This window comes from Ruditapes philippinarum, unplaced genomic scaffold (genome assembly GCF_026571515.1).
Source record: "Ruditapes philippinarum isolate M1 unplaced genomic scaffold, ASM2657151v2 ctg5380_1_1_1_1, whole genome shotgun sequence".
Classification (NCBI taxonomy): domain Eukaryota; kingdom Metazoa; phylum Mollusca; class Bivalvia; order Venerida; family Veneridae; genus Ruditapes; species Ruditapes philippinarum.
This window is the reverse complement of record NW_026852001.1, coordinates 270,746-342,834: the sequence shown is the minus strand read 5'-3', so window position 1 is coordinate 342,834 and position 72,089 is coordinate 270,746. Positions and strand designations below refer to the sequence as shown.

General features: G+C 32.8%; 3 protein-coding genes across 4 annotated transcripts in view; 1 reads left to right on the top strand and 2 right to left on the bottom strand.

Moving 5' to 3' along the window:
* The window catches only part of LOC132746077 (protein inturned-like), a 41,511-nt gene extending 34,616 nt beyond the window's left edge, over positions 1-6,895 (top strand). For both annotated transcript variants that reach the window (XM_060735159.1, XM_060735150.1), the window contains exons 15-18: positions 493-590; positions 1,003-1,186; positions 2,008-2,147; positions 2,763-6,895. In XM_060735159.1, the coding sequence (XP_060591142.1) occupies positions 493-590; positions 1,003-1,186; positions 2,008-2,147; positions 2,763-2,877 (537 nt within the window). In that variant the 3' untranslated portion in view covers positions 2,878-6,895. The remainder of the gene's footprint in view (positions 1-492; positions 591-1,002; positions 1,187-2,007; positions 2,148-2,762) is intronic.
* Positions 6,740-12,816, bottom strand: LOC132746095 (deoxycytidylate deaminase-like). Its single transcript, XM_060735169.1, has 5 exons — positions 12,683-12,816; positions 12,121-12,229; positions 11,441-11,576; positions 9,915-10,128; positions 6,740-8,759 (listed from the first exon to the last, which is right to left on the bottom strand). Exons 1-5 carry the CDS (start codon positions 12,736-12,738, stop codon positions 8,621-8,623), a joined length of 654 nt encoding a protein of 217 aa, XP_060591152.1. The 5' UTR covers positions 12,739-12,816; the 3' UTR covers positions 6,740-8,620.
* A 20,886-nt stretch (positions 12,817-33,702) lies between these two features.
* LOC132746069 (protocadherin-11 X-linked-like) lies at positions 33,703-53,769 on the bottom strand. Its single transcript, XM_060735141.1, is given in 5 exon segments — positions 33,703-34,196; positions 35,150-35,840; positions 36,153-36,300; positions 49,511-50,252; positions 50,255-53,769. Coding segments are annotated over 4 exon segments (3,189 nt in total). The 5' UTR covers positions 52,207-53,769; the 3' UTR covers positions 33,703-34,196; positions 35,150-35,493.
* Between the last annotated feature and the right edge of the window lie 18,320 nt (positions 53,770-72,089).

Genomic DNA, 72,089 nt, shown 5'->3' with positions numbered 1-72,089 from the left:
TTGTCTTATGGACACATTTCTAATGAAAAGAATTATTGGCCTTGGAGTCAATAGATGGGAATCTTGGGAGATCACAATGCATTTGTTTGTACTTTGTGTTTGCCTAAAAACAGATTGTACCTTGGCTGTAACTTCTTCACTCTGTAAGAACAGAACACTTGACAAAAACCTTATTTTGGTGCTTGAAGAACAATTTATTTTGACAATGACGAAAAAAAAAATTTTTTAAACTTCACCTATGTCTCTAGGGTAATAAGAGTAGGTTACTTTACTTACCAAGAACCACAACGCTAGTTTGGATTTACACTGAATTATTCCCCTTTATAAAGGTAGAAAATATCTGTATGATTTGTTATAATTAAGAAATGAAAAAAGTCAAATTTGTTGAACTTTATTGACAGTTCATGATTATTTTTTTATTAATTCATAAACAAATTTTATTTTGAGAAAATGTTGTCTATAAATGACAGTGTTTGTACATATGTATTTCAGTTCTCTAAGAAAGGACGCCTGTTTCCAGAAACAGCAGATTTGTTACACAATATAAGTGAGTCAAAGGAAGACATCGGGCCACTTAACTCCAATAGAAAGTAAGACTTTAGTGAGCTTGTTTAAAATAAAAAAAACATAAATTATGTCATTGTCTTGTTTGCTAATGATGTGGATTATTAGATATATGGATTATAGAAATGAAGATATCAATAAAACATAGTGGCGGCGTGGTGGAGTGGTTAACTTGCTGGACCTGTGGGTTCAAACCCCATCTGGGACAAGCCGATGTTTCTGTGAGAAAGAATCTTTACACTCATTGCTTAGTACTGGTTGGTTCCAGGGATGGATTCGAGAGTGTTTCAATAAGCTTATAGCTTCTAACACAATGGAACTAAAATAAATTAGTATAAACTTAAACGTATTACAATGTCATTTTATATGATTTAAACTTTTTGTTCATTATTTTGTATCTACAAGCGCTTGAACATGTCAATGTTGTAACTATTACAGGTTGACAGCAGGCATAGACAACTGCTTGTTCCATTTCCAGTATTACGACAACCTAGAGGGCGTGTTTATATCCTCCGAGGCAGATGTGGGCGGAGTCAGTCAATTAAACAACGAAATATACAAGTGCTTCCAGACTGCTTGCCAGAAAATTAAACAAATGTTTGATAGTGCTAGAAGAACAAAGGTATGAATATGTTATATTTACAATTTGGTACCCCAGATATTGTCATGACAGTATTGGTGGCAACATTGTTAAAGCAGCATGTCTCCAAATTTATGCTTAATTTCATGAATTTTTTTAAAATATATTAAAAAGTAAGATATTGCAAAGTAATCAAAGAAAGTACTTTTCACACTGCAAACGGCATTTAGAATATAAGAAATTAACCAAAACTATGTCATAATATGCAAAAGCAGTCATTACTGTGTAAGTCTGCTGTGGAAATATGGTGATAAATTCTACTAAAGTCATTAATCGCCTATAACATGTCAATTATTTTTTCCATTGTGAATATTTGTACATTTCTTAAACTCGTAGAGCATTTTTCTCAAGATTTATTTTCTTGAAATAGTTTGGCTCATCAGGAGGCATGCAGCTTTAAAAATTTAAATTTCATACCAATTTATGTTTTGATTTTTACTGTCTCCCTCAGCTTTGAGTCTATCAGTTTAAAAATGTTTGATGTAGACTCATTTTAAAACTTGTTCTAGAAATGTTAAAAGCTGTACACCAGCATGCTTTAAAAAGCAATATTTGCTTATTTTACTCAAGACTACATGTACATGTGAATTTTTTGTCTCAGGTGCTTGTGACTGACATTATGCACAAAAGCGGCACTTTGAGTTCTTCCTCCATTGGTAAAACTGGAAAGTTACTACATGACATTTACAGTTTAATAACTGCTCTTGTAACATCCTATACATGTATATATTTCTTTCATTGTATAAAATATGTTTTATTTTCTATATTTCAATATATAAAATATGTTGTATTCTTTTATCTAGGAACAAAGTAAGGATAGAAAACAGCATGTATGTGGTTTGAATGACGATTTGGTCACAGCGAGGGAGGAAGGTGTCATGTTTACATGTACACTACCTAACAACGATAAGAAATCTCATCCACTATGTTACTGGGTTGTTGGGTAAGAAATACTCCCATTATTTAAATGTATACCATAAACTTGTTTCTGTCCGTCATAGGATAGGTCAATTACTTGTTTGACAGCAAAGGTTTCCTTGAACGAATCCATTATTCGTTGCCCCTTGTGGCTGAGGGGTTGCCTTTAATGGTTTAGGCATAAGAATTGCAGCCCCAATATGCCGGAGTGATCGTATGAGGCAACTGAATGGGTTAGAATTACTGGAGTCTATGCATCTGTTAGCTCCAGCATATTAGGTGGTTTTCACCCCTGGTGTTGCTTTGAAGTTTGTAACACCCAAGGTTAGCCCAAATCATCTTTCTTGTTTCGGTGCCATATGACCTATATTGTGTTTGTGGCCCGTAAAACCAAATTTATTCTTTAAATAATTATTTTTCTATCAATATATATATTATTTGTTAAAACATTATAATTCAGAATGATCATTTTTCTGCAAATTTGAAAATTGTACTCCATTCATTTATGTTTTCCATGTTAAAAATTAGTTTTCATTTTGTTGGTTAATGCCGTCATTCAAATTGTTTTTGTATTGTTTGTTATTTTCAAACATTTAAATGTAGCTTTTACTTTTAGCATTCATTATGTTTGTTATTTCAGACGCTGTTTGTCACGGTCATTAAGAAGAGAAGTTTATGTTTGTTTCCACGATTCAACTCCACAAACTGTGATCGAACTAGCATTTAAAATAGCACTTGGTTACCTCCCTTTATAAACACAAAAATAGCCATAAGTTACCTCCCTTGGTAAGCCAACAAAATGATGTCAAAGATAGAAAACTGCATCAGTCAAGGAAGAACATCTGTGCCAATATAGTGAATTTGTTTTTAAAGATGAATAAAATGATGTATTATAAACTTTTGCGGGTGACCTAAATTTTCTTCCATTCTACAAGCATAATAGAAATTATGTTATTTATTACATATTAGCTGTTAAAAAAAAATCAATGAATCCTAAAATATTTTTGTTAACCTTCCGAATATTAATAGAGATTATAACTAGTCTATGCCACTAGTTAACTATCAAGTTTTCACACTCAACTGTGTTCGTGCTGAATTACCTTAAACTACTATTGGACTGTCCGAAATTCAAGGCAGGGCAAGTCTATTTTAAAAATATAGAGGTGTATGGGTTGATTTGCTTAAGCTATATTTTCAATAATATCAACTTAAATTTAGAAGTAAAATTTGCAATAGATGTTATCCAGAACTTGGTAAATGTTGGTTTTTCCAATCTTGTCGGGGTATAACAGACTTTTACCACTTTGGCTTCATAGTACACTACAGTTCATAATAATGTAATCAATGTGTTGCACTTGTTATTTAATTATTTGCCAAGTTTTTAACGGTGAAAATTATGTATCCTGGATTAGGTGGGAAAAGTCACATTACCGAGTTCCAGAGTCTCTCTATTTAACAATTTTCAAAATGTTATTTTTGTAAATCAAAATATTCAGTTACCATTTTAAACTGGATTATAGTAGTTAAAAGTAATGTGTATTTATTATAGTAGTTGAAAGTAATGTGCAGTTAGTAATTGCAACACTTTATATTTTTTATTAATAGAAGTATCAATGGTCAGCATTTTTGTTAAGAGAGTTGAATGATTTTGAATTTTAAATTAAGACGGACACTATTGGTAAATATAGAATGGTCATTGATTGACATAACCTACCTCAGGCATTTGTAGCATTAGTGTTCATTCTATGCATCATTACATCCTATTAAATCATCTATTAGTCTTTAGTAAGTAATTTACGCCTTTATTTAATGAGGCTTACACATTCAGTTTTCGATCTTCCATGTGGGCCTCAGCTGATGGTCACAATATAACAGTAAACAGTTAACATATATACACAACTGTCTACTTTAAAACGAGTAGATAAATATTTAAAAATTGTGTTTTGAACGAATTTGCCTTTAAATAAGTAAAAGCTAATGTTTGAAAGATTTTGCCTCACCATCAAGTGAAATTGAAATTATGGTGAAAAGAATGTTTTTGAGAACCTATTTTGCGAATTTGTCTTTTAAGTTGAAAACAAAATGTGATAAATAGAACAATTTTTGTGTTTGGATCATTTGTGTTTGGGTCATTTGTTTTTTAAATAATTTACACTGTGAAGAGGCCAGTTAGTTTTGTAAATCTTATTCCAGTTATTAAATGAACATTTACAAGTAACTATGCAATAGACACATCATCTTTTTTTCTGTATATATTAATTATACCCCCGCACAACAAAGTTGTAAGGGGGGTATACTGGAATCAGCTTGTCCGTCCGTCCGGCTGTCCGGCCGTCCGTCGGTTTTTTCTTGTCCGCCCAATAACTTAAGATTCCTTTGACCCTTAGTCTTCATATTTAGCATGGAGGTTAGTCATGATTAGTAGATGACCCCTATTGATTTTGAGGTCACCAGGTCAAAGGTCAAGGTCACAGGGGCCTTGACTTCAAAAAGCTTGTCCGCCCAATAACTTAAGATTCCTTTGACCCACAGTCTTCATATTTGGCATAGAGGTTAGTCATGATTAGTAGATGACCCCTATTGATTTTGAGGTCACCAGGTCAAAGGTCAAGGTCACAGGGGCCTTGACTTGAAAAAACTTGTCCGCCCAATAACTTAAGATTCCTTTGACCCACAGTCTTCATATTTGGAATGGAGGTTAGTCATGATAAGTAGATGACCCCTATTGATTTTGAGGTCACCAGGTCAAAGGTCAAGGTCACAGGGACTTTGACTTCAAAAAAGTTTGTCTGCCCAATTACTTTAGATTCCTATGACCCACAGTCTTCATATTTGGCATGGATGTTGATCATGACTATAAGGTGACCCCTATTGATTTTGAGGTCACTGGGTCAAAGGTCAAGGTCACAGGGAGCTTGACAAAAAAAAGCTTTTCTTCTCAATTGCTAAAGTAAATGTCCTGTCCGCAATGTATTGATTTTGACATTTTCACATTTGAAGCATGTAGAATACAATGCACTGGCTTAGTAACCTCAGATTTGGCAGGGAGATTGTGTTTGAGCTCTAAATGGCCACTGTTGATTCTGACAAAGTGGTATGCGGGGGTATTCACGCCATCATAGTGGCAGTTCTAGTTAATGCTATGCAAATTAAACAGGGTATATTTTATAACTTTACATTCTGGTATTCAAGAACTATTTTTTTCTTTACTTTCTTTTCTCTAGATGTTTTTCATTCATTTAGAAATACTTTACTACATAGACTCATTTTCATTGTGTGTAGTATAAGTCTTGTAATATTATACAAAAACTTCAGTTTATATTTTCATTTTACTGTACTACATTATCCAATTAATTATCTGATTATTTTCACCTTACAATCCCAAAGTATTCTAATCTGTCAATACTGAATAGGGGATGTCCCTCCGTCCATATGTTCTTTAGCGAACAACTCGAAACTTGGCAATGGCTTCTTTATTTCAAGTTTGTGCCTTTATACTTACTCACAACATACATGTTCCTCTTGATGAGTTTTATTTAGACATATTGAAATATGACCTTGACCCATATAAATGTCCTTGACCTTAAAGGTCAAATTTTCGACCTAGAAAGCTTACTGATTACAAACACATCCTGTTGCTAAGCAAATTTTGTGGCATTTTTTTCCCACATAATTTAACAGAGTTAAAGCCCTTGTGTATAATGTAAACTTGTGCATAATATGTCTGTACTATCATTCTCTATTAACTTTTACATCAAGTTTGCTAATTTAAAAGGATGAAATTGTAGCTTTCTGTTTTACAGAAATTTTATATGAACTTTTTAAAATCACTACATTATGCAGCACTTGCCAAAATGATTAATTGGACATAATATCATGTTTCATTTTAACAAAATAATAATGACATATAAAATATTTTTGATTTCATGTATGCCTCTTTTATATATTAATTTTGGTTGTGAAATAGTCAATATGATTGCATTTTATTTGCAGTCTAGTAGATGATTCATATTTGACATTTAATGTTGATAGCTGTAGTTGGGAAGAAGTTTCATTTAAAATAAAATTTTAGGAAGTTCACAAGCTCTGTTTGTGGAAATAATTGTTGACAATACTGGATATTGAACATGTTTTGTTACAATGTTTTAAATAATAAAATTCTTACGTTATTAGAAGGGTCATTAGATGGTGAAATGCACTTACTTTGGCAATTAAATATTTTAGCTTTTTTTTTAAAAAAAAAACTGAGAAAAAAAAAATGTTGATTTAATTAAATTCAAGAAGCATTGTTCCATTATTATAATAATTAACAAAGTCTTCACTTTTATTAAACAGGAATTGCAATGTAAATTTTTTCTGTAACTTTTTGGAACTGGTTCGGTATGCACTCAAATGGCACTCACAGATTCACTTTTTCTCATTCAGACTCTGTCAGTGTTTTCATAACTGATAAAATATGGACAAATATTTATAATTTCTTAAATGACATGCATTTTTTTTAAATTTTATGTTCATATGTAAAACATTTGAATCACTACAATTGAACACAGTTACATGTATTTAATTTGGAGAGGAAAATATGCACTCTTAATTTGAAAGCAATTGAACACAAAGCAATAAAAGTAAATTTATATATTCATAAATAATTATTTTATATGTACACTTGAAGTATAAAGCAATATTTGTGCATTTATTTTGAGATTAACATAATAAATTATCGTTGTTGTTATTGTTATCATTCAAAAGGAAAAAATAAAAACTTATCCAATGTTATTTACGAGTTTTATTGTTAATGTACGCCAAAAAACCCCATAATTTTTGTAGTTTTGGACTGATTTCACGTCACTTTGACACTTTAACAGTTATGTCGTCAATTATACTAGCCATGGGAACCCAATTAGAACCTCTGATCTCTGTATGCAAAGTTGACAAGTGCCTATCAAGAAAGAATGCAAAGTCTTTGCCAGTTTTAACTAAAGCAATGAGGGCAATGTGGTTCAGAGTCAGCAAACTTTACCACTACTGAGGCCTCCGAAACAGTTCTGGAGGGCCTCAGTAGTGGTTAGGTTTACGGACTCTGAATTTAAACAATATTATTGATTTAAATAGGGCCATATGGATATTATGCAAAAACTAGTTCACTTGTACATATAATTACAATGGATATTATTGATGACTATGTATCCACATATTTAATGCAAAAAATGAAATCACCGCCATTTTAAATGGGCTTGGGGCTGTTTTCTAACTTAACTAAGATGTTGTCTTTTTTTATGATGTTCACTAAAAATTCAAAGACACTACTGCAGGCAGAAGAGCTATAGTCAGTATATTACCTTTAAGAGTACACAGAATTATATCTTAAATGGACTTTTCCATTTTTCATTCTGGACAAAATCATTTCTTATTTGTAGAGATGAATTCTAAATAAGTACTAACTGAGAAGCGACCAGTGCAAATCAGAGGACATAGATCTACCAGCTGATCTTGATCTGCACTGAAATCATGGGTACAATCAGTTGCTTCCAGCAGGCTTAACAATAACATACATATTTATATATAATGCACCAAGTGACGTCAAGACATTCATAAGCTTGATAAAGTATTACTACAGAAAGACCAACTTAAGTACATGTGTAAGTTTATTTTCCTTAATTTACGAATAAAAGTTCAGTATTGCACAGATGTAAGAGTTGCTACCCATTATGCAGGTGATTTGTGCAGAGTTGCTACCCTTTGCAGTTGTGACCACAAAACCAAAAGTAACATACATTCATCCCTATGTAAACTATTTATAGTTAATGATATAGATACATGGATGGGCCTATTAAATCAAAAATCCCAAGGCAGTCAAGACAATGCACTCGAAAATCAAATTTTAACAGGAGTAGTATGTTATCCAAGGTCAATAATCAATATTTTAACTTGATAATAATAAATATTAATATTATACTTTGTAATTTTAATATAAATCAAGGCCACTTTAAACTGAGTATGGAATGTTGCAAGGAAAAAAAATTAATTTATATAATTTAACTTAACTTTGCAATGTCAAATGCCCGTAAGTGTAAAAAGAAACACATAGCTGTATCAGCTTTGAGATCACACTTATCAAAGGACAGCTATAATTTAACATCAGAAGATATTTACAAATTTTAGCACCAAAAAATTAAAGCTGGACAACTCCAGGTCAATGCTGATTTTTATGAAAAGTGATCAAAATAGCACTTGTAAGTTTTTGTTACAAATTAAGCCATTGAGGCTACAATAAGGCACTTGCCGTCATAATCAAACTATAGTAACAAACTCACCCTTACTCATGTCTTTACCCTAGTTACATTTATTTTAACACTTCAAATAATATTTTTATGTCTGTTTTTTTTTTTTAAATCTTACAGTACAGAATAATCTCTATATGGCTTAGTAATGAAGTTTATAAAGTTAACTACTTAACAAAATTTGAAAAATATTTCTTGCATATTCTAACATTATATCAGATCAGCTAGTAGAGTCTGGCACAGAGTTCTCAGACTTCGGGCTGAGACTAAGCGAGTCCATGTCTGCGATCACGCCATTTGACATCTCGTCTATGGTTGTAAAATCTATCACTATCTGTTTCTGCGCTGGTCGATATTGCCTGAAGAAAGGAGAAAAATTGTATGATTGTTTTGTTTTTGTTTGGTTTAATGGTGCACCAACATGGTTTAGGGCATATGGCGCTGAAACAGGAAAGATGATTTTGGCTAACCTCAGGTGTTACAAACTAAAAGCAACACCAGGGGTCAAAACAACCTCACCTGCTTGAGCTAACAAATGCAAAGACTCCAGTTATTCAAATCCATTTGGTCGCCTCTAAGGATCATGAAGGGTTAAACAGTGGCATTTTTCTCTTAAATCAATTCTAGACTTTTCCCTTTAAAAGGGAGAGAAAACATTGTTTGGGACAATATTTCTTTGTTCGTCCGAGTTTTTACCCTTTGGTCTTAAAACGCAAAAGTATCGAATAAACCAGCCAATGGTAGAGACTGATTTGATTTGCTTTGTTTTATGTTAAAAGGTCATTGTAAAGGTCATAATCATTCACCTTAGTGCAACGACTGGTTAACTCTTATCAACTTATATAAGGAATTAACCTGATACTGCACTATGGTGAAATTCTAGTAATTTTTAAGCTTTACCTGTATAGGTAGACCTTAGATGCCGAGGCAAAACCTGGCACATGACCACAGAGCTTTGGTAAGCTAGCTTGATAGTACTCAGAAAATGCTGTGCGAACTAGTCTAACACAATACCCACCATACCTTTGTCAGTACTGATCATAGTATATAAGAAATAATTGACTGTACAAGTACATTTTTATCAAATTTAACTGTATAAAGAATACTTTTATTAAACATTCTAACACCACATACTTCCCTATTGAACATATAAGGACTTAGGTGTGTAAACATGTAATAAAATCAAAGTTGTTAATCTATTTCTAGACATGTGACGTAACTATTAAGACTATGACGCGCTGAAAATAAGTACTGAAACAAATCAGAAAAAATTTAGCATGATATTCTCTATGGTAGCATTTATTTGTTGTCGTGTTAGAATCAAAATAATATATCCCAAACAGTGATTTTATCACTTTATAGTTTTTTGATATAATTCCTCCCATACAAACTCCAAACAAGTGTTATTTAGGGAAAAAATCACTCTTGGAGATTTATCATTTCTTAATTCTTAAAAAAAACTGCACACAATGAAATTAACAGAGAAGAAAACATTTGATACATTATTTCTTTACCTGTATTTTACACCTGCCATATCGAACATTCTCTTTGATGCTCGAAACTCCGGTCTTTCATGATATTTGTCCGAGTAATAGATCACTTCCTTGATGCCCGACTGTATCACAACCTTTGCGCACTCATTACATGGGAACAATGCTACATATATAGAACAGTTCTTCACATCGGCAGAGTTCTTATTGAGAACAGCATTCAGTTCTGCATGACAAACTGAAATCATAAAATGCTTAACATATTAAATCTTAATAGATTATCAAGACTAGAATAATTGAGATAGTAAAAATATCTGGCAGTGATTTTTCTTACTTACTTGGGAAGAGGCCTGAGCCTCTTGATTTTGGGAAAAAATAACACTAAAATTGCTGATTTGGGAAGTAAAAAAGCTGGTTTTAGTTCAGATATTTGGGAAAACTGCATGATTTTAAAGAAAATTTCAATTGGGAAGAGGCCTTTTTTCGGAGTCTGTTATATAAGTAGGATAATCACTGTCTGGGGGAAAAAAAGTGATTCCCCAAGCAAAACTGCATGAAAATTGCACTTGGTTTGATTGAGTCTGTACATGAGGGATAATAAAAAAGTGCAACATACCTCATGCCCAATAGCATAATAATTATGATAGTGTAATAATCCAATTTCAATATCTTTTTTGTGAATGGCTTAAGTAACACCATCACTTTTAAAGGTCACATGGCAGCTTTCCGAAGAACCTTACGTGCCATTTCTGGTACCAGGTACCCAAATAGATCCACTGATAATCTTTAAGCTACCTAGACAGCTTCCTCACATGAAAGAAAACAAAGTCCCTGACAGGATTTGAACCATTAGCAACGAGAGGCAAGATAAACAGAAAATTAGTCATTATGCTTGTTTCAATCTCAACAATAATCAAGTTGGAATAAATTTTGTTCTGGCTGACAGTATTTTCCATTTATATAAAAACAAAGAACATAAAATGTGTACATGTAGCATTTTATTCCATGACACAGCCCTTTTATTAGCCTGTTCAAGATTTTAATTTAACTTAAATTGCATGTAACAATTCAGATTTCTACACATGAAGTCTGTATTTAAATAAATTTTCCTTCCATTAAAAGTGACCATAATAGTTGAAGGGATTGTTTTGCAGTGTCAAATATTTGAAAGCTATCTTTTTCAATCAAACATCAGATATAAAGTTGTACACAAAACTATTAACTAAATTTTTTCAATTGGTGGCTTCATAATTGTTCAATCTCTTGAAATCACAGGTACTTGAAACAAATTATTTTAAATGGTCTATATAGAACATTAAAAATAATTTAAGTACCTGCGCTTGAAATATATCGTACTTATTCAACTCAACTTTGACAGCGAAAAAAATAAACATTTTAGTCAAACATTGTTACTAGTCATACTCACAATATAAAGTTAAGGAAAGGCCATTTGTTGCCAACATATAGTCAGCTATTGTTGTTTTTTGTTTTTTTAAATTTCAAAACAGCCTTCAAATGTTTTGCAGCTGATTTACAAATGCAGTAGTTACCATAGAGTTGTTTAGTTTCCAGTATATTGTCTGCCTCACGTCCCCACGGCATGTTGTCATCGGAACACTTGTTCGGCATACCGTTGTACCCTATACCCACAATCTTTTTCTCTTCATTCACAATACAGGCACCAACCTAGATTAAATAAAAACATCAATATGATAGAACTAAAGGATGGGGGGGGGGGGGAAATAGGTGCAGAAAGAGAAGATTTATACAACAGAATTCAAATGAAATGTTGCCAGTATCAAATCATACATTTAAACTTTCACCATCACAACTTTCATAAGCCTGCTTATCTAATTGTTTAAGTTTCTTTTCCCATATTATATTATATACTATAATACTAGCCTGAAAGGTAAATTTCAGTAAATTTATATATATAAATATTTTTTCATTTTTTTCTAAGGTCCATCTTACTAACCTGGAGGCATACCTCTTTAAGACAGTATGGTCATGTAACCAGCTCCCGTACAGGACCAGTCTCGGTTTCTTTATTGCCGTTTTCATTGAAATATTTCTGACACTTGAATTTTTTGTTGACAATATAATACAATGTGTGTCTAACCATCTGTTTGCAGCTCAATTGCTAGTTTTCCACAAAACAACATTGAATGAGTCGTAACAGGTCCTGTGACAAGACTGGACCACTGATAGTATATAAAGATTGAACTTTTACCTGTGTCCGTGGGTCCTTACTTCTCTGTGCTGACAAGAATGCTATAGCCATAAAGTAATCACTCCATTCTAAATAATCTTCTCTTTTAGTTGACAAACTTCTTCCAACACTGAAATAGAAATGTTATAATTACAAAGGTCATATGCAAATATAATTCATAGCTTTATATCTGGCTGCATGTGTGCAACAATTTTAATTTTTATAAAAACTACAGAAATCATGTCCTCCTTAAACTTCTAGTAACACAAGTCCTGTGCAATCTCTAATTAAAAATGAAGCTGTTTGTCCTGAATCAGGTTACAGGCACTTTGGAAAAGGTCCCTGGCATAAATTTGGAGAAATTATAAATAAAAATAATAAACCTCATTCTGGTGAAAATGCCATGAATCATTTGGGTAAACCAAAATATTAAACTGGCTAAAAGCTTGTTTGCATGAACAGCAGTAGTCGATGGACGAATATATTTGAGTACGAACAATTCTATATTTATCCAAATTATCGTGCCAATATTATAAAATTCGAAGCAAATTGTGGTATCATGTTAACTTAAAAATGAACTTACGCGTTCGTCCTCGGTGAAGCATTATTAGATGAGCTGTTATTAGCATTGTCAGACATGTTTTCTAACTTTTTAGAAGTTTTCTAACAACAAAAGTGCGGGCAACTGACGTCACTAAAATTTTGGTTCAAAACCACTAAATATAGTAGTACGGTGCCATTTTTTCTGTCAATAATTGAAATGAAAAAAAACAAGTCAACGAAAAGATGCTTCATGAAGATACATGTTATGAAAAGCATAAAGGATATTTCGGTGAAAATAAATCATGTTTTCACAGGAAAACTTGAATAATTCTTTGTAGTTTTTTTTCAAGTCTACTAAACTGGCTACTTTGCCAATTAGGCTTTTATAGTTCATTGTTTTTGCACGAAAATTCCGTGCTTCTATTGGTCCGAGTCCGAGACCACCTGCTTTTGCCAAGGACCATCTAATTTTACAAGCTACTGGTCCGTCAGACCACTTGAATATTTTGGGTGGACTGGTGCATTTGGGAGAATGGTGATTATGTCAAAAACATGTCATATATTTGGTGTTTAAATTCATTTGTCGTGTACATTATAATTATGGTTCATTAATCTCATTATAGTTTTAAAAAAAAGTTCTTAAGTCATCAAAATCTTTCAATTTCACTCGCTAAACTTTTGTATATGCAAGTTAAACGAGTAAAGAATTTGTGATATTAATTTAGTTAGAAAATTAATTCACTCAAATGATGCTGGTACTGCATTTTCTTCAATTATGATATTGTACGGGATATGAATAAACTTAGATTATAGATAGCTGTATAATTGCAGCAAACAAAAGGAATGGGAAAAAATATATCTAGTAACTCTTGGCTACTTATCTTTATTTAACAATAAGATATCCATTTCTTCTACAATTGAAATTACATTAAAAGGTTAAAAATACTTCATGTCAAAAATAAACATCAACCAACAAGCAACTGGGAGGTAAGTATTCTGTATAATTAAAAATATGTAAGAAAAATAAGCTCAGCTATAGGTATTAAATAAAAAATGCTGGTATTATTTTTTATCCATTGGATATTTCCTTGTTTTTGAAAGACAATAATAAGATAATTGAATAGTTTTATTATAATTGTTAATCTCCTAAAGATACTTGTTATGATTATAAGACGTATCAGCAATGAATATTTGATTAATAGTATTAAGAAAATAAGGCAGACACAAATGGTTTCACTATTCACTAACTTGAGTTGACTGTTGAGAGAGGTCATTTCAACATAAAAAAACGTAAGTAGGAGCCCAGTTATGTATCTTAAATGAGATTAAAAACAACAACAACAAAAAATAACGGTACAACAGAATACCTACTGAGTTGCTCTCCTTATTTCCTGATTGGATGAAAATATATATTTGAAAATACCTGTTTTTCTTTAGTTGTTAATAATACATCTCTGTCACAAATTTTAAGCATATTTTTCTAAATCTGCATTTTTTTGTTTAAAAAGGGTAGAATATTTAAATAAATAATAATAATAATAATATAATAATAATAATAATAATAATAATAATAATAATAATAATAATAATAATAATAATAATAATAACAACTGACCACCTGACTTCCGGAAGGACCAACTGAATTTCAAATCTAGTGGTTCGTCTTATCACCTTCCGAGGCCTGCTTGTGAAAGGCGCGGACCCATCGATGGACTTAAAAGTAGGTACATGTACATGTACCTATCCATTTGTTTCGAACCACTAAAATGAAAATGTGTTATCAATGTAGAGTAGTCCTGATCTTCTCTGACAATTAGGGATGGATATCAGAAATCCGTATTTTTTATCATTCTTTAGAAATGTCAAACATGTGTTTGAAAATACTTTAATAATGGATTAAGAGCATGTTAGATATTCAACAACTGAAAAAAAAAATGCGCAGAACATGTTGTGGCAAAATCTATAAACAAACTAGTACTTTTGACTTCCATACGAAATACTAATTCATTAAATATACCATTTGCAAACAGAGACAAATCAGAAAAAATATATGTTCATGTAAATCGCAAATGAGTATTTTTTTGCATACTGGGACTAGAAACCCAAGATGGGAAGTTTTTGAGAAATAAAAAATATAGCAATATCAAGGCATAGGGGCCTTTAAACGACAAAAATAAAAACCGCGAAAGAGAATTAATCAGTCACAAGAAGTAACTAGGCTGTTAACAGAATTACTTCCCATTGTCCGTTAGTTTCCTGCCTTTAATTAATACAGTCAATTGCTTACACTTAGCCTAGCCAGTAAAAATAAATATCAAAATTGCAATTATTGAACGAAATACATTAATATGAACTTTGTGCAACATGATAAATTAAACATTTATATGCTTGGTCGCAAGATATATTCAATCTTAATACCAAATAATCAGCGATGTTTGTTTTGTCTGCTGTTCGGAGACTGCTCGATACATAATATTATACATGCTATAATTCCAATATTACAAAATTATTACGTAATGAACATTTGGCGCTGTGGTGTCTAACATTAAAATGCTGATATTTCATTCACCACAGGCCTATGGCTTTCATCTTATCAGTTTTTTTTTCAAAGTAAGTATGCAGTGTTCTGCATGCAGAAAACAGTAATTATATTTACATTGTATATTATTTCATTAAAAAGCAATGACTTTAGAAGATGTGTATAATCAATTCCCTGTCGTTATTAGTAATTAACTAAGATCAGTAAAGATATTTTAATGGTACTATGATCGCGAATTCTGGGAAAAACTAGTGTTATTATATTTTTAATCAAGAACCACATTAAAGCATTCCGCGATGTCGTTTAGAAATAAATATCAGCACAAAGTTTATCTAAACTATCAATTACGCTACAAAAAGTGGAAAATTTATTAGATTTCCATGGTAATTAGGGACCGCTTACAACAACCAGTTTTCAGTACAAAGTGACGCCCATTCATGATGTACGGTGTTACATGAACTCCCATTTATTATTGAAGTGGGGGATATACATATCTTGATACGCAACTTAATTTGTCCGCCGACAATTAAACAACGTTTGATTAACTGCTCTATTGTACGGACCATTACCAATTTTTGAGGGACCACATTCTCTTTAAAGGTTGGGATTTAACCCTTACCACGCTTAATAACTTAAATGGAATTGTCAAGTTTTTAATTTGGACAAAACATTCTTTATTTTAGGGAAAATCTTGATATATATACTAACTGAATAGCACACGATGCAGGCAATGATCAGACGGCACGTGCGGATAGGCTGATTGTGGTCTGCACGTGTCACATGGGAAAAGTCAGTTACCGCCAGTAGGCTACGGTATAAAGTGAATTCCGACGCTGTCCATAGTGATCACAGAGCGATTTTCTAGTTTCTCTGATTTAGAAAGACCTCAGTTGTTCGTTTATGCTTAATTTAAATGCACGTGATTTCAAGCACGTGATATCAAGCACGAGCGGGCACCTCAGAGAAAACATCGAACTTCTGCACGCTAGCTGGGTAGCTTCCTCTTGCAAAAAAACCTCATGTTCCCGGGCAGGATTTAAATCCACAGCAGCAGACGAAGACCGGTTACGTCTCTTAAAGACCGAGTGAAACAAAAATGAAATATAAGAAAGAAAATGGCCGTATATCTCATTGTCTATGTAATCTCTATGATTTTCTTCCATTCACACACATTAGATAGAATCATTCTTTAGACAAAAATATGGGTTTCGTGAAAAATAACACATCATTACTATATTCGTCGAATGACAGGCATTCAATTATCCCTTATTTTTTATCATTTATACATTAAAGGGTTAACATGTGACTTAAGTACTCGAAAAAATTACATCCACTTCGTTTTGTAACATTTTTTTCATTGAAAATTGCAATACTAGGAAATCATATTAGCCGAATTCTTCGAAAACATATCAAATTGAAAATTATTGCCAAAAAGCTATATTATTATTTTGGATAAATAATATATCATAAAGGGACAGATGTCGTAAAATCTCTTTATGCCATCAATTCCGGAAACGAATGACACAATGAAACTGTCGTCTGCGGAAGGAGGTAACTACAGTGTGTGCCAGGGAGTGAAATATGCTACTCCGTCACCCACTCTGTGGATGGAAATTTGGCGAACCATATCCATAAATTATATGTCTGGGTACGTGTCAAAGTGCTGTATCAGTTTTGAAATAAAGATTTTCCATACTTCAAATTTTGTATCAAAATGGCATTAATACTTCATCACGACCTTGTGATATTATGCTTTAATAGCCATATCAACATCGGATTTAACTTCATCATTGATATTTACGTACACGAACGTGCAAATTTCGTCTGCAACCGTATTTTATAATGTATGAGTAAGTGTTTGGGTCACACTGTAAAAATTCATACAACAACTTTCCCGCTTAAACGATAGACGAAGACCAAAGGTAGGGGTCCATACTCCGGCACGGAAGCAAAACTACACTAACTAGCAATCGCAATTTTTCGACCCGTTCGCCAAGCTTTGGATGATGATTACTGAAAAAAGGTGAGACGTGCCGATTCCCTTGCTCCATTCATGTTCCAATAGCAAGATGGACTAGGTCATTTCTGAGACATCTGGAACATTTATTAAAAAGCCGGCATTTGCTTTGAAATGTGACTTGAATTTCAATTTATGATATTCAAAGATGACTTTGCTAAACGTCATTTTGAACTGACCTAAAATATTCAACACAAACATTTGGGAAACAAATGTAGTTTTAAATACCTTTGTCAGAATGCGACAATGTGACAAAGTAAAATAATAAGAGTCTTTTCAAGCATATAATGTCATTTTTTTCTTGGACTTTATCTATTTAAACGAGAGATAAGACTTGCTATAGTTTTCACCTAGAGTGTCAGCGGTCACGAAAGATTCAAATTACTCGGTGTCAAATTTTGTCACTTTTTACCCTAGATTTAATCGAACGAAATGAATACATGATAATTATGGTACATGATACATATCTTGCTGTTTAACATGTGAACAAATAATCAAACGAACCAGTGTCAGGTATTTCGGACACGACAAGAAAGTCACACATATTTTGCCATTTTATTTTTTATTAAAACTAATTTAATTTAATTCTAATACGTGTAACGTTACTTGCTCTTTAAAAGTGAAAATGATAAAGTTACTATTGTGTATCTCTATTATTAAAAGAACTCTGAAGTAAGCATTACTAATAACTAAAGTGGCATGGCCGAATGGTTAATGCGATTTGTAATCTAATGATCGCAAGACGCATGGGTTCAAACCCTTTGTCAGGGGCAAGTCGTTGTTTCCTTGAGCAAGAATATTTACCCTCATTGCTCAGTACTGGTTGGTTCCAGGAACGGATTCAAAAGTCTGTCTATAAATTTATAGCTTCCTACACAATCGCACAAAAAAACAAAAGGCAAGGGAGAAAACTCTTAAGGTATAAAAGCCAACTTCCGCGCAATATTTGGCATTAAAATTTTAAAATCTCATTCAAACTTTTATCAAATATCCCATTTTAAAAAGCGACAAAATCTAGTCACCTGACACGGCTTTTTTCCATTACAAGATACGATTACATCAGTAATGTAAAGACCAATGTATCAAAAGTGTCAACCATAGATTTTTCAACGTCTGTTTTGATGGTCAAGCGTTAGAAAATAAATCACTTTCGTTGCTTTAACAACGCTAGACGTGTGATACTATTGTGTGATGTATCAACCGGGCTGACTGATAAATCTTTGATAAGAAATCTTATAAGATTACACTTGACAAAATTCGAATTAAAGGTTTGAGCGGATAATGGTTATTTATTCGTTTATGCTTTACAAATGGTCGGCAATTAAGGTGGTCGCAGCGGAAATATGAAAAATTATCAAAAGATGAAGCTAAAGATTGGAATGTGGGAGAAATCAATGTTTTTGAATTTTGTTTTATTTAGTATCCTAGGATAACAGTGCCTCTCTTAGACAAGGATCAAAGATGAACTGTTTGCTGTTAGTTTAAAGGGAATTGGTCCAAAATGGAATGTTTGTAATACCATAAATAATCATGCTGATAGTACAACTCGTATTTAGTATCATAACAACAAACCACGAAAGAATTATATATGTATGTTGTTTGCAATTGTGAGATCCGAGCGTATATATCTAAAGGCAGCACACCACACTAAATGAAGCCGCAGCTTCGAATGGCCAGGATTTCATGGATATAGTAACTATTGTGGATTTAAATGACTGGTTGTCTTTAAAATGCATTTTCAGCATGAAATTTGTTTTTGTGACATGTAATATGATCATTGGCAAATTCGAAAACATGGTTAGAAATCACATGCTGATAATTATTGATGTCAAGGTCGCCATTGTTTGTAAACATTGCTTTTAAACAGCATGCTCGGTGAAAACAAGTAATTTTACAGGGGGGTACAAACTTTCAGCAATAGCAAAAAATCTACAAGGCCAAGCACCTATTTCTTTGTGATATTTTGCATGCATAGGGAGTTGCTAAAGCAGTGACAGAGTTTTTGTAGACCGTATATTTGCAGGTATTTTTTGCCGGAGGGACGAAAAATGTTGTTTTGGGTCTCGGACCACTATAGATTTTTGGCTTTTACGGAATGAATTGGAATTTTTTTTAACTGCCTGACTGTTGCACATGGGATGATTTCATTACAGATTTGCAATGGTATGACATATATGTTCTTAACAAAATGTGTTTTCTTTTTCCAGGTTGTGTAGTTTGGGATCAGATTTATCAGACATACTGCTTGTAACAATGTAGGACATTGACGGCAGAAACTTGAAATTTAGTGTGGAGTGCTACCAAACATATTCTAGAAAAAAATCTTATTTTTCGTCCCAAAATGCTCGTACATAATCATTTAGTATTCTTTCAATATTTTATTTTCAAGAAATGTATCTCATAGGAATATCCAAACGATACATTTCTATTGAATTTATGAATAAATATTTGAAATATTTAGGCAATTTATGTCCATTGCAGACCCATCCACTTTATTAAATTGACGTCACTTAAAAGTGTTTCTCCCGTCCATTTTCGTAAATGTAGATATAAATTACATAAATGATAACGATTATTTAAATAATTATGTGACATTTGTTTAATTTATTATTATTTATGTTATTTTAGTCATTCATTCATTCATTCATTCATTCATTCATTCATTCATTCATTCATTCATTCATTCATTCATTCATTCATTCATTCATTTATTTATTTATTTATTTATTTATTTATTTTATATAAAAACATAATAAAAACACTGTTACGATTACAATACAAAAAGGTAGGAACCTTTGATCACGTTTTGCGATTTAAATTAATTTATTGCACATGAATGTGACCAGAAACTTGTATATAAACAAATTTAAACTTTTTTCAAGAAGTGCACTCACTATAAAGGAGATGATTTTTAAAAGTGAAATTGTTGTTGTTGTTGTTTTTTGTTGTTGTTGTTGTTTTTTGTTTTTGTGTTTTTGGCACAAAAACAATTGATAAGGCGTCGTATTTATGGCGGCGTTTCATTTGTCACTGGGTCACTTGTAAGCAGACGACTTCTGTGTAGGCTAGTTAACAAGCTCCTTTGAAGTTCCAACCGATCTTTTTCCAGGAATAGAACGCCAAACAACCCATAGGTCGGTGATATTTCAACGTCTAAAGATGTTAAAAACCATTCTTATCTTTTCTGTGATAAATTTCACGATAAGATTATTGTTGTAAACACAATAATTACATTGATGCAGATAATACAAATCTTTTTTTGCAGACGATTTTTTTTATCTGTGTCAGCGAAAGTATATGTGATTTTTCAAGCGTCTGAGTGTACTTCGTTAGAATCACTTAGAATTGCCTGAAAATTATCTCAGATATAAATAGATTTGACATCGAGATAATTTACCTCTTCTTGATATCGTGTATTATTTAAATTAATAAATGTTTAATCCTTTGCTTGACAATTATACATAACATAGCATGTATTTATCTGACTATCAATATCAATGTTATTTTGTTCAATCTATTTCTACATTTATCAAAGATTTTAAGCGTTTGCCCTGAATCGTGCTTATCATCTATAGATAGCAAGAGAAAGCTATCAACTACAAGAACTTACGGAAAAACATTGTATACAGTTGAATAAATGTAGATATATTCATATGTTTATCAAAAATCAAAAAGTTTAAAGCGACATGCCTCCATTTTCAATTTTTTCAAATAATAATAATGATAATAATTATAATAATAATAATGATGATGATGATGATGATAATTTTGACAAGAAGAAGTAGAAAAAGAAGAAAAAGAAGAAGAATCAAACTTAATAAAAAGTAGATTGATATTCACAATTAACATTTTGAGTGTTTTATGATATGTAAGATATGAACGAATTTACATTTTTTATCAAAATATTTTTATCCCGTTACTATTTTAAAAAATATTTGCAAAAAATATCAGAATTTACCAATATTTTGTCTAACACAAAATATTGGTAAATTCTGATATTTTTTGCACCAAAGAGTCTCTTGGATTGTGGTTATTTTTTGTTCATATAGATTTTCCTCAGGATTTCTTTCATCTGGACGTTTTCTTTTGAATAAGAACGTTTATTTTGAATAAGAAAGAATCATAGTCTACAATAGATCGTAGCTATTTGAGCTTATTCTACTTTTACCAGACGTTGAATACAATGTGCTGAATAGATCTTAACAGAAAATGAATATGGGGGAATCTTTTTTTCACAATCATTATATTAAAAGTGCAAACGTACTAATAGCATTCAATGGAGCCGCGTCACGACAAAACCAACATAGTGGGTTTGCGACCAGCATGGATCCAGACCAGCCTGCGCACCCGCGCAGTCTGATCAGGATCCATGTTGTTCGCTATCAGTTTCTCTACTTGTATAAGAGTAAGTAAGCGAACAGCATGGATCCTGCTCAGACTGCGCGGACGCGCAGGCTGGTCTGGATCCATGCTGGTCGCAAACCCATTATGTTGGTTTTGTCGTGACGCGGCTCAATTTAATATGGAAACCTCAATCAATCTTTGTGCTACATTTGACTTCCGGCAACAACATTCTGCATATTACATAATTAATGTCATATGCTGGAATGATCGTCTGCATTGAATGCATGTCTTGGAGTAAACTGGATCTATGTTTTGTTGAGTGGCAGCGTTGACGATTGGTTAACGCGTCGGACTAGTAGCCTAAGGACTGCTGACATTGAAACCCTGTCAGGAGCAAGCCGTTGTTTCCTTGAGCAAGAAACTTTACATTCATTGCTAAGTAATGGTTGGTTGCAGGAACGGATTCGAGATTGTTTCAATATGCTTATAGCTTCCAACACATCGAACTAACTTAAATTCTGTATAAACAGTTTTGTTCTTGTTTTTTTTAACCTAAATTTGCAACACCCCTCTCGCCAAGATTTCAATAATTATTACTCTAATAAATGTTTTTAGTATCCATCGTATTTTTGAGAGGGAACGCGTGCTTATTGTTCAGTTATAAGACAGTCTGTTTATATCAAATTAAAACAGTTTATTTTTTCATATAAATTTCTCTTAATCTTCTCCTTCTCCGTACAACTTTACAAATATTTGCAACCCGAACTGCACGGGAAATGTGTGAAAACTCGCAGAAGCATGAGAAAAGTATGAATTCTTTGTAGGCATCTCTCAGCACGTGCGTATCTTATAACGTCTATCCCAACTGAACAGATGTAAGCATGTTCAATTTTCCAGAATATGAAAACATTTCCTCGCTTTATCCTAACACCGTTTCAATCATCACATCCTATAAAATTCGCATTTCCCCCGTCGTTTTGCATGTTTTTGTCATTTTCGTTATTATCGTAATGGGGCAAAACTTATAAAACATTTTAAGTGAAACAAAATATGACTTGTTAAATAGTTTTAAAGAAATTGTCTAGAACGGTAGAACGTGGAATAAACAAGGCCTGTAGGATTACTTTTATATATCAATTAAGAAAGCTTAACGTGGAAAATTGTTCCTATAGAAGTTTGAAGTTGTTTTTCTTCGCCTCTAAAATTGAACACATACGCTGTTAATTTGCCTTGTTAAAAGTTTTGTGTAAGTTAATGTTTCCATACGTTTGCAATTTAAATCGGGAAAAATATCCGAGAAAAAAACCCAACAACATATGCATGTAAACAAGACAATCCGGTCATACGAGTACATCATATTTTCATTGAAATAACGTTCAAAAATGAGTTTAGCTTTACAGTATCTATATTATGTATAATGCTCAGTTAGACAGTTACAACGCACTTTCATGATTTGTTATCACACATGATACTTAATACTATCAAAATAAATATTTATGGTATTGCATACTTTCCAACATAGACCTAAAAAAGGCCTTTTTGTTTGCAATTAAAATGTAAAACCCATAGCATGCAACTACGCTACATGTTAGTTAAATATATCATACTCATCTTTTCAAGATCCTGTAACTCATTTTTCTAAGGTTTTACATCATAAATGAAGCTTTATCAATTTTGTAAGTTCCAAAAAGCATTATTTGTAAAGATGTTACCAAATTTACATATCCATGTTAATAAAGGGAGGTAATTAGAAATTTATTTTCTATAAAGTCTTAGTCAAATTTTTAGTAAGAAATGAAAGCATATATTTTAATGATTACATATAATGTGGTATTTGCAGTACATATTTTACATTTTCTTCTATGTTTGAAAATTGTTTTAGAAGCATAATTATATACCAATTAATTTTCACTTAAGTGTGGTCAACATACAGGATCTTTCAGTATATTGCTTTGCGTACTTATGCAAATTTATTACCAGACGATGATCCATCTACTTGCCCCTCAGCGCTGTTGGTTCGAATCCCTCAAGGGACTTAGGATTTTTTGATGAAACTATCCAGCTGGCTCACGAAACGTTCGTGATTCTACTCAGGTTCCCGTTCGTGCACAGAGGTGCATCAGAGGTCTTTCTCCACCCATGAATCAATAAAGCTGGAAAATCATTATATGACAGTACAGTGTTGGTCTGACGTTTTAAATTTAAAACACTATAATAAGTATCTAACAGGTCCCAATTAAGGAGTTTAAAAATTACAAAGTTCAAATTAGGATTTTATTTTATATTTGGGCTCTTTAGCTCAACCTTATATGACTTACAAAGTCCTAATTAGGATTTTTTCTCTTAATTAGGATTTTAAAACTAATTAGGTTTATTATGAGTAGAAATTCCTATTTAGTTGTAAGTGTGAGTAAATAAGTTCTAATAAAGTTTTTTATCTCTCCTATTTAGAAATAACAAAGGCCTAATTAGGCTGTTTCAACTTCTAATTTAAGTGAAAACGTACTTATTAGGGTTTTAAAAACTAACAAAGTTCTTATAAAACAGTTTGTTTTTTTAAGAACATCAAGACTTTGAAAAAAGAGATTTTCGACCATGCGACCACATACATGCATCGAGGACATGTTATAAGGAAAGTGACCGTGCGACCACATACACGCATCACAGATTTCCCCTTCTCATACGAGAAAGGGACAAAGAGTTGTCCGCCCTTTTGTTAAAGGGCAGACTTTAAAAAAATATATGCCGTTTCCTTATTTGATAAGGAGGCTTATTTTCAACGATATGTCTTAAATTGATTTATATACAACAGTAGTAATGCAAACCAAACGGGAATCAATTTTTGTCCTTTTAAGTTCGCCATGAAATTTTAAAAAGACCATATATAATTTGTTGGAAAGTTTTGAGTCTACACTATTTTCTGCTTTTCATTCAATGTATATAATAGAATAAGTGTATTTTTGCAAAACATGAACGTTTTAAAAACGTTTTTTATGAGATACATTTCACACTTTATTTGCAAATATTATCCTGGGGGCATTCTTGCCATAAAGTACGCATTTAATTTCTATATTCGACTTGACTGACTTGTTAAATGTGATGGGCTGCAAGAAAAAATAGATTAAACTTGAGCAGCCAACAATTCTGACACTGGTAAGACTGTACACATTTGCAACCCTTAATCTAAACCTGCTGAATTTGTAAAATACATTTTTTAAGATGACATTTGTCTTAGAACTGTCTATAAAAAACGGATGTGCAGGATTGCCCGGCTGTATACTGGTGACAAAGGTTATTCACTTCCAAAGGTTCCATGAGGTACAGTGTTCACAGAGTTGTTCTAGACTTGAGCTGCTTGAGTTCGTACGAAAACCGGGATAATCAAAAGAAATCGTTTACCGAAATGGAAAAAACTTACATTGGTAGCATGTATAGCAAAGGTAGAATAAGCATTAAGCGAGCATATGAAAGCATTAAGTAAGTCTAAAGTAAGCATAAAGTAAGTCTAAAGCAAGTCTAAGATAAGTCTAATGTAAGCCTAAAGTAAGTCTATAATAAGCATAAAGTAGTTCTGTACGGTCTCTTACTTGTTGATATTGCCTTGCTCTGAATTATCCTTACATTTACGTTGGTATATCTTTGTATATTGCATGTATAATTCTAAGGAAACAAAATGTAAGGCATGTTTATTTTTTATTTATTATATATCAATTAATCCATGTGCAGTTATGTCGGCTGCAATAACACATGTAGTTTGCTGAATAATTAAAATTTCTAACAAAGAATTTATTGCCAAAGATAAGCGAATAACCGACTGCTTCCTTTCAAAGCATGCTTCGCAGGTGTTTTAATATCTCAGCTTATGTAATACATGTTTAGTTTACACGTATCATAAGACCTGGAGGCCTTTTAATAGAATTATTCAGTTACAATAAAACACCCTGCGAATCTTGCTTATTAGGCAATTTATACATCAGCGGAAAATTCCTGTGAGGGAAGAATTATTTAGTCTTATTTAAATATATAATTTACGCTCATAAGTCTTTCAAGGGCGACAGCATATTTGGAAGATGGGCACATACGTGTCAGCCGAGACGCCTAGAGCGTTCTCCATTACATTGAAAAGAGAAATATCTTTGCTAAACTTATGTTTACTTTTCCGATGGAATGGTTTATATTCTTGGCAAATAAGAGTTTGTGTATAAACATAAGTCATTGAATGTGGTATAAAACATATGTTTGTTCGTAAAACAAATATTTTGTCAGATGGGAATTAGTAAAGTATCATCGCCACACAAGTTCATATTACGATATTCTTGTGAAAAAGAAAACTTGCCACATTTTCAGGCGTTATATAACGAATTTCCTGCAAGAAATTGATGAAATGCTTCTTGGAAAAATGAAATGTGTGAAGGGTGAGGGAGTAGGGGAACATTTAAGTGCATTTAATTAATTTATTTATCAATTCATTTTTTTTGTGGTTGTCTATGGTTTCCACTGAATCCCGACAGGAAGAATGATCTCATTTCAAGGAAGCTATCCAGGCTACCTTTACAGAGGGTCCTGGTGGTTGTTCTACACATGTGCCTGTTAATGACGAGAAGCTTCGCTTGAACTCTTTCTCCAATTTGGCATTTAGCTGTAAAGTCGCGATATGATCAACTAAATAAACCTATAAATTGTCGGGTAAAACGTTTTAACTTTCGTTGAAGCACAAATCCGGCCTTCATCAACATGTCCGTAGTATATGGGTCACCGAGAATCAAATCATTCTGCAGTATTATGAATGACACAAGTATTGATGAAGGTAATAAGTAAATAGATAAATTTTCCAGAGAGTCTTATACGTCTAGTCTGTGACGAGAAATACTTTATAGAAAATATATTTATATGACCCATGCAAACAATACAGGGTTTTCCGCCAGTCTGGTTTCAATCAATTCATTTACGATAAATCGATCACGTTGTTTCATTCCTGGATATATAGATTGGTATTATTTTATATGGCAGCAGAGTAAGGATCTAAAAGCACAGGCTTTTATGATAAACTCTCTGTAAACATATGAAACTGATTAATACGAAGATTAAATTTAACGCTTTCACCGCTGAATCCTGTTTGAATTGTCCGTAGTTATTTTTAAGAAATTTCATTTTCAAACAGCTAAAATGGAGTAACCAACATTAACGTCTCAGCCTATATGATAATTGATTTCTATATGTTGCAAATAAGAATGATGTCAACTCGACGTCGGCTGTTATAAAACTAATTAAGGTTTTTGTTGCCATTTTGACGTCGGTCAAATAGTAATAGTTATCGAGCCGACATCATCCCTATTCCCAGGCAATATCGGATCCGATATCAACCCAATATAGAAACCAAAATTGGTTCAATATCGGTCCGTTATAAAATTCTGGCTTGGGAGTCTGGCCTAGGTGTCTTAATGGGTGGTATGGTTGACCTGACACTGTTCTGCTGGCATGGGAGTCTGGCCTAGGTGTCTATATGGGCGGTATGTGTCACGTGACTGTGTACTGGTGACAAATGCCTTTTATTTATCATTACTAGCGCTCTAACAGTAGACAAATTATCATTTGTATCCTCCTGTCAAGTTTAATAGGTTACAGGATCCAACAATATTAGATGATAGGTGTTGAAAGATACGTTTCTCTTGTCTATTTTAGTGTATAATTAGATAAAAGCAAGACCAATAAAGTCGATTGAAACAAAAATAGGCGTAATATAGTCGAAATAAACAGTCTCGGAGAATTTGAGGCACTTTAGAAACTGTACAGTGAAAAACATTTATTCTTTGATGTCATTTCCTCATGAGTGCCCGTACAACTAGAAATGGTCTTTACCTCATGTGATGATGTCTAATAGATGTCAAATATTATACAAATGATGAGTAGATCTATATAACAAAAAGCAAATTGGCTCGGCATTAAGATCTGTTAACATTAGATGGCACTTACGTATCTCATCTGTCATGCTAGTTTTTATTTATGTTCCTCTAAAGGTCTTTGCAGATTAATGTTTTCAAAAAGAGATGTGAAAACTTTATGAAAACTTGTCTAAACGCATTGTTGGCTGCATGACTGACAGGATAATTCATTATAAATATTTTATAGCAGACAAGAATCATGGAGTTTAATAATGTATGTATATCTGTGCAAGAATAAATGTATAATTATTATACATGTATTTGAATGCATTCTGGTCCACGGCAATTAAAAATGTTTAAGAACAAATAACGTATTCGATGCTATTTCATTTATCTCAGCTACATAATTTGCATTCTTTGGACTTCATGTGATCAGGTACATAATTATAACAAGACTCTATTATAGATGAGTATCGCCGTGTCAACAGTCCTTATGAACCTAAGTTTGCGGGTAGGGTCGAACAGTAGCTGAACCTTTCTTTCTTTCGTTCTTTCATCTTCTTTTTCTTCTTCTTCTTCTGTGAAAATAGTCCGGTTAGCTTACGGAAGGCCAGATGTTCCTCTAAGATACATTATAATGTAATAACAAGAAAAGCATTGATGCAAAGCATCAAAGGGCGTCCAAGCAAGAAATGCAGCAGGTGCAGATGAACTAGTAGATATATGATGATAAACTGTTCAATGGTTCATTGGTTTTTACCAGAATTGTATATCACTTATGAATGAACGAACGAAAGACATTGTTCATTATTTATAAATTTGATTGGCATTCTAGAAATTAGAATATTACTTGTTATTTCTTTATGATCGTGATTATTAATAGCAACGGATATACATGTATACAATCATTTATAATCCATATGAGTAACGCATGATCAACACCACACTTGTGTAATTGTCCCTTATTATGTTACCGCTATTAGCGAAGACCCCCTCTTAAGGTATCTGTTCACAATATGACACTTGTTATATTACCATGTTGATCATGTTGAGCATAAATGTTTATTATACACTAATTGTAATATCTTTTTTAATAAAAAAAACACAGATTTTATGAATATTGTTTTCTTTTCTTTTTTGTGTTTTATGCACTATTTTAATACTGAGTTTTTACGTTTACTACTCTTTTAAGAATTCAATTGTCATAATGACCGACGATTATAAGTCAAAACTTAACTGGAAAAAATCAGTAAATTATGGTTAATCTTTCAATATATAATATTGTTTATTCTTAAACCATATAAATGTACATTTGTATTTTTCTTTATCATTTCTTAAATTATCAATCAATTGAATAATTCATAAAATCTGATTTGTAACTTTGAATAATTCCTCGGCATCTTTACTAAACACGAATAACAAATTAAATAAAATATTTCAAAGTTGATAGTGTCATATTAATGCCATAAAAATGTACATTTTTTCTCAATTATTGTACATATTTATTGTTTTTATCTCATATAGATAAAATAAAACATGCGATTTGTGTTGTTGGTTTTTTTTTTCGAATTGTATGTTTATGTATAATAATAAGCAATAATTTTGAGAGTTGATCTGTGTTTATTAATTATTGTAACCAAACTAAGTGACAAACATTCATTTTGAAAAAAAAGCTTATTTTCTGTAAAATATTTGTTCTGTTCTGTAACGATATCAAACATCTACTCCAAAACCGGGAGAGACCGGACAATAAACGTGTGGTACTATTCGCCCCCGGTCAAAATAGACCGGTAGAGACCGGGAATTACCGACAGGAGTACATCCCTCTATAAATAGATTTTCGGAATATTTAGGTCATCAACTCATCATTCTATTTACAGCTTTCGGAATAACATACCATAATAATCCACTGTGTACTACAAAATGATAAATAAAAATACCTGGAAGAGCGCGATTTATTGACGGAAAAGGTTATTTAATTTGAAAATGTTTGTATTGCGAAATTCTCCAGTTCGCTATTCATTGTACATATCGCGACTAATTAATAATCAAGCACCCTCATACCGATCGGAATGATCGGCTTTTATTATGAACAACTGTAAAAGGCTCGAGAAGTTGCTGTCGCCCTTTCACAAAATCTGATTTCATTACATAAAAGGCGCCGCGCTTAGGCGCGGACGCCAATGACCATGATCATAGCATCGTAGGTCTCCCTTTAACAGAAAAGTCTCCATATGACCTAAACAATACTTTATTATTCTAGTAATTGGTGTTTCTATACGACCTTACGACCAACAGATCGAAAGAATATACTTGTTCACAATTAAACAGGAAGAGGAAATTTATCAATACAATTAACGTTTAGATCAACTGGATCATAAATTTCGTAACATCGGAATTTTTTTTCAATCTTGTATTTTCTGCATTGTTTCCAATTTATATCACTTTTTATCGTCATGAACTGTTAAGAATGCGGTAGCAAAAAAGGGAGAGAGAGAAGAAAAATCTGCAAACTATATTTGATAAATTTGAGATGGTATTTTATGCCAATGAATAATAATCAAACAGCGTGCACAAATTAGGCTTTCCTTTGTGAAACTAATGTTCACTTGAAACTAGTTATAATGTCATTTCTTTACTCCTTTGAAATTAGAGGAAACACTAATCATCTGAACAAAGTGGGGATCTAAAAACGGTATTTGCTCAGCCTATTTTTATATGTACTTGTTAATTTTCACCGTTATTAAAGTAATACGCTTTTATAAAGTATTTTTTATAAATCCTATTGATTTGGAGGACGACTGTACACACAACCGTTGATGAATAATAATTCCAGTAGTGTTTAAATACACTCAGTGGTTGATAAAATGTTGAAAGGTCCACTTGAGAACCATTTCGGTGAACACTCCATTCAATGAAGAGATCTCGTTTACTTTCATTGTAGAGGGCAGATGTTTTAACCTATCTTTGTTACTGAAAATATTACTGATCTTTTATGTCATGAAATAGATTATTGCAAAAAAAAAGAAATGATTGCTTCGTTAATTTGTACTTCTGTGTTTAGATTCTGCTCAAGGTACAGATATTTTCCAGAGACTGTAAATCTGTTCTGTTTGTAAATGTTTAGAGATAAAAGTAAGAATACAAACTTTGAACTGCTAAAATTACATTTCCTATGTCAAATAAGTATTGCAGAAAACTTAAAAATTGCTTCCTTTGTGTGTACAGCTTTACGTTATATACGGAGATAGGGTAAAGAGGGTATTCCTACAATGAACTGAGAAAATGTTTTCAGTTTCATACAGGAACCCTGGTATAGTGAGTTCTTCAATAAAGCGCTAACATCTTTACAACAACTGTTTCAATTATTTCTAAAATAAGGCTTCACAATGTTTAGAATAGAGTTAACCTCTCTAGAGGATCACTTCTCGACAACGACCACCATTGTTGTCTCCCAAAGGGTATTGCTGTGCAGAGGATGTATGTTTGAAACGAAACTGAGACTAGTTCATGGTTCAATGACAATAAACAGACGTACTATTGAACAATACGTGTTCCTGGTCAATATAAACTCCGCATGATTTTTTTTTCAGCCGGAAACATCCATATTCTCCAAAATCTTACTTTGATCAAAGAGGGCATATACTAGTAAATTGTATTCCGAGCTCAGAGTCAATGTTCTCAACCCCAACACTTTCCATTGCTAAAAGACTGCATACATGTATTTGGGCGGTTGTGTGATGAAAATTTCTAGAATTTTAATGCTTTTGAGAATGGACAAACTATGGAGTTTGGGTGTCTAAAAAACTGAACAGGGCCGCATGTTGGGCATTGTGATACATTGTAATAGAGAAGCAAAGTCAAGTTCACATCTTCTATGTATAATTTTAAACCATTTTTATGAAAGCTTCATTTTGAAGAATGTGTGTTGCTTATTTAGACCTTTCTTTCTTTTTGCTGATATGAAAGATTTTAGATATACTTTTTCTATTATTGCATACACACTTGTGCGTGCCTTCCACAGCACTATATTTGTTGCATTTACACAAATTTGTTACTTATAAGAATAATAGCAACGCAATTTACTGTAACCTTACCAGGAATTTTGATATTGAGACTATCATTTTGAGACTATGAAAAAGACAAAAAGAAAATGTTGTATTTCATATATTTATTGTTTCATAATTTATGCAAGTAGAAGAAAATGACATTTCAATATCATATAATTCAATAAATTCAATAAAGAGGCATGCATCACGTGTCTATAATACAACAAGATTATTGAACACATTTTAAAATGACTCTGCTTATTTGTGTGCAATTACATAGAAAAAATGCACATACACCAAATAAAATTTCAGCACTCTGTCGAACTAACATTCACTTTTAAATGTTTGTGTTAAAAATCGCATAGAAAAGTATACAAAACAAAAGTTTGTGTCACATCAATAACAAAAATCAAAATAGTTGATCGTTACTTTCACCCTTACTTTTTTCATCTCTATAAATAAACTTAAATGCACATTCAATCAACCATGGAAATGCATTTTTCACAATAAATTCTCATTTATTATCTACTCATATAATTATAAATATATAGTGGATTATTTTTCCTGCTTTTCCCGCTATGAAATTAAACAAAGCTGACGGAATTCACTCCCTAGTACATTAATACGCGGTAATACCATAATACTTGAATGGTTGGAGCTCATGACGTCAGTTAGGCTGTTTAATTTTACTCCCCCGTTTTGCTATTTGTGATATCTGAGGTGATGTTTCTGAATTTTAATGATAAGTATGAAAAAACCACCATGTATGAGCAAAAATCGCTTGATGTAATGTTTTTAACTAATAATATGATAAATACCTAACAAATCAGTCAACAATCATCTAATACTGTGACAAATTAAGCTGGAAGACATTCTAAGTATGACTTTCAAAGTTATAGAGCATACGATAGTATCGTAAATTCTCTATAATTTTCCACAGCAGTTCATTTAGCTATAAACTAACACAATTTATAGCAACAACAATAAACAACAACAAAACAAATGTTGATGATTTTTGAAAACAAGCACTATTTGTTACGACATGCCACATCGTATCTCCAGCCAGCGTGTCCGAATATTCCGAACAATTTAAGACAATGCACGTGAACTGGAGACACAGTTATGTCATTAATATATGTATGATTTATAGCCTTATCTTAATGGATGGATACTCTTACCACTTTTAACTGATTTTGGTTTTTGCCCTAAATCAATAAATCATAAGAAAAGATTTTCTTGGTCTCTTTTCATTTGAGCATTTATGTTTATTGGATTTGTTCGAAATTCTGAAAAGATTTCTTTTCAAAATCATAGATAGTATCTTTTTTTATCAAAAAACGCATACCAAAAAATACAGTTATACTCGCAATCTTAAAGGTCGCCGAACAGGACATAAAAATGCAAGTTAAAAATCTGCACTGAATACAAATGGTGTTATAGAATACATGTACAATATAATAAATAGTATGAAACTTTGTCATGGTCGTTTGCTCTCTTTCTGCGACAATTTCGTACAACATTAAAAATACATATGTACATACAAATAAAAAAATAAATGAAAAGAAATAAAAAAACACTTGTAGAGTTTTAAAAGGTTTTGTAGAAAGAAAAAGAAATACTCAAAGAGTGCGGTTACAATTTTGCGCTTCAGTATAGCACGAGATATCGGAGATGTCATTTTGCCGTTGTAAATGGTCCGATAATTGGTCCACTGTTGAAGATTTACAAACGCTTCGATCAATCATCAAATTAGTTTTTCTTATCATTTTACATACACTTAATCATTCCCGGTGGACTGACAATTGCTGTTTAACAGCTTCTTGCTGTAATACATGCACACATTTGTATCATAGTTTGGAGACCTTTCTGTTGAAAATGTGTCAGGGTTAAATCGTATACATATACATGCACAGTGCGTTAACTGGAGTGCGGGTATTAGTTACCCGCACTCCAGAGCATGCCCATTGATTGGCTCATTTTTGCTGGGGTTTACATATTGTGACGGCAGAGAAAGGGAAAGCGACAGAAATGTCATATCCAGATGTTCGTTCATTGGTTCATTTTTGCCGGGGTTTCATATTGTGATACAGGGAACGTGCTTTTATGTTTGACTATGATACAAAAGAGAAAGAACACCAAAACACTCGGCAATCTGATTTATACTCGGGGGCTACGCCCCCTCGTACAAATCAGATAGCCTCGTGTTTCGGTGCTCTTTCTATTACTTATCATCCGTAGACTGGTCAGTAACGTGTAAACAACCAGCACGCTAAAGATAACACCTATCTTTAAAAGTTAGTTGCAGACATCAAACGCGCCGACGTCGGCGTATCAAAGAGAAAAATTAATTAAACAAACGGTTGGTCGCACTGACCGTAACTAATTAATGCTACACTAATTATGAATAAATGATCCTTTTAGTGGGTTTTTATTGTTTTAACAGGCACCCGGATCATCTTTATTCGGCTAAATACCGTCTCGCCACATCTTAGGTCATAACATGTTCGTTTAAGTTATACTGTCTCCCCTAGAAGTTTGTATTGAGCACGAGTTCAAGGGTTATCTTTGGCACGTGTAATTCATCATTTACATTTAAGGGTTCATTTCTAACTCTTGTTGAGGTAGCCATTTCATAAATTTATCCCATTTATCATTACAACTCGACTTCTTTCATCAGTGGTGTAACTTATTGCAGCCAGTTTTCCCCGTCATCTCCAGAATTTCTAAAAAGAAAAAATGACGAAGTTAATAAATATCTACATACAATATTTAAATACGTACGTACAGTTTTAATTGGTCAAATGCTTTTGCACATAAACTGTATAAGAACGACTACTTAAAAGGGATAAGCCTAAATTAATCTGTCTTATACTGTATACACTGAATACATCTATATTGGCCTGTCCGTAAAATACAATTTTGGGCTGTTCTTTTTAAAACTATATTGGCCTGTCTGTATAAGACTATACTGGACTGCCTGTATATGATTATATTGGACTGTCTGTGTAAAACTATATTGTTATTTTCTGTTTAAGACTACATTGGCCTGGCAGTGTAAGACACATATTTGTTTAACTACTTCCAGATTTGACACATATTAATATAAAATCAACTTGACTAAGCTCTTTTCTTTTGGTTGGCTTTTATTATTATTTCTTTTTTTCCATTTTTTATACATTTTAGTATATTTTGCACTTTATAGCTTAACACCATTCTACATGTATATATCTCCAAACAACGATGATGCATATAAAAAGAAGATAAAAAGCAAATAAATCTGTAAAGATTGTATTTGAAGAGGTCATCTGGTAAGTTTGGCTATTACAACGATTTATTATACATATCTGTATGTAAACAGACCGGAGACTGGACTGAATTCTGGCCCCTGGGAGGACAACAATTTTACGGACGATTAGACACATTTCGAAAAATCACAACCCCCAGGCAAAACAATCCGCATATGTTTACATATCTATCTCAAATCATACACTTGAAGTCCTGATCGAATTTAGATAAAATATTGTAAATTAGCTGTGACTTTGTAATAAGCATAAACAACTCCCGAAAAGTTTCTAAATTATGGAAAATATACGGGCAATATGTAAAAAATTTACAAATTACATTACTCTAGTCGAATTGAAAAAGCAAAATGCAATGAAATTTGATAGAATTTTACCTAATATCTTTAAGTCGTCTGCGCAACACTTGATGAAGTGTGTCAGTTTTCAGCATCCATGCACCTGAGTACAGCTTCTCACTTTACAATCTGGGCGTAATTTGGCACAGTCACAGGAAACAATCGGATTGAAGAGTTTGTTTCTTCTTGTTACTATAGCGGCAAATTGTGTTAAATGAGTCATGTAATTTGACTTGTATTGCACGTATTAAATATATGCACGTGTCCATGTTGTGCTTATATAAAATGTTTACACTTCTCCACAAGGTGAACACAAAAAGCAATAACTTTGAAGATTTAAAAAAATATATCACAGACGAAAAAAATATTATGTAGTTTTCGTATCAGACGACACAGTCTTGAATATTGTTTCTCATTAAATTCAATTTCCCGCCATTTCTGTGTCTGTTTGAATAACTAGAATCTGCACTTTGGAATCCCGACGAGGAGCGACTTTCGTCGTCATAATACATCGGCATACTGTAAGATGACGACGGCGTCGACGGTGTTAAGTTGTTCGCAACTAGTCCAGACCCCATATAAGATGGCGTCTTTTTAAAGGAGAATGGAATGATTTTCTGGTGTGGAATTGTGTCGTTCTGCAGACATCTTGACGGAAATGTCGTCATCTGTTGCATGCTGGGACTTTCACTTCTTGAGCTTTCCCATCTGTCCCTTGAGCGTTGTATATCTGGAAATAAACCCGTATTATTGATAATTGACATACATGTCTATATTTCAAAGTTTTGGTTCAAAGGGCTGCAACTTTATTTATAAATTGTTATGTTACAATAAATTACATCATTATTTTTATTCTTTAGGTTTATTCGGTTGAAGGACACTCGTAAAAGTTTCAGTATCGCTGTGTCGTTGTTAATGTCAAACATTAAAATAAAATGTCGCTTAAGTCTCTGAAATGGTCAAATATTAAATACAAACTTTTTTTGACTGGTGATGTAAATGTAAAGGGAACAGAAGAGAGATAATTCAACCAGTTACTTACCATCTCTAATAAAACCTAAACCAGACGGTATCTGAAGGTCATCGTCACTACCACCTTTACCACTGTCTCCGTTACTCTCTCCTGACATGTCCGAATGACAATCGTCCAATTTACCTTTTGGAACACATAGCTGATATTGAGGCGGGGGCTGAAACGAATGAATAAATATACATTAAATAATTCGTCTAAAACTTGTCATATTTAATAATTTTTCGTTCAAAGTTAATTCGCAAATTATATAATGCACTGTTACACATAAAACAGAATTCGTTCATGATTTGCGTGCAAAACGAAATGCATATTGTTGTGTTCAAATGCACAAGAATCACACGCAGCGTAATCTAGTACCATAAATTGTCCGTAATCGTTCACTTAAGTAATCAAGCTTCCAAAAAAAACGCAAGCATTGTTTGTGGTTCAAGTAAATCATTGTTTAAAAACATGTAACGAAAACCTTATAATTTCACAGTCATTAAATAATCATTACCCATTCTTCAAACGCTTCGAAATTTGGACCAAAATTTGAACGGAAGTTTTTTTTGGATACGTCATTGTTTAGCGTTCAACTTATGATATCACCGTGTTCTCATTCTTTCAAAATTAATAGTATGAATAATTAAACGGATGCTTTATAAATTCATATATCACAGCTCGTGTAAGATTGACAAGATAAAATATGTTAACAGATGAGTCTCAAGACGTAACTAAAACCTGTACAGGGATATTTTACAAAACCATTAAGCGAGTTGGAATTTAATTGAAAAAAAAACACACCAACATATTCAGCCATTCTGATACATCTGTTTCCTAATTTGTAACGAATCACAGAGATGACACGTGAGATCTTTTATATCTCATCGACGCCAGAGACAGCAGAAATATTCTCGCATGCCATCCTTTGTGCTTCCGTATTTTTGCCCCCCCCCCCCCCCCCCCCCACAATGAGAATGACAATGTCACGCAGTAGAGAGGAGGGAAACAAAAAAGGGATGTTCAAACACTGTATTAAATGACACGTAGTATCGTAGTGTAGTTACCGGCTTAAGTTCGCTCAATAACAGGATATATTATAAAACGAACATTTCACAAAAACTGTCAATGCGTATGATACCCCGCATATTATAATATTAATCCGTACCATTACGTGAACGTTGGCATTAGACCACTAAATCACCATGAGTTTGCACTATTTTAATAGCATTTACCTTTTTCATATTTTTTTTTATATAAATTTCGTTTAAAAAGCAAAAATGTACCTTCACAATGTTATCTCTTCATTGAAAAATATATTTCTTTTTATTTTCATATCACAAAAAAGACATGTAAAATCTCAAGGCTGGTCTATAGAAATGAATTGTAAAATAACAAAATGCACTGATGACTTAGATCACCCAAAAACTTTTGTAAAGCGTTTAAATAGAAAATGATAATTCAGAAGTCAAATTGACAATAAAATGACATATTATTATAAATTTTTCTTGTATTGTGGGGTATCAGATGTGTAGATAGTACTTATTCTTTTCATTTATAATAAATGTAAACTAATCTAATGGCTATTATATGTATAATGACCCAAATAGGCCTGTCAAGTGGGTGTACAATATATTTTGATATTAATAAGTAAAAACTCTATTCAGTCCGTTATACGGTATACGGTAAATTTCGGTCTCAAAGCGTAAAACAATGTGAAACAAAATAACACGTTTTCATTTCTGTGAACAAAAAGTACAACTAATGATAATTATTGTATATTTTCTCTCGTAGTATTTTACGTATTCATAACTCATATCTGATTTTATATTTGCAAAGGCATTCGGGAGAATAATTTATATGTATATTAAGATCTTTACTTAACTTGTCAAATCAAATGAGCTTTCACCCCTTGAAAGGTTTTTAAAGCTATCATCATGACCCATAAAATGTTTGCGCCCGATGGTTTTTATTATTGCACCGGCTTTTTAAGTGCCACATTATTAATCGGATATGTAATTATGGCCGTGCATGAGTAAATTACAGATACTTTAACTTTCTGAAAGGAATCACGAGCAGAAAATAGCCTCTTTTGCTCTTCCAAAATTTCAAGTATTTCTATACCGGCCATTTTTACATAGTTTATTAGTCATGCATGATACCAACGGGAAAATTTTTAATCTTAAAAATTGGATAAATTAACTATATTAACGCAACGAAACTATGTCCATATAAAAATGATATGTTTCTGTTCGCACGCCTTTAATAAACTATGTTTACATACATGTACTTTACATTCCTGATACTTTAATATACTGTTCTAAAATCTAATATCAAGAAATGGCTTTTGACATAAACAGACAGCTTGGTCGAGATATACTGGCATTTCTGAGATTGAACAATTCTAATAATTAAATTAAACATATACACCGCGACCCAAGTCGCTGTCACATGATGAAAGTCAGGAAGAAATGGATTCAGAAGCAAAATGGAAACCGAAGAATGCATCCAATTTGATATCTTTCTTACATAATAATCCCTTAGGCTTACCAATTGAATATAAAAGAGATTGACGCAGCGATGTATTAACCAATTAAAGAATATATCAATATAAGAAAGTCTGTTTCAGAAATCTGAGATTGCCTTTTTACGTACAGTTCGAAAAACTGAAATTTATATATGACGTGGGCCATTTTATCATAACGAAGATTTGTAATTTCAATTCCAAAATCGTTTGAACTTTCAGTACCAAAAGCAATCATTTCGGATATGGGTTTTTTGTGTGTTTTAATCACAATAAGTAAATACTCCCATGTGCGCAAATTTTAAATTTGATTAGCAAAGATAAAACGATGCTAAATTCATCCTCTTGTTCAAATAAAGCATTGTTAAGCCAAATTTATTTCCCCAACTTTTCTCAATTTACAAATGTACAAATAAAAGATTAAATTGTGTCAGGGTTTTTTATGTGTGTGTGTTTTTTTTTAAATTTTAATATCATAATATCAACAACAACAACAACAACAACAACAACAACGGAACAGCAGTAGCTAATTTCTGCACAGCACCGGTCTTTGTTTAATTAAATATTCAAGAGGAGATTTATTTGGATATTAAAGTACGGCAAACGAGAAAACCTACGGCTTATAATACCGGCAGGGGTTTGATCTTACCACGTGTATATATTTAAAATTTTTAGAAAACGCATGTTTATTTTGACAGAACAAAAAACCTCTAAAAGCTACTGCCGCTCGGTTTATGTTAACGGATGAAACTTCTAAAAGGTTTATGGCCGCATCAATTCTGAGGAAAATTATATGTTAGCCCTGACAAGCCTTGCTAGGCTAGTACATCATAGATATTCTCACAGAAGAGAAAAAATCCTAGTTAATCCCGACATCAACCCATGCAGGTTTTCACAAAATTTAATGATATAAAATAATTACAAAAAATTAATCCATGTATGAAAGCGAAGTCGGTTCGGGGATATCTAATGGAACATATTCTTCAATAGCTCGATTAATTTTGGAACTATTATAGGCGCTTATGAGTACTTACACTAAATCCCAAATGGTAATGAAACAAGTTGAGCCCATCATATCGCGTGAGAACGATGCCAAAGTGGGGATGCACTGTGGAAACGTTCCAAGAATGTTCAATGTGCCTTTAATTAAGGCTAAGAAGAAACATTGTGCAAATAGTTCGGCAGTATAAAGAATACAGTCTGTGTGAATAAATTTTCCAAGAATGATAAATCGATCTATGTTTGATAAGAAGCAGTTGATCAAAAAGAGAGAGAGTAAATATCTTAGACAGTCCCGAAATAAATATTGTATTTCCTTCTATAATAAATTCAAAAACAAATATGTGCGATGTCTACATGAAAGAATTTGTAAAATTTATTGCAATTTATTCCGTGGAAATAGCATGGCTGTCGTTGTCTTTCATATTTGCTCGAACCGGGGTTTGAAGGTGGATGGCATAAAAAACTGGTTTTGTTTTTCAATTTTTAGTATTGTTCAACCGAACAATTGACATATATTTATATGAAACCTTATACGAGACTCTGTCATATATCCGTAATACCCTTAAAGTAATATAAAACATGCCAAATGGACAAAGTTTTGTTTTGAAGTACCCCTAATGGCGTATCTTTTTGCAAATTCATTGAAACTGGAGAAACCCTCCTAAAACCTGTCGAATCATATGTTGTTCCTCGGTCATGTAATTTTCTCTTACATTTCATGCAAATTAAGAAACTAAACCAAAAAAGTTTTATTTTTTTAGGATGGGTTACATACCGAAAGTTAACCACATGTAGGTATCTACTAGTATATAAGATTTCTCTAACGAACATACATACAAAGTATTGCTTTCAAAACTCAAATTTTACGAAGGTTCTTAAAGCACTTTGTTTTGACGTCGATTTAACTAATGGGTTTGCTATACACAGGAAGAAAAATGACGAAAATATATTTTCATTTATTTCGATTACTTTTAGGTGATTTTTCATTTTGGATGAGTCAGTTATAACAGCGACGAAACGTGAATAGATTCATTTTCATAAATATTTCAGTAGATTAACACACGCTTAAAAGGATTCAAAATAATAATACACGCGTTTTTTTGGCGCTCTCAGCCTCACAATAACACTTTGAAGGGAAAATGAAAATATACGAGGTGGCTCTGGCAGGGTAATGTGCAGAAAACTGCATAAACAAGAATATCATATGGCGAAAACTGGCCCTCTATAGTCACTCTTGTCCATGTTTATGTGGGGGGAATGTAACCCAGTAGTGAAATTATCCCAAACAGACATATTTATAACCCCAAACCGTTCATCCAAATGTGACTTCAATTTCGTCCCCCTTTTATCATAGAGAAGTCAATTTATACGAAAGGAGGTATTTTATAAATAAGGAAATGTGATATCAAAAAATTCTGGTGGATAACTTAGGGACATAGTGGCATTTTAGAATTTTTGCTCGTCACTAAAATACGTAATTTCAATAACGTATACAAAATTGAATATTTTTTCATGTTCTAATTTTTAAGACATATGTCTGCTGTTATTTTTAAGAAACTTAAAATTACCCAAATGGGGAAACATTTGATTATTTAAAACAACACTGCCTCTTAAGCACTAAGAATGTCTGAGATAATTTCATACTTAAAGAGTTCGCTGTAAAAAGAAAAAAAACCTCATAACATAAGAAGAGAGTATTAATTTAAAAGCAGCCCATTTAATTTGAATACCAAATATCCAACATTCTTTACGTAATCCACAAAATAACAGACAGATCACCTCCTTGGGGGAAACATATTATTTAAATGCATTAAATGCGCTATTTAAGAGAGGAGAGTTCGCGAGTCAGACACGGAAGTTTGCAAGATGCACGGTGACTTGCACGGATCAGCACGTGCAAAACACGTTCTATAATTTGAATGAAAATCATCTAACAAATTTCATATGTAACCACTAGTAACGGGTCTTTCAAGGTACGTTTTTTAATAAGGTCCAAGTTCAACATAAGTTTTATTTTATTATTAAGTTATGGGTAATGAAGTTTAGGTTTATCCTTCTTACTGCTATAAAAGCGGCTTTAGAAACAAATTTGAAAAGGTAAACAATACCGTTTCGGTTATATGACGATGGAAATTTTAGATTTTTGGCAGATATTAAAACGGGATATATGACATTAAAACTGTACTATATTGTCAATTTAAGACGCAAGAATGGTTAACACCTGAGAGATATAAAATAGCAATTTTCTTTCGTCAAATATGCTATGACTCAATTTTTATACGTTTTAAGGGAAAATAAACTCTACATTAAATACTAACATCATGCAGATGAATTAATCCGAATGAAATTTCGGATATTTCCTTGCATTTCGAAAATGTAATTTTCCCTGGGCCATCGGTAAGCTTTTTAAGATGTTATTACAAGCTAAGACTTTTAATTAAAGCACAGTGTAAATGAAGAAATTTATTCTGTTAATTATTACTCTAGTGAAATTAATTTCGTTTACTGAACTTTTTGCAATAACATTTCATTTTTTTCTTGATAGTTTCCTGTTCATTAACATGATTTAAAATTCCTAGCTTTTAATTGGAATTTGAAAAGCGATTTAAGAAATAAATTCTTTATATTAGTTATCTTTTAATGTTTTATAGGCATTTCGAAATTTTGCATCGTACGTTATGTCACTGTCAAAAATATTGTTTACAAAAGTAAATGCAGTTGCAAAGAAAACAACATTTCCTTTATTACCAAATTGTATAATAAATGCGTGAAAATCATGCAAAATAGCTATAGGTATATTTATAGATATATTTGAATATGTAACTGTGAAATATCCAAGTGATATCATATTTCTATTAGATAAACATCTTTTAACTGTAAGGAATTTGCATCCATTTATTATTCAGCCTTAACGGATTTTACATAAAAATTACAGTCGTAAAATCTCATTTTTGTAGGTTTTAATAATCGCCTTCTCATTTATCTGTAATTGAAAACCGTTTTTGCGGATGACATAGGAAACCCCGTCATTTTGAATGAGTAAGTTTTTTCTTATTTTTCAATTTAGTGAAAGATTACCAAAAACATGGGTACAAAAACATAAAAATGTTAGTCGAAAACCACATAAAACATGGGCATCATTCGAGTGATGAAGCACATTTTAACCAAGACAAAATGTCTTTTGGTAAAATTCAGACATACAGTGGCACACCGTTGCAAATAACCATCTGCCTGATATTCTTAGAACTCTCTTTTTCATCTTAATAGGTACACAAACATATATTGAAGATCAAACAAAGTAAACAGTATTGTTTCTACACTTTTATGTTGGAGTTTAAGACGTTCGTCTGCATTTAAAAAAAATAAAGACATTATTCTGTTCCATTACTGAAGATATGTAATTCTATTTTTAGATTTCAAAGCGCTTTTGTTATATTATTAGAGCACGCACTGTCCATAAAAAAGTCCGTCTAATATCTGAAGTTTTCTATACTCTCCGGCAGAAAGGAGGTATTATGACGTACCGTGAGAATTGACGTTACCCCCGTGATTGACGTTATTAATGAGGCGTTGTATGTTATTAATAACACGTTCAATGTGATAAAGGCCACGTCAAGCTGATTAAATGTGTGTTATTTTTTACACTTTAACGTAAATCTTTCCCGGATGACCTGTCCGTGTTTTATTAACCATGATAAAATACGAAACGTAAAACTTTCATTTATTTGCTTTCTGCAGTGAAAGCTTTTGCTCAAGAAATATTATACTAACAAACATTCATAGTAAAAAAGGTTCCATGACAAAGAAAACTCAAATATCAAATGTTCTCTCGCAGAACAAGAAAATATAATTTATAAACGTAATAAATTCTGGGACTTTTTCGCAATATATTAAGGCACGCACTCTTGTTTTATTTTGACCGAAGGCGGTACATGATTTAGTGGGTAAGTTGACTGAAAAATAAAACCTCGTATACCAATTTCTCACTTTTCAGCTTCACGTGTGATTTAAAGCTCGCTTCGGACTGTCATAATATCTAAAATGGTGCTAAAACAATGTTTTATCTGTCTGGAGGCATAAAATAGACGGTGAACATGAAAATATTGAAGCTTTGTGAAATTTTGGCAAGAAGTAAGTCACAAAACGGAGTGCTTCCAAACTACTTTAATAGACCATAACGTCCAAAAGATTGCGGGTATTAAGCAAAAAGATGTGTCGTAATCTAAGGAAAAAACAGACATATCATTTCAGAATTAGGAGTAATGTATTATAATCGCAGACCATAGGCTTTTAGACATACAAAAACTTTGAAGTTTACGGCGCTTTTGTAGACCCTAAAGTAAAGGCATGCACACAGTTGTTTCGTGGTAACTCGAGACGAAAATGCTTTCATAATACTACATAATGATGAGTGAAAACTTATGAATTCCCAGTAACTTAAAAGCTAATGAAAGGTGACACCAGAAAGTAAGGAACTTCGCTTGATAATAACTTGACATTTGTGGTAATAAAACTTGTTATATAATGTACATATCTCAAGAATTCTATTTTCATAGCCATGACTCATGGAATTCTTCAAAAATTTGTAGAAAAAATCATTTCTGATCGATACAGGAAAACGGTTGCATGTTTTATGTTCACTGATAAGCCTTCAGAGGCTTTTTTCTATTCTTTCTTACATAATATCACAAACTCGATATGATTTTTGCAATAATTCGACCTGATCTTTTTTCAAATTTAAACACGAGGTTTGTAATAGCTGATACAATCTGGAAGATAAACAAGTTTTAAGTTTCAATTTTTGAAAACTGATCACCGATATTGAAATTATTTACTTTCTTCCAGTAAACTACACAAATTATTACCTACAATGGTGATTCAATGTTGTAATTAGACACAAGAATGTTATCTCGATATACGGGTACATTCGTACATTTTATGAAATAATTATACATTTTAAACAAATCAATTAGGTGCGCTTTCAATCAATGGAATAAATTAGGTGCCCTTACAATGGAATACTTCATTTATAATGTAACAAATACAACAGACCAAAGATATTTTATGTATTTCATTATTTCATTTGGTCCAAAATGAAGGACAACGGTGACAAAAGCGAAATATAAATACATGTATATAAAGCGCAAATACATGTATATATTTACTTTTTTGTTATAGTTCTCTTTTTGCTCTACTTTGTCGTCGGCTGTTAACAAACTTTGAATCAGGAATGATATATTATTAATATAAACTCTGCGGCTTCTTTATTATCGATATATATATAAAATACATTGTTTAATACAATTTATTTTTGATAAATGTCCATTTAAATTCATTTGAAAGTTCACGGAACATTTAATTCGTTTATTCCCAGGTCGTTTTCACCACTAAATGTATGCATAAATGTTGCCTTGGCAATCTATTTTATTGCCATTAATACAAATTATTTTTTTAGAAGTATGATATTTGACAGTAAATAAAGATTGATGATGAATAGTTTGGAACGTATTAAACAGTATGGAGCACGGCCACGGTCATTAATCATTACCATAGAGAGAATATATCCCGTACCCGCAGCGAGCTAATCCGTATGGGTAAGACTATAATCCCGTACCAGGAACATTTACAAGCATGTCGTCTTTCAGTCACAGAAGCAAAAGTATTTTATTTGACTTGCGTCAACACATTTTCTTTCAAAACTGTGAAGAGACAGAATGTTTTTTTTCCAGCAAACGGTAACCAAATTGCGCACCGCTTAAAGGTCTGCGTTCATTTAAAAAGGGAAACTATAAAACTTTTTCACAATGGCTTTGTGGGCATCTTCACACAGTTTTCGGGGTGATTTATTGTTTGATATTGCTTAAAGCTACTCTAGCGTTTGTATATAAAAAGGTTAATCTAGGGGCATGAAAAAACGGTGACTATATAGGTAAGTAACTAAGTATATATTTACTTGAAATAAACCCTCTTTCTTATCGAATGACTCTCCACCATGAAGGTTAAAACGAGCATACACTCGGTATTTCTTTAACTAATTATAGTAATTGAAACGAAATCTGACAATTTATCGAATGATGACACTTTTTTGTAAACGGAACTTTCACATTTGTAAAATGCGAAAAAGGAAGTAAAAAAGGGAATTATTTCAGTATTCTTGTCAAAAGTGCACTGCCAACAAGTTTCAGAACTTGATTCAAACACATTTCAAGCATTCAAATTATTTTTAAGCATACATATTTTAAGCATATTTAAACATTTGTTGATTTTTCGCGTGGCCTTTAAAGAAACAGGTTAAATTAGAATCCAAACGTCAAATCCTTTTAAAAAATACATACATACACTCTCCGAAATTGCTTTTAAAACATGGACGAGTTGGATGAGCTGTAAATCAGTTGCATTACTGACAAGATAAAACCTGGTTGATCTAAAATTGTTTTGATGTAAAATATGTGAGTATTCGCCATTATCTTATCATGTCACGATTGAAGCTTTGAAAATTTCCCCCCTAAATTCTAGATCAGCTCCTGTTTTAGAGAACGGAGAGGAAATGTTAGCAGACGACATTGGGCTATTGCACGAGTTTCGGGCAATTTCCATCGAGGATCGCAGACAAATGATCATTTATTGACACGATGGTTAATTTAACAAGATTTTCTGTAGATTTTACTGCTAATCAGTGCCAGATGCGTTACTATTTTAAATCCCATATCTTTTAAATGATCCATCATTTTCATCAATCAATTTCACCTTTTTTTTTTACTTTTTTGGAGGAGCATAGGGTTGGCGGGGGATGTTGTGATTCAAATGGATGGAGGAAGGCATTGGAAAGGAAGCTTACGACACTATTCCATATCTATCCCAATTAAATGCAACTTAACTTAATCTTTAAGTCATGCCGATAGATATAGATAGCTAAATGTTTTAACAAAGTACTTATTTAAAGTTCTTTGACAGAATTCATTTAGCTTAAATAATCTCGTAAAAAAATTAAAAGTTGAGTCATTAATCTTTCTACCCATTGTAATGAATTGTAGGGGAAAACGTATTTACTGTGTAAACTTACTTGCTTTCAATTCCAGAGACAACATTAGAACGCAAATAATATAAGAACATTGATTTATTAGCCATTTGAATTGAAATTCATTAATTACATCGTAGTTATTTCAGGCTACATTCTCAGCCGTTTTAGTTCCTTCAGAGAATTAAAATTGACCTTAACGCTCTGTGATCATGCACGCGGGCTTTATCACGTGCATGCCCAATCACGGTGTCTTGATAGGAAATTGCCTAATTAACTCGTGTAAGCTCGTACACGTTTTAATTACCGTCAAAGTGCTAAGAACCATTTGGTGAAATCGTTCCGTACTCGAATGAGGAATTTGAGTCCGAATTTCGACACACTTTAATTATTGATTAGCAGACGACATTCAATCAGCAGACGGCATTCAATGTAGCCCTACCGGTATGAAATATAACAAAAAGGAACTTTTTCACCGGAATGACTGACAGGAAAATGGGCATTATGTTCGAATGAAGTGGCATCACATAGTTGTTGATATTTTCTAAAACTTCTTTAAATAAAATGGAGCTGAATCGATGAAGCGGGTCAGTTCGCCTTTTATTTTCGTGCCAATGAAATCCAATTAACCATTTTACCTTTTATACGAAATGAATGGAATTAATGAAAAGGGATCGACTTTCAATGTTTAACCTGAATATTGCTAAAACATGTTTTTCGCGTCCTTCAAATGATGTGAAACTCGTAGACACTTTGTCTAATCTAAATCTACTGGAAATTCTACATGTCTTTTTTCATTAATATTTGGCGTCTGTTATCAAAGCTTTGCGGGCTTTTAGTATTTATTCTGTATTAAGATGCCACTTTTTTCTCAGGGCCACTTCGGTCAGTATCAAAAAATAAAAGTCAGTTTGTATTAATGAGAGATTCCACTGGTACTTAAAAAACGGAAAACTATCTTTTCAAGCATTTCATTTGTGAAGAGTTCATATCTGCTTGTGTCGATTTTGTAATTCTTCATGGTCTGAATTCACTTTCGAATTTGCAATTGTTTGTTGTTGTTGTTTTTATTATTTTTATTATGATTTTGGTCATTTCAGTATTTCTTATTTACGAGCACATAATGCAAGAACTCTTTTTTTACATTTCTGTTGGGAAACGTATAAAGAAGAATCATGAAAAAAAAATGACAGTGGAAAAAAACTGATCAAAATCAATAGTTATCATTTCTACAATTGTTTTTGTTTTTTCTGAAAGCCATAAAACAATGGCTCCTTGATCGTAGAAATAGACAGGAAGAACACGTCATCGAGAAATATTGCCAGGTCATTGAAAATATCAGGCAAAACTGTTCGCGTATCAATCTGTAACTTGATGCCATAACCAAATTATTGTGATGAAAGAGCAGATATAATTCAATTTTCTATTAGTTACTTGAAAAGTGTCATTTTAAAACACAGATCTAGTAAAATTGAGCCTTTCCAGAGTTTGTTGTAACCACTGACTTAGAAACCATATGCGAAAAAAAATTATATACGGAACAGAACGGCCGTTACGACAGGAAATAGGAGTTTTACGGAAGACCGTAGTATGTAATTTAGTACTGTAGTCCTATGACAAATAAATTGAGACGCATATGGCTGTAACCACATGGAGACACTTCAACTTTTCTTATATATCGATTGTAGAACATTTTATTCAAACCTCAAATTTCCTACACGCCATCTCAGAAATAAATAGACTTTTAGTTAGATCAGTTCCGGATGAATCCGAATGTCTATAGTTTAATTAAGTAAAAAATGAAACCAAAACTTAATTATAAAACACCGTATAGGGTTTGCATGACAAATTTCGTGCATTGTAAAACATTTGATTTACTCTCCTATAGCTTAACTCGTTCCCGCACTTTGCCCAGGGCCAGAAAATAAGACGCTTTGATAAATATCTATCTAAAATATTACTATTGTACAACATTTTGATACATAAACAAAAGGACTAACTTTCTAGATATGTCATTATAATTTAACACACTTCAATATAGATGCAAATAAAGATAAAAATAAAAAGTGGGGAAGGGGGCTGGCTTATTTAACTTCTGTAATGTTATCTTTTCTTTGAAGGAGAGAAAAGAACAATTGTTATCATAGTGCGAATCGATTTAAAGTGATTATCACCTATTTTGTTCCGACAAATTCTTTTCTTTTGTTCATTCTAACGAGATTAAAAAATCGCCGCTGATCAATTAAAACGAATTAAAGAATGAGAAAAATTTTAAGATTCGGTGATAATGATAATAGACACTAGCCTTTGATCATTGACCTTTTCGTTACACTTAAGTTATTATCAATGGATTTTGAACATAGTACGAAAATAGTATGATTTTTATGGCATATAGATGCAATTATTCGGCCATGATGAAAGATAATATAATTTCTAACGTGTGCCAATAACTGTTAAACAGGGAAATAATTCCCGTACATAAATGCCAATACTTATATATCGGCAATATATCCCAAATTTATACATCATTTTATATAAAATTTATCACCTAGGACATATTTCGCATCCAATTCATAGTATCGCAAAATAACAGATATTTACGTGTTATTACTTTAAATTTACTTAATATGGCCTCTTCTTACCAGCTTTAACAGCCCAGTAAGTAGAATTATAAAAAAGCAAGTATATAAGCATGTATTGTAAATAATACATCAGAATTTGCGTGCAAGCAAATATGGACATGAAATATTATCACAAGCTATCTCCAGCAATTAAAAACTAAGATTTTGGGTTCGCTACTATAAATAAAATTTATATTTTGTAATATAATGTAGATAAGCCTACCTCTAATAGTATCTCGAAACTGTCTTGGCCGGGTTCATCAAGTGCACAGTTCATCTGGCTGTGGTTCATCATACCATTCTCCTCTAGTGAAAAACTCACTTCTTTTTTCTTCTTCTCTGTGAAGCTTGTATCCATAGGGAGAGGGAAAATATTGTCCACTTCTTCATTGTTCTTCGTATACATGTTATCGTTCAGCACCTTTTGTCGTTGTTTGTCGTCCCGACGGCGGGAATCGAGCCGACGGATAATACATATGGTAACTATGATCCCGGCAGATATTAGAATCGTTAAGGCAGCAACAACAACAACTATAACAAAGTTTTTATTCGGTTCTTCGGTAGATGAAGATAAGGTTTCGTTATCTGTTGTTATGAATATACGTAACATGGCCGTCGCCGGCTTGGTGCCATCCCCGCTATCCCGAACTGTTATTTTCAGTAAATACATTTTACCGACGTAATTAGTGTTTTCTAAAGGAGCTGATAAAATAACATCACCGCTAAGTGGATCTATGGAAAAGAAGTTTGTTTTGTTCTCCGTAGTCATAGAGTACCGTAAGTTCGAGTTATCCGTGTATGGCTCGTCTAAGTCGTATGCAATGACGTTATATACGATTGTTCTTGGTGACGTAAGGAATGAAACGTTTACGGTATTATTACCGGGTTTAGGATATTGAATGACAGGGTCGTTGTCGTTTTTGTCTACAATAAACACAGTTACTTTAGCTGTACTGAAAAGCCGCGATTACTGGCGTCTGTAGCGACAACTTCAAATGTATATTCGTCTTTTACTTCTCTATCCAATTCTCTATCTGTTTTGATTACCCCGTCTTCCAGAACAACGAATGGAACCTCAGGTTGACCTGGTTTCAACGAAAACTTTGTTATTGCATTACTGCTTTTGTCATTATCCTTTGCACTTAGTCGGTCCACGGACGTATCTGCGGGGAGATTTTCGTCTAACCAGAAACGGAATAAGGTTTGGTCGAATACAGGTTTCTCGTCGTTTTGGTCATTGATAGTAACAATCACAGATGTAGTTCCTGTTAGCGCTGGCACACCATTATCCTTCGCATAGATTGTTAGTGAGACCCCTTGACCTTCTTTAGATTCCTTGTCAAAGACTTTATTTGCCATGACCATACCAGTCTTCGAGTCGACATATGCATATTTAGAAGAAGTAGTTGCCATAAAGTAAGTTATATCGCTATTATTGCCGAAGTCAAGATCGAATGCTTTAACTGTTATAATTTCATCACCGATTTCATTATTTTCGTCAATATTTGTGAAGTACCGCTGCTGTCTAAATCTGGGCGGATTGTCATTCTCGTCGTTTATATGCACTAGGAAGCTTTTTGTATTACCTAGGGGAGGTACACCTTTATCTTCGCATCGGATACTAACGTTGTGAGAAGCTGATCGCTCACGATCCAATGACCTTGACACTATCACTTTGTACTCGTGCACGTCATATCGTTGTAGGCCGAAAACGTCACTAATCACGGAACAATTCACATTACCATTACGACCAGAGTCGCGGTCCACTATCGCCACGTGAGCTACAACAGCGCCGATATTGGCATACTCTGAAACCCTGGAGTAGTTGGCATTTGAGAGGAGATTGAGATGAATTTCCGGTGCACTATTTGACGTATCTAAAACAGAAACATCTACAAATGTCTGAGTAGTTAGAGGGGGGTTCCCCTGATCCGTCGCTTCCACAATCAGCCTGAAAGTATTACCAGCGTCCGAGTCTAATTTTTCTTTAATCTTTAAGTGACCTAGCCTTTCGTCTATACTAAAATACTTTAAATTGTTTTTTGGTTGAAATGAGCTTAGTTTAAACCTGACTTTCCCATTGTCGCCGAGATCGTCATCAGTCACTTTTAACGTGAGTATGACGTCATTAACGTTAACGTCTTCGTTAACAGTGATGTCATAGGAAGATTTTTCAAACACAGGACTGTTATCATTAATATCCAATACCGAAACATTCACCAATAATGTACCAATTTTAGGCGTTGGTCCCCCATCCTTTGCTATGATATAGAATTGATAAGAATCTTTAACTTCCCTGTCTAATTTCTCCTTTACAATGAGATTTATTTTGGAACTGCCGTCTAACTTTTTCGAAAATGTTAAGTTGAAGGGTAACGCCTCTCCCGTCATTTTGGGTTGCAGATCGTAACTTTTTAACGAAAACTGCTCACTTGTGTCTTTGTCACGGGCACCTTCTATAGTAATACTACTTCCGGTTAGGACTGATTCCGATAGAGGTAAGTTTAGACTGGATTTATTGAAAGTTGGAGCATTGTCATTTATGTCTTCTACAATCACTATGATATTGACAACATCGAAAAAGCCGTCATTTAAAACAGTTTGAGCGGCCACGTCGAGTGATATTTCGCACGTGGTGGTAAATTCACACAGAACTTCCCTGTCAATGATTTGTTTAGTTGTTAAATTACCACTTATTTCTTCCACTTCAAACAGAGACTCGTACTCGTTACCTTGTTTCATTAACGTGAACCGAAGTTCATCCCGGTCACTCTTGTATTGTTCAAGTATATTACCCACAACGTATCCGATCTTTTCCTCCTCTTTCATTCGAAATGTAAACGTTTCAGAAAAAACACTAGAAACAGATATTAATATCGTTACAGTCAATAAAAATCCTTTTACTTTGCAATCATCCATTGTGTTCCCCTCACAAGTTTACAATGAAAGTTAATTAATATAAACTGAATGATAAATGAAAGTACATCAAACGCTTGTCAATGGCTGAATACCGTCGTGTCAATTGTGATCTGACAGAGTTCAAGTGTTTTAACAGTAATGTCATTCATTAATAGTTGTTTATTTTTCACCTGTTGTAATTCTCTTTACCTACAGTCATAACACTAAGGAAATATCATACCTGTGATGGGCATCTGGTTCACTGATATCTGGACACGAATCTATAATAATCCCTCTAATATTTCCAGATTCCGAAAAAAAAATACGCTGATATCTTCTCATAAATAAGGCTGATTGTTTTAACCACTAACATATCTTTGTACCAAATAATTAAATCTCTCCGATACCATCTTATACCGCGTAGGAATATGTTTGTGATATTTCACTAATAGTCCTGAATAATTTAATACTTTTTCGCCGATTATATAAGTTTCGTTTAATTTCAATTCACTACATCTTCTAAAAATATCGGATAATAACAGCAAATCCCACTACGCTACCGCTGTGTATAAATGTTAAATGCACCAATAGCGCTCCGAGAACGTTTTTCACTTCGCCTTTAATCCCGTGTTACGCTCCAGTGGAACTCTTTTCACTCCAGACTCCGGGATGTTGATTATCATGTCATATTTGGTTTATAAAGTAAAATAATATAGCTTATAATGTACCATATCAATGTGTTTATTCAATCACTCTGTATGTATCCAAAGTTCTTGTTGGTAGATTGCCCTTTAATTACCAAAATCCGAGCGTTCTAACAAAGGTGATTACAAACACGTTTAACGAATTTTCTGCTTCGATCAAACCACCTGAATGATCGTATATTCTATTTTCTCCATTCAATGTCAATCATAGCGGAAAATAGGCATTTAACAGACGTTATTTCATGCCGCGAATTATATAATATAAAGACAGAGGCTTCTTAGTGCCGCTAATTACTGATATCTCCTCCCAATAAACCTATAATTAGCACCTTCGCAGCATCAATGGGATCATCAGCTTTTCACAATCATCGAGTTGTAGTAAATTTCTTAAGTAATAGATTATCCCCTTTTCGATTTAAATTGTCACCGTTGGACCACTTTTCGTTATTTTATTCTCACTACCGGATATCGAGTCCGAATTCGCTGTACCCCCACTGACGAAATCCAAATACACTTTAAAACCCAGCGCTTCGTGAAATAACCCTATTATTTACCGATAATTTCCCGATAAAATCTTACTGTAATACAATATCTTCACTACAGTAATGAAAGTTATGACATTTCGCAGTTATTTTAATAGTGTTAATCGTGCTGCGTTCCTTTTCACACTTCACTGCACCGCGAAATAGATTTAAAGCACTAATTGGCTAAAATAGCCAAAATATCTATTTCCGTCCGTCACTAATCCTTTTCGCACGTCTTGTTGGAATAGTACTTTTCGCGTCAATGTAACTATAACGCGTCTTTGATAAAAAGTGTTATTTTACTAAACGCTTATACCAATTTTGAATGAAGTTACTCCAATGATATCTACACTCGTTATAAAGACCCAGTGAACATTTTAGTCATGTCTTCTTGTCCCTTCTCCATTTGACAAATTTGTTTTTACACAGTCAGTTGACTTCGAGACGTTGCCGGTAGAGCTTTGATAAGAGATGTGAAAGTGACAATATCTAGCGATTTGTATGCTTTGTTAGGGCAAGTCGATTGTTATCTGTTTTACCTATGCTCTGTTCACTTGCTCACAGTTGCCCAGAGGGTAAATTTGTCGCCTTTGACCAATGCACGACTATTCATGCTTAGGCGAACAATTTAGTGCCTTAGGACAAATTAACTTTGATCCTTTTTATTAAAATACAAAGCGGTTCAAATATCTTTAAACAATCTCGATAATTATACATACAAGGTAAAAAAAAATCTCCAAGAAAAATGCGCACATTTTAATTTCATTAATTACAAAGGCGGGTTAATTGTCTTTTCGTGGAAAAGAATGCATTTTAAGCCGATTTTAAAACAAGTAATTTGACATAACGACCACTTAACGTTGAGAGAATGATTTCTTTTAAAGACAGTATCTTCTAATGAAGTTTGACACGATTATACAATTAACACAAGCTAACCTAGAGTTGTTTTGTTAGTTTGTTTAAAAATAAACATGAATTAAAACATGCATTTGTAATAAAGTTAATGTTATCATAAAGCAAAAACACAAAAACAGAGAAACTTGTACATTTATTATGACACTGTTTATAATGAAGTAACTGAATAAGTAAGTGATTGAGCAACAATTTTTAAGTCTGTCATAGCAGTCGCCAACTCTTGCTGGCCGTTTCGGCTCTCTAGTGATCTTTAGTTTACTAATTGAATTTTAGTCTTCGAATTTAATAAAGCGTAATCAGTGGCAGATGATTTAGAAAGATTGCTCGAGATAAGAGATTATGATGTTCCCACTTGCGTTGATAATCCTATTACATAGCACGGTCATTTTCCGTCGGCACAATTGCTATTTTCACAGGCCCTCGTTAATGGCAATATATCATGGTAATCAATATATAATCATTATAATATACCATGTTTGATATAAATGGTCTGTAAATATTTACATTCCAGATAATCCTAAGCTTTTCAAAAAAAAATTACAAAGTTAAATCTGAACAGAAGGGAAAACCGTATGACTTCCAAACATAAACTCTAGGATCAAAGAGTTGCGGTGAACGCTTCTGTACCAATAGTTGAACAATACAATTGCTTGAACAAATGTCTGACAAATATTTAACTTTAATAGAAATAATTCAAATTGTAAATGAATTCTTCTAAATACTTTGTTATCGGCGTAAACCACGTTTCACAACAAACGGCATTACTATGATATAAAAACTTGATCAAAGTGGTAAATATTTTAATCTTTCTTCAACAGACACTATTAATTAAAAGGTACTTTGCCTTCTTGAAAACATTTAGTGAAATCTTTAATTCAATTTTATATTCGCACAAAAACACACGAACTTTAAGATTCATATATAATTGAGCATGATACAAAATCGTTTTTGGCTTAAAATAAAATTTCAAACGAGAATAAAACATGCTACTTTTCCATGAGTTATTCCAGGAAAATGTTTTGCTTGATATCAGTTAATTTTTGCGTGCATTTCGTGCACAAAATTGTTTCCTTCAATATCAGAATACTTCAGATTGTACAAATACCTGTAAGGTTTAAAAGGATCATTTTCAAACGCGTAATTTGTTTATAATTTAGATGTCGTACACGTGTGGATCGGTGGCGTTGCCAAAACAATAAATTAGACAGAAACAGAGAAATTACTTATGAATTAGTGTTACTCAAGATAGATTCTCGTAAATATTTTCCAACATCTTTCGGGGGATTTAAGTACCTCAAAGATGCTTTAACTTTGTATTCTATTGCCATAGCAACTGTATTACAGTTAACCAAAATTTCTTAACGGTTACGCTGATTAAAATACAAATACATAAAAATGTACACCTCAACCACGCCTTGTTACTTTAATATATTTTCTTAGTTTTTTAGTTTCGAATTTTATGGTCAGATTTTGTTAGTATACTCACATCAAAGGCATCTTTACGCCATTGCAATTGATAGATGAGCAGACGTTCGGCCCGAAAGTATCACTTCAAACAACTTTCTTGCATATCACAAACAAACAATTGAATGATTTATAGATTGTTAACAGTTCAACGTTTTGACCATTTAGTATACAACGGCAATAACCATGGTAATTTGGTTATGAAAACGATCTTCTCTAAGTCAATTCAAATTCTTGCAACCGTCATCTTATAAGAATGCGTACGAGCGCACGAGCCTACATGCAGAGTATTTTAAATCATATTAAATCGTTGAGATAAGAAAAATGATAAGTCTGGTGCATCAATATCATTTATGATAGAAAACACTGTCTAACAGCACTTGTTACACGAGTTTTTTGTGCTTGTCTTATCAAATCCTATGTAATAATTTCAAGTTTTACATCAATTCTAAGTTAGAACGGATATGCCCACCAACCGGTTAGATATACTTTCTAATTAAGCATAAAGTACGGTATAACACAAAAAATATTGGCATGGACTCGGGCTAATGATATGATAATCTGATATATCTGATATCTCACTGCTTACTACAAGATATAACAAGATTCTACACTCGGCAAAATCAACGTAATATTTACAAAATTGCCCGAACTCTCAGATCGTAGAATTTTAAGATCCGCGTAAATCCAAAGATGGGGCAGTTGGACAAGTTTTACTTGTTTCCGTTCAAAATATCATTATATTAAATACATTATCGGACGACCTATGATGCTATAGCTATCTAGATAAACAAAATACTTCAAGAAACAACAGGGAAGCACTGATATATTGCCTATTTACCGATAACCGTTAGTATGTCAAATTCAGGTAGACTCATCAATGTTTAGAAACTATAAACATAAAACTAAGCATTTTACTGTCTGGGATGAAATTTCTACAAATTGTGAAAATGGCATACATGTACGAATTTGAGAGAACATCTTAAGAAAAATTGAAAATCGTCAAAATTTAAGTTATGAGTTTTATTCAATATTGTAAAACAATAATGTGAACTGGTAAGCGCCACATTGCATAAATGTATCATATGCGAAAAATCGTTTCGGGTGATTTATGATGTAATCTAATGGAAAAAAACAGTAAAAATAAAAATGAAATTCTGATCTACCATATGCAGTATAACCAAGTCTCGGAAACTTAATAAAAAAGTTTGGACTACTAGTCATAATTGTATAATCTGACCGATTTAATGTGTTAAACTTAAGTGACGGTGTTCAAACATCCACTTGAATACGGTAATTCTTGTGCACTTATACTTTGAAAGACAGATTAAGACATACTTGCAAAGTCATTGAAGAACAAATTCTAAAATGTATTTTCATTCCATGTATAACATTAAGTGGCTAGCAATTTGCGGTATTTTCCATAGTACTTCTTTCTATCTCACCGCTCTTGCATGAGACGCTATTACTAAATTCTTTAAAATCATAATAATTATACACGTTTAATAATTAATAGGTGGCTCGTACTAAAATGGTTAAAATGAAAAAAAAGTGAACAGAAAATGAGGGAGAAAAAAGGCATCTTGAAAGAGAGACTTTTAATAGACCTTTACAATACCGTTTTCCTTTTAGACATTTAGGCCGATGGGACAAAAACATTGAAGACTGAAATTAAACAGAATTGGGAACGCCCCCGAACAATATTATTGAAATGGATAGAAGATGCGTAATACTCGGCGCGGCAAAGATGAAAAGATTTATATTGAAATCGCCGACAATAGCTTTTGATTGCATTTACGTGTCTTTGATACGTGTACATATTTAGACATTGATACCGCATACAATTATGGTTGATATCTTCATTAAATAAGCCATATATCATTCCTTCAAATTTCTTTAAATATTTCAACAAAATCTTGTGATAAAATGTCACGTAACCAGTAGCCGAAAATGTAAAGCGCCTCTCCTGGTGTAAACAGAGGGGACGGGTGCGGATTTAAGGTGTTACAATTGCTGGGCAAGATAGTATTGTTAATGAAATATATCCGAGCAAATCTCAAGTTGTCCGAGTTAAATTGCTCAAACCGACTGAAATATTTCTAATTTACAATTTATTGTCAATTATGCAGATTAAGATAAGGTCGTCAGCCGGTTTGATTTCCCGCCATCAAAACTAAACGTCCTTCACATTGATAATATCAGAATGGAACATATTTCATTACTCAGTATGTTTTGAACATGTTCCTTGTTATTACACAAATATGCAGCATAATTGCAAATCAATCTAACATAATATCAACATTTATCAATTTTACTATGTTGGATGGCCTTATTCATTTCCTCTTTAACTCTTTTAGGTTCTACTACTTAGCAAAGTTTTGCTTTGTCAGATTTTAACGCCAGTTTAAAATGCAGAGAACCTGATATCTTGAACCACTTAATTTAATTGCGTTTTAATATCATTTTTCATGTCTTTTTGTCAATTAAACAATCAAATGAATTATCAATTCCATTGTATATCTATTCTGACACATTAATTTTTTCACCCAACGCTTCCGGACAATGCAAGATTCGTTGAAAGATAAATATTAAAGCTGGTAAGAAAGCAGTAAATTAGAACGTTTTATTGAATATATAATCATAAAATACGTCGTAATATAAGTGTCACATATCCTAATTAGATAATGAAAATACAATAAGGTGAAATAATAACTATTTAGAAGAAAATAATCAAGATAATGATATATTTGCTGAAGGCAAGGCTACATTTACGGGAAATAGCTGATGGGCACTAATAAAGAAAACGAGGATTTAGAATTATAATGTTTTATAAAATATTAGCACGGATATGTTTTGATAAATCAAAACATAACTTTATAGACTAAAATATAATTTGTAACTAAGGGAAATTGGCCCTAAACTGCTGGAACCGAAAGGGATTAGTCTTTGTCATCGGTATAGAGGTTGACCAGTCTAACATGTACATCAATTAATTTAGTTCCCTGTATAACATATAATTTCTTTATAACAAAAAGCTTATTATCAGTTCACTTTATTATTATATGGGTTGTCTTCTTTCTTTTATGTCAAATATTGATGAAGACCCCAGAGGTGCAACTCTTGCGACACATTAAGGAACAAGCAGAGTCCCATGTAACCACCTCTACACTTGCTGGATAGCTTCCATAAATGCAAGCGTTCAAATTCAATAGCGGGATATTTTCATATCTATGAATTGAGCATGCCTTTAAACATTCATTTTGTATTAAATGATATCCAAGTATGAAGAACGGTATGTATTATTATAACTTGCAGCTTTCACATCTATTTACTGACAAAAGCCAAGTGATGTGACTAAACCCAGAAAAGTTTGCATGTCACAAGACACGTGCAACTGAAAATACATTCTATGGATTTGTTATGTAATAATTATCATGAGCTTCATTGAAGCATAATAATATCTCTAACATCATCAAGGTTTCCTTCATTTACCTAGGCTCTTTCAAAAAGACCCTGATTTAACAAAAAGACATCTGTGTATAATTCATTTTTCTATCTGTAGATACTTTAAAGTTTAACAAGATACGGGGTTTGAAGTAACTGAATTAATCATTAAGTTCGGATGAATTCGGGATCATGTGAAAAAACAATCATTATACAGGGATTTCCTATCTCCTATCACGTGACCTTATCATTGTTCTGCTAGGAATGATTTCATGAGAATGATGTTGCAGTGAAATTGCATGATCACAATAATTTCTGTTACACATGGCACCAATCTCACCCTATTTATCATTTTTTTCACCACGTAATCTATTTATCACAATCAGATATCTTACCAACATCAAGTTCACCAACACCTTTTACAATAATACATCATCTCTCGAACTTCTATTGTATATCACCTAGCCTAAGATTATCATTTTACAGGAGTAGGAAATCATATCGAGACATGATCAGATACAGTTTCAATAAAACTTTTTTCTCTCTCTCTTTGTTAACTGATGTTTGATTCATAAAACATACATTGTAACAATTCTGTTATAAATGATCTGATGTAGGAAATCATAATTTTCTTCTATTCTACTTCTGTTTTAAATTCCATTAGCACAAAAACTGGCTTGATTTGTCATTAATCTATTGCTATCAAAGTTAGATGTTAGTACTTATTTATCAGATTTTAAACCATTACTTGTACGTATATCTAACCTATATATTTTGTGTAATTTTCTTCTTTTCGCAAAATGTGTTTTCAGCAGAAAGTATTTGCCTAAGAACTATGGTCGCTACTTTTTACAGAGCTATTGTATTTTTGTGATCGGGATGAAACGTTTACCGTATCAGGTCAATATGAAAGATCATTTGACCAATTGTATTTTTGATATTGACCACGATGTTGCTGTTTTAAGTGGTCATTCAGTCTGTTACATGATCCACTTACCATTGTTAATCTAATCATTCAGACCCTCTTCAGCAAATAATATTGTATTAAATATTTAACTTGCTAATAGTTCCCCTTGGGCTACTCCTTAATAAATCCAATACACATGGTAAGAGGACGTCATTATGGCCACAATATTGTATTTGCATGATCAAGTGGATGTCCATTGTTGTCAACAAATTGCATTCTGTTAGAACGGCGGTCCTTCTATAGACAGACACGCGTGCCACAGATTTTGCGTCTTTATTCTTCATTTAACCCGAGATAACCTAGTCAGCCAAATTTACAGCAATCAGACCATCAAATAGACGGATGCCTTCCTTATATTTGTATGGATACAAATGTACAATTGCACGCTAACGTTTTGTTGTTGCTGTTAGTTTTGTTTTACAACATTTTAGATTTATAGGAATGTGTTCGTGCAAATTTGCAACAGACATGTTATTTAAAACCATAAGGATTAAAGTGAGGTTTTGCAAAACACTTACATTTGTCAATAATTTTGATAAAATGGCTGCAAGCGCAAACAAACGTTTAAATTGTTAATTCGTCTTTATTGGCATGTAAGCAATAAATTTGAAATAATTTTCATATAATTTGTCTTATAACGCAATTATTTGAGAAAAGAACATGTACATGTAAGAAATATTTACGTACACATTATTGGAGAGCTATCAATTTAATAAAGTATCAACAATCCCGGGAGAATTGTTTGTATTTTATTTACATCAATTGGAATTAAACCCATTTACTTTAATAGATAGTTCGTGCAAATGAAGTATTGGGCAGTTTTATTTTAAAAAAATAGTGCGGAATTTTATATGAATTAATCCGAACTTTGTGTTAAATTATCTAAAAGTCTCTTGTTTGGACCAAGTCCCATTGCTTTACCACTCAATTAATTGCTACCAGTTTAACATAATTACTTTTGATATGTAGATGACACTCAGGCCGTCTTTCCTTTTCATATAAACTCTTTATTTGTCTATAATCCCTACATCTAAGATTTCATTTATTTGTGTTCCCTACGACTTCACCACTTAGAAGTCTATTCACGCCGTGACAATATTTTCTCAACAACTATTTAAACATATTACACACATAATGTTACTTTTCAAAATATTTTCATTTCGGCTAAACAACTTCAGTGTCGGTTGATCAAATGTCAAAGGCGGGTATTATTACATTAGTAGGTATATATTTGCTAATTCATTCTGTAAGATTAAGAATATCAAATAACAGTTCATTATAAGCTTCTCTACTACCGTCTGAAACAATGACCTCAAGCAATTTAAGTTTCAGTTTCAAGCAGATTTGTTTTTTAAATTTCAAGTTTTCTTCCGCAACATTATTCAGATTAAACAACGATACTGTTTTCCTTCTCTTTTCATCTAAATTGCTTAGTTGTAAAATAAACACTTTGTTTCTTCAAGCTCAAGTTACGTCTATTCCTTTGGGAAAAAAACACCGTGACTTACAATGTATTCATTAAGTACTTTGTTTCATATCAGTAAATTATTTGTTTAATGACAGTTTCGTTCAATTTATATATTAAAACTTTGACCACAATTTTATATATTATTACATGCATACCCTCTGGAATGCTTTATTTTTTGTTTAGTAACATCAATAGTTCTTGAATCTAAATTGGAGCCATGTATCTTACTCAGCAAATATTTTGTTATTTACCGAACTATATTACAGATTCATGCGCCTTAGACATGCTGCTTATAGATGGTGTTATCTCAGATATATCATTGTAAACGATGTGTTTATTATACGTTTTACACTTCATCATGGCTGCATAACAATATTTATCAAATTTTCCTCTTCATTTCTCGGATTCAAGTTGTTGGCCCACCAGTATCGTCTGGTATGAAAAATGTGCCGATACTTCATACGTTGTGTATTTAAATATAATTATATTGTCAAATTAGTGACACGTGATATGATTGGAGTTTAAGCACTAAAATGGATGAGTTATTAGTTACACTCAAATAGATAGTGTTTGCTTTTTTATACTTATATTTTGCAAACAAAATAACAGAACAGAACAGGTTTTTTATTCAAGACTTGAGCAAAGTACACTATTTAAAAACATCTTACATAATGTGCAAATTGTCAATTGTACATGTACATTTAAATAGAAATAGAAATACATAAATATAATGTATAAACATGGGAGCAAAAATTTATAGTAGAAATAAATGTACATTTACCATATTCTATACATAGTAGTATAGAGTGGTCATTTTTGCATGTAGATTCTGTAGATTTTAGTTCAATGAACGAAAGACTATGACTAAGAACTCGATAAATGTTTCATGCTAAATATTTTGACCGCACACAAATTAAATCTCTGGAACAGGCGAACAACATGGGTACCTAAAGATGTCACGCCCTGATAGTGTACATCTATTGTCCCTTTAAGTTGCGAAGAATTGCCCCCAAAACGTCAAATTCTACCACATTTTGAGACATGTATTTAGCTCCAGTCAGTTCTTCAGATGCTGTAGGTCGTTAACTGCTTGAAACCGTAGCAATTATAAATGTATAAATGTCGTGTTGTTTAGTAAACAGTGGAAAGTAAAAATAATCAAGCTCTTATTCTGATTGATAAGCCGGGCAGAGAAAATTTATCTACAAGAATCAAGTAAATGGCTTTAAACGCTCATTATTTACGGTAGTCTGTCAGTGTAAAATAGTTGACTGCAATACATTATTCCATCAAACAGTAGATAAGTATCTAGGGAAATTAGCGTTCACTTGTTTCGGAGAGGGAGTTAAAGCATCTTTCAGATTCCTTAGGCTGATTCTCTAACTATTCTGGTATTTGTTATAGTGAAAGAAGAGGGAGTTTTTACCATTCCTATTGTCAAAGCAAATAAATACAGATCATAGTCTCAAAATTATTGGGCAAAGATGAAATAGATAATTTCATAAGTTAAGCCCGACCATACTCAGATTAAGGAAATAAATCTGAGTTAATTATTTTGTAAATCTTTGTTAATCTTTGTTTAACTGTAAACTATAATTAATTAACACAAGAAGATATTGTAAATAAAAGTATATTGCGTCTGAAAAGATATAGATTGCCGGCGGTGGTGTTGGTAATTTACCCTTTTGAAAGCCACTTTGAATTCACCGGAGCAAAGAAATATAGATTTGTTAGTCTTGGGTGGCTTTATTGGGATGCCCACTGTCCAGTTCTTTCATGTTATAACATTCACCAGAGATATGTGATATGCATGGAATTCAGTATATATACATGTACGTGGATACCATGATAAGAAATATGATTTTTTTACTCGTACAAAACTCATCGAGTCAAATGGTACGAAGCAGGTTGAGCTTTGATTTAGTGCTACATGCTAATTGGGAGTAAATATGTAAATATAGATAAAGCTTGACATCTGACAGCCACAGTTTACAATAGACAGCTGCTTATCTGTGAAAAATCCACCCTGGATTAGAGAAAAAACTTACCGACATACATATGATACGGGAAATTTATCTATCACCACGTTCATTTAGCCGGGAAATTGAACTTGCAAAACATGGCGGCGCAATGCTGAACATAGACGCTGTGGTCAGGACATGAAAACACAACAAGTTTAATCTAACCATGTGTAATAGTAAATTGTCTGTGAAAATGCCAGCAATGCACGACTGATACTGAAGTTTTTGTTTCAGAAAACTCATTCAATTTTACACCCATTTATACCTGTGTTTGAACAAATAAAACAAAACAAAATGGGGGTTGAAGTCATGAATTGTTCCTAGCTAAACAGTGGGTCATAATGGCTTTTTATTTAGGCACAAGTAAGCGTAAGTTGAAAGGCCAAATAATTTTGTTGTTAAATCATAATTTTTTACATATTTAGTGGCAAAATCAATAAATATTCTAGGCAAGATATTTTTACGAAAGGCAATAAACTTTGTTTTGCAGGCTCTTAAAATGTTGTCATTTAAACATATATTTCTAGCGATATGGTATACAAAACTGGATTATTAGGTCCTGTTAAGATCTAGGTAGGCCATAAATGGGGTATATTTATTTTGTACTTTATTACAAAAATAAATATAGAAAGCAATATATAAAATTCATTACTGGCCAGTCCACTCCGCATTTGTTAAAACAGAAAGTAGGGAAGTCTGGCATGATTCCAGACACTGCATTTAGAGTGATAACATTCTCACCGAAAATTATTGGAATGTCTTTATGAAGATATGAAAAAAAGCGGAAAGGTTCCTGCAATATTCTTTGTTGCAATATTTGTTTAGATCAGATTGATTCGCCACAGAACCGGCTGATTTCGTTAGCTGTCGTCTGCTAACAGCTACTTTTTCAGGCATGATTTATTACAAAATGAAAGGAACATTGTGAATTCTGGTCACCGGTCAACGGGCGCAATCTTTCCCTTAAACTAGACAAGGCACACGGCTTTTACGATGATTAATTCCCCTCTAAAAAGGCAGACAGATGCAAGACGGCATAATATATAACGAAAAAACGAAATAAAAAAAATGGTGGATTGATAGCAAGACTTCAATAACACATTAATCATGGCTTAGGGAAGATGAACTTATCTATTGTCGAATTGTTTATGTTTGATTAGAAAATAATAAAACACGTTTAAGTTAAGTGAATACAAAATGATAATGTGCTATAAACGGCACTTCACTGGCATAAATAATTTGTTTCATTTTTTATCATTGTGAATATGATTCATAAATAATTCAAAAGCCTAAGAATTTAGTATTTTTGTAATTTATAGGACATAAATCTAAATGCATGTACAAGATACCGTCACAAGGCAGTCGTTCAATCAAAAGCATGAAAATTTGTAAACTTCGTTCATGCACCATAAAATATTATTCTGGACAGCATAATATTTCATTAATTACGAAAGTGGTGTTTTAAATAAATGTAGACATCAACATTTTGACACATTATTTGACCAAACGCACATGTCCATTCGGTAACTTGACAGTTCTAATACATCACAATGGCGTAAGAAATCTGGCGGGAAACCGAAGTACGCAGTGTATCAATACTCAATAGAAAATAGCACGATGCACCGTATAGACGTAACATATATAACAAATGTTTATACTGCAATAAACAAAAGGCATTTGCAGATCGTTATTTGATTATATAGCAATGATGCGGTGTTTTAAGTGGACATGTTTTCTCTGCAGAGAAACATCAATATCTAGAAACAATGGCGGAAATTGACATTGGTTTATGAACAACTACAATGTATTAAATTCTTGTACTGCCTCTTCAGCTTTAGAGAAAACATGTTGCAGAACATATCGAATTAGTACACAAGTAGTTTAACACATGTTTGGGCGTATTGCTTATCCATTAAGCACATATAACACTTGAACGAAGTCCAGTAATGTTTGTTGCAATGACCGAAAAGGTGTCAGATCACCCCAAAGAGGCCATAAAAGACCAACTCAACATACCATCGACGTTACTAAAATGACATCGATATCCTTGTCCTACTAACGACTATGGTCCAGGGCAAAACATTTTCACTTTTTCGCAAAATTAGATGCCAGAGTAAATCAACTGAATAGCTTTTCTCCCTATGTTGTTTTTTTTTCTTTTGCAAAGTCGCAAATAGAAAGAACATTTGACAATTTCGATGAGATAAATTATGAAGTAATGGTTGGGATATGGAATTAAAGGGGTTCAAGAATTTAAGTCGGAACTTTCACAAACTTCACACAAATCATTATAAAACAGAATTGATCAAGTAAATTAAACTTTACGTCACGCCGGTTGAATTATTTTCTCATTTTACTGAAAATGTCAAATTCATTATTGTGCATATTTTTTAATTTGCAAACAAGATAAGTTGTTTTTTTAAGATGAGTCGAAATTATGTACAGCGGGAAATAAATGTGGACAGGATCGAGGAAATTAACATACAAAATGATAACAAAAATATAAGTTATTCTGTCTTTATTGAGTATAGGATTATAATTATTCACAACATTTATTCAGAATAGCATATGATGAAAGAAAATACGCACCATAAATGTATATTTGAAGGAAAACTTGTGATTCTGGGGAGGTCAGTGGCTAGACAAGTAGCACAGACAGAGGCCTATTCATATGCTTATTAGGAAGATAACTGGCGTGACAAAGGGAAGTCCATTTTTCCCAGCTCTATGTAATTGTTGATTGAAAAGGAATTTGATGAAATAAGAAGCTTGAGATTGCCGCTGAACAACATTGATTTCTATCCAACTATCTAAACCATCGCCACATGCTGATGTATCGAGGCTTTGCAAACATACCACCGACTGGATTACATACGGAAAATATTGTTTTTAGAAATTAATCATAACATTTCTGCCCGAATAGGCTTCCTAGATTACCTTGATAATGGAAAGTTTTTGAAATTTGATTATTTGGAAAGGGTCAACTAATTGACAAGTAACAGCAGACGGTAAATATACGTCACATGGTCATGTCAAATTGACTTACTTCTACTTCCTGAAACGTCTGACGGGAATGTAAGAGAAACTTATATACATGGGAAATAATAAAAAGTAATCTTCATAAGTATACATACCAGCATGGGATTTTTTGTGATGCCTTTAATGAAAACTAAAATAGATTACAAAACTAAATCCTATAATAACGTAAGTTTATAGATATAACGAATTCGATTCCATTTTCTTCAAACAAAACCATATGTGAATAATGTAAACTGTCTGTTTCTTTTTAATGTTTATTTGTTTTTAATACATATACTTAAATAAAAAGGATCACATAGTTTACCTCAAACAAATGTGCTCATGAACGAGTTTTATGAAATACCAAAACATGAGGTTTTCATTCAAAAGAGAGAAAAGTGCGCAGTTTATTTATTATACGTCTGCAAAGTTTTTTTCATTGCATGATATAAGACATAATAAAAGCTTTGGAAATTGACAATTAATGATTCATATATTCCAAAGACGCTCTATTGAATATGCCAGAAAACATGAAAGCATCGAAACGATTGCTAGGTGTAAACAAAAAAGTAAAGATTTTGAAGATGGACCAGTTATCATCCGTGTTTTCGAAAAATAATTTAGTTCAGAAGTCAGGAAACATGAGAGCATCGGAACGATATGGTGCACTCGAGTAATGTTAAGAAATAATTTCTCTATTCATAATTTTATGGGCTAATTACCACAAGAGTGTAGACCTCGAGGCGGATGTCTGTTCTCTCACATACATAGAACAGCGGCATCAACAAAAGACTGGGAGGGTTAGACACCTGACAATGCAGCATAAATTAGATCAAGATGTTGACTTTTTTTCAATTGCTGACCGTGTGTGAAAAGAATTAATGCGACCATATTTTCCATAGACCGTCGAGTGACCCTTCGCCTCCTGTCCGAGCAAACATTTTCTAGATGCGAAAATAACACCCCAAGTCAATTACATGAGCATAAAATTTCACCAGGTCTATAATTTTCATAATCTTTTGAAAAAGGCAAGCCGATGGAATTGTCATTAATAGGAAAGTGTTAAGCACTTTTATTGCCCTTAATTGGGCGGTATAGTGAGTGGAATAGCGGAGCGGACGGGAAATGGCGAAAACGGCAGAATGATTACCGTCGTCTACATCGACATTGTCAACAAAATGGCCTCTTTGAGTAAACATCATACGGTGGGCGTGGCTAGGCAAATAATCTCGTGCAAGCACGAATACTGTCAAAAGTACGCCGGAACAATAGTTAGCGGGAGAGTAAACAAAGATGGACTGTAAGGTTTGAATTGACAGATAAGTGAAGTCCAATCCTAGCCGCTTTAATTGATGTGTCAATTTAGCATGATAGCAGAGCTTGGCAATACAGTTGTCGTCTGAAGCACGCCGCAATTTCTGTGTTTTCTACCCCTAATCTTGTTTCTACAGGCGTCTGCAAGGAAAATAATAATTAAAAACGCATTCTTGGACAAGCATGCGCCTCAAATTCATTGTGCAAAACAAAGAAACATTCATCATATAAATGTCAGAATTTGGCCTCTCTGAAATATTATAGGCGATTTGGGAATCAACCGCTAAACTAATTTAAAACTAAAGCGGTTTTTATGGGTGGGGAATCTTTTGCAACTGTCAGTGACTCTTAAAGTACAGATTAAAGTTCGCTTCAAGAAACCTTCGCATGTACCACTATCAGAATCTAGAAAAGCTGAATTACCACAAATGAATAATAACACCTTTAACAAAAATAAACATTGTCGCGAATGATGTGTTATCAACATCAGAAAAATTCGTGTTTAATCAATTTTATTTGCATTTTGATCATCAACGTATTTTTTTGCAGAGAAATGTATTTTAAGCTATAAACTTGCTCGGTTGCCCTGTCGGCCATATTAAGTGCTTTTATTTTGTTACACAAGTTAGTCAGGTCTTGTAGTTAAAAATGTAACATATTGCCCGAGATCAATTACCTATATAAAAGTAAAGTATGTCACATTTAACTTAATCACAATAAATTATGTGCGCCATGCATGTCAAACTGAAATGTGTGTATCAATTTTGCAACTTTACATCTCAAACTTTGTCACAATCTTATTTACTTTTTCACAATTCATGTCACGATAGTCACAATTCATGTCACGTTTCACAAGGAATTGTCAGAGTGATCTCCATAACAACGATTTATTTTAAAACAAACTTGATTTTATTGAAAAGTTTCAAAATATTTATTTTACCATACTGTAGATTCTTTAATGAACAGATTAAATTATACACTTACAGACCAATCGTCATCGTATGAGTTGTGTTGATGTAATATCTTATATTACATGACAAAACCAACATAATGGGTTTGCGACCAGCATGGATCCAGACCAGCCTGCGCATCCGCGCAGTCTGATCAGGATCCATGCTGTTCGCTTAAAGACCCTATAACAAGTAGAGAAACTGATAGCGAACAGATTGGATCCTGATCAGACTGCGCGGATGCGCAGGCTGGTCTGGCCATTATGTTGGTTTTGTCGTGACGCAGCTCATATATTTTTTATATTTTCAAACCATTCAAATACATTCTCGTACATTTCAGTTGCGAAGGCATTCTGCAAACAGGAAGGTAATCTGCGTAGCAAAGACATGGAATTAAAATTGTAAAAGGACACCATATTGAAATATATAAAAAGGAAAACAAGTGCTGAAAGCTGTAAAGAAAAGCAATTTGGAAGATCTTGATTAATAGTCGTGCACTTCCTCAATTGAATGGTATTTTTTTTGTTTAAATTTTCACTGTCATCGTCAGATACATTAGTTGTATTAGGTGCTAAATAATGCCATTGTATGTAAATCACTTGAAGATGGTGTTAAATTCAGTCCCCTATGGGACACAATTTAACGAGAGTAGAATCTGAAATGTTTTAACACCTAATTCATTTTAAAACAGGAAAACATGTGATGTTTTATGATACATATAGTTCTTGATTAAGTTTGACTTTCAAGTTTAATGACAAGAGTTTTAGTAACTTATCAAGGACACGATATTATTGTTTGTTGTTAGAAGTAAGAAATTTACTATATCTTAAGGAAGCTACGAGTAATAATATTATATAAGTGAATATGTGGCGAGTTGTTAAAGTTACTCAGCGCTGTTAATTCGGAAATTGTCAGAGACTTTGGATTCTTTCATGCCAGGAAGCAATTCAACTAGGGTACGGAAAGCCGGTCGGTCGTTCAATTCAGGTGCTCGCTCGTGTTTGAAAAAAAAAAATGCACGAAGGCGCACTTCTTACGGCTGTGGGTTCGAATACCATCAGGGACTTTGGATTCGTTCATGTTTTTTCCCCAGCTAGCTTACGAAATGGCGGCGGGTTTACTCACGTGCCTGTTCATGTCTGAAATAATGCACACCTGAGGTATTCCTCCACCAGTAATACATTATGCAAAATTCTTGCCATAAATATATATTTTTAATCTTTCTTTCGGTTCATCTTTTTTTCTGTTCTTTAACGTTTACTTGACAGAACAAAACAGAACATAATATTTACTCATTTGTACAAAAATGTACATCGTCCACATATGCATGTATAATTCAAAATTGTTTCTTACGTCGTTCATAATTATCTTACAAAATAGTTTAAATTTGATAAAATATTCTTACAAACTTTTGACAGAATGAAGTTTCCTGGTTGTAAATATGCCAATTTTTAAAGATATTTTTCACCTCATCTCTGTCACAATACAACTAATCACCGTAAAATCGTTATCGGTACATCTCGTTATTATCGCGGTTGTCATCAGAATATCGGTATTATCGTTATTGCATCTTTATTTCATCTTTATTGTTATCGATGAGCCAAGGGCAAAGGGGGTTGGGCATGAATAATGGAATACGTAATAAACATAATTATAACTGGAAAAAGTATATATATTTTGACAATGGCCCATTAAGTCAGTAAGTTATAATATAACACCCTGGGGCATAAAATTATCTTCCAATGACAAAAGTGTTGTTTTTTATCCTCTTTTTGTTGTTGTCATTGTTGTTGTTGTGGTTATTATTATTATTATTATTATCATTATTATTATATTTATTATTATTATCATTATCATCATCATCATCATCATCATCATCATCATCATCATCATCATTAAAATAATAATAATAATAATAATAGTAATAATAATAATAATAATATTATTAATATTATTATTAATAATAATAATAATAATAATAATAATAATAATAAATAATAATATTATATTATTATTATATTATTATTTTTATTATTATTATTATTATTATTATTATTATTGTTGTTGATGTTGTTGTTGTTGGTGTGTGTTGTGGTTACAGTGGCAGCGGTAGCAGTAGTAGGTGTTTGTGGTGGCAAAGGCGTTAGCTTCGGCGGCAGATTGGCGCACATTCTATATTTCTATTTTAACCATCGATATTTATTCAAAACGGAAGTCATAAAGCTCTGTAAGCATCCGTTTTGGTTTAAAGTTTGCTTTATTTTCAAAATCAGAAGTTCAACATTATTATCCAACTTGTGTGTTATAGCCTCTATACACGAACATTTCAAATAAAGAAGGAAATTTTCTGGATAAATTGTATCTCGCAGAAAAGTGCATCGATCAGTAATGCATATTTTGTTGTTTCTTGTTCAATTTCATATTTTAAGTTAGGTTGAAATTTGGAGGAATAGATACGAAATTAAAACAACAATAGTACAAACAATTAGAACTCTATATAGCAAAACTAAGCTTGGGAAAGTAAAAGATATATATCATAAACTTTCTAGAATTAATCTTTTATTTATGATTTATTGAAAGAAAACGTGCATTGCATGACCAGGGTTTGACTTTGAATACTTTCTAAGACAAAAAGGATGAAACCCAAGTCGAAACTTAAGAAGACCTTGTTTAATTAGGTAGTTCTTATGTAATCTCCAAGAATATAAGTAAATTTAGATTCTTACGTGGGTTATCTCGATGGTCGAGTTGAAAAGGTTGTCGAATTAGTTGATACTTACCGTTGTGGGCTCGAACTCCACAAGGTAATTTCGATTTCTTTGTGTAAGGAAGTTACCAAGCTAGCTTGAGGAAGGTCGGTGTTTTTTTAGGTGCTAGCTCGTGCTTGGAATAATTCGCGGAGGGACACACAAGGTTTCGCCGTGTGACCTTAACAGTAGTGAGTTTGATTTTAACCCCGATAAAAGAAATAATTTTATACCATGGAATATAACAATGCTATTTCTACGTGTGGTTAGTTTGTATGAGTTACTTCCCTTGCACCAGATTTTTTTTGTATTTACGAAAAGTCAAGGGGAAGTAACACTGGATGATACTTGGAGAACAATATTTTAAC

What these genes read in the sequence shown, in the direction of transcription:
- LOC132746095 (XM_060735169.1), bottom strand. Translation starts at nt 12,738, where the DNA reads ATGTCTGACAATGCTAATAACAGCTCATCTAATAATGCTTCACCGAGG. An exon ending in GTAAGGACCCACGGACACAG is followed by an intron (nt 11,577 to 12,120) that starts GTAAAAGTTCAA and finishes TATTTAATCTAG; the next exon opens with GTTGGTGCCTGTATTGTGAA. An exon ending in ATGGCAGGTGTAAAATACAG is followed by an intron (nt 8,760 to 9,914) that starts GTAAAGAAATAA and finishes TCCTTTCTTCAG; the next exon opens with GCAATATCGACCAGCGCAGA.